Source organism: Diuraphis noxia, unplaced genomic scaffold (assembly GCF_037042655.1).
Source record: "Diuraphis noxia isolate RWA-SAM2 unplaced genomic scaffold, SU_Dnox_SAM2 contig0002, whole genome shotgun sequence".
Lineage (NCBI taxonomy): Eukaryota > Metazoa > Arthropoda > Insecta > Hemiptera > Aphididae > Diuraphis > Diuraphis noxia.
In genome coordinates, this window is record NW_028301712.1 from 52,976,913 (window position 1) to 53,049,001 (window position 72,089).

Here is a 72,089-nt window from a genome sequence, read left to right on the forward strand (position 1 = left end):
TAAATATCTACGTCATATTTTAAATATTCGTATAAAATAATAATGATCACGTCGTGGTGTGTTGACGACGAGCGGAGAAAGCTACAATTCCAGTGTGTGATCGGCACGAGTAAATATTATGCATATAAATATATAAATGGTATATAAAATATAAATTTATGCTTGCATTTATAATACCCAACTAATCTATACGCCTACCTAAACGGGATTCAAAACGAGCGTAAAAGAAAAATACTTCACCGATCACAACCGGATCGACATTAAGTACAGTTTTGCCGAGCAATAATAACATTAAATCGCATTATACACGCCTGCCGTTAAACGAATTGTTACTTTCAAGTTTTGCGTTTTCCGAGACATCATTATACGTATATATTACCTATATGTATTGTATAAATTACTATCATATAGATACATATTTTTATTTTATACCGTCCCGTCAAGTATAAAAACTATCAACTGCAACGTGGTTTATAGAAATTATTATTGCCACGACCTAATAATAATATAATATTTTATGACCATTTAAGTTTAACGATGTACAAAACGTACAATATTTAACATATATAACACCGTGTAATCTACATATCAGTGTCGTTATATATGTCAATATTTAAAAGATTTCTTGTCGCAATAAAAAAAATATCTGTACCCGTTTTACATTACTAATCACTGTATATAGATCGGTACATTTTTTGATACGTTATAATTCGTATGATATATAGTACAAGGTCAATTATTATTTTATAAATAAAATTGTTTGGAAATTGAATAGTTTTAATGTTTTGAAATAATCACATTTTGCGATGTTCTTAAGTTTCTCCGATTAAATCATTTCGTGAATATTTGGTTCAAACTTATAACTCGGTTATTGGTATATAAACTATCTTAAATAAAATTTGTCATGATTTCTTTTAATAAAAAAGTTGTATTGTTCACGAACTTTTTAAATAACTGTATTAGATTTAATAAATGGTAAAGTGATTAACTTGTATAGATAAGTGTCTAAATTAATAAAATATTATATTTTATTTGTAAATTGTTCATTTAAAAAAAAAACAAATAGCTTTTTTGAATAGTAAAAATACAATTATTGTTTGAAAAAGAATCAAGTAAATTAAATAAAGACATTTTGATATAGCTTAATAAAGTCGTCGGATGAGATAATTGGGTACCTACCTATAAGTGGTATCTGGTAATGTCGTATTTTGACCATTCCATAAAAATAATAAAAACCAGTTTTTGAATATTTGTCAGATTTTCTCATGTGCAATTACTTTTTACATGAAGATTGATTATATGAAATTGCTTTATTTATAATAGTAATTTGCATTATTTTTTAACAAATTGAGTCCAAACAGTTTTTATTTAAAGCTTTAATACTTGACTTCATACGAAGTATAAGATGTTAGATGATAGAGGTTTAGTCTTTAGTATAACTCAGTGGCTGATATAATCTAATTATGACACGGAAGATAAATTTTGTACACAATGCTCCATAAACGTGAAATATCGACTAAAAATTAAATTACTTAATTATATTACTACAGCATGTAAAACAAATAATTAAGACTAAGTAGTTGTAGAAAAGGTTTAAGACTACCTGTTTTGATGGAGATATTATACAAATATTTTGTTTATATTATACGGAGTATAGAGACTACGGAAAATTAAATGATTCAATTATTGGTTGAAAATAAATCAAACGCTACATTTCTTTGCATGATATTTCTTATAAATTTTTAAAAATCCAAATGGCATTTATAATATATTGTATAATATTGGACAATTTACGCTTGTGAAATTTATGGAGGTAAATACGCAATTGTTTAAAAAATACTTAACTGGTTTTGCAAATGTATTGGTGGAACGTATTTACGTATTTAAAAATAATGGGGTATTAATATCTTAGCAAACTTTTCGTTTGAACTACTGTTTGCGCCACGGCCATATAGATATCATATATATATATTATATATATATAGATACCATATCTATATGGCCGTGATTTGCGCCATTAAATTTTTACGCCGTTTCCTACTTGAATCCGGCTAGTGCGGGGAAAAACAAAATTTCGTCGCACCGTACACACCGCAATGCGACGGAACAGCGTGGCCAGAATAGAATTCGGACGCACTCGCCGGATCCACGTAAGACACTGTGTTAGTACGTGACGTGTAGGCAAGTGCGCGCACGTGTCCTACGTGAATCCGGCGAGTGCGACGCGTGCGAACGAATTCTATTGTCACCATGCTGTTCCGTCGCAATACGATGCGTCCGATGCGACAAATGACTAAGTTGGTACAAACCGTTTTGTGTTTTGTCGCGTTGGTTGGATTCACATAGGACAACGGCGTGCCGCATTCACGTGACACGTATTATATTACAGGACAACGTTTTATTCCAATTGTTGAATTAAGATTCATAGAAAATCTTGACATGACAATATGAACATCATAATATTATGCTTAAGCCTGTATTGTCATTTGGAAAAAAATTATGTAACATTTTAAACATTGGTATGAATAAATATATAGGTGCATACAATAATTTAAATTTTAAATGCTCAATTATAGTTTATTAAACATTTTAACGAACTCTCTGGGTGCATGTTTAAAAATGAAAACATAATTTTTAGTAAAAACACAAAACTTATTTTATCATAAATAATATATTGTTTCGTATTTGAAAAAAAATCGTAATGTTTGACAACAATGAACAATTTTATCTATTTCTATTATCAGGGGGTACCATATTTGTATTAACCACCCAAGGCATAATCATCCAGTTGCAATGTATACTAATAAATTGAGTGGCATGCGCCCGAGCAGAAAAAAATAATTTACTAATCGAGTCCGAGTATTATTTTTAGTTAAATATAAAATCAACCATTTCAACGTCTATATAGATGACTACGTGATATCGTGTATATCATTTTTATGACTGTCGTCAAATAATTCAATAACATAATGTACCTATACTGAGGTCGGGAATTTCAGATTTTATTTCTACCATCGCTTATATAATAATTATCGTTTATCGATAACATATCATTATACACTCTAGTTTACGAGGTGCAACGAGCACCATGGATAAAGTTAAGTTTTTTATAGATGAATACAAATTTCGTTTTTATAAACATTTATTTAAAAAGCACTAAGATGCTTCTTTTAAGTTTGATGGAAATCGATTAGTATAAAAACGTGAACTCAATCAGTATTATACCTAATATTCCACGGGACTCCTAAAAGGTGTTATTGGAATACGTAAAGGCTAATTTATTTATGTTCAGCTATTATCATATACTACATAGGAAATATATCATGGCAATCTTTTAAAAGTTTTATTATAAAAAGGAAGTATTGAATTAAAACTAAATATATTATAAATAAAAATTAATTTTTGTATTATTAATTAACAATAAATAAAATAGAATTATTTAATAAATTGAAAGTGAAATATCTTTTCTTAAAATTTAATCATAAGATAAATGCGTGTATATTAAATATAATATGTAAAATAATTCATTTTTACAGCATATTATATTATATACTTCGGAGTCAATATTCGCCACTGCGTTTTAATTTTGAAATGCATAGGTTTAATAAAAATGTTAAACAATGACAATCTATCCGTTAATTGTTATATATATATATATTATTTTGCACTTAAATATTAACAATTATTGTACAGGTTTAAAAATTTAAGATTTAATTTAAATCCAAAAAATTCGAAAAATCGTAAGGTCAGGACTTTTGTTAAATCACGAATTTAAATCTCTCCTTGTTTTCGTTGCGATTCAAATGAATAAATAAATAATGACAGTATATCTAATAAGAATGATTGTATAGTTTTTAAATTTTAGTTTATTAGTGTTACACGGGCCTCCATATTATACAATGGTCAATTGTCACACATCGCTTGATCACCAAAACTAGTTTAGTAAGTCAACTTCCACTATCTTTACATACTATTATACCGAAAATGTGACATTCCGATCACGGATGACGGGTCTTCATCTGGCCTTGATAATAAAAAAGGCAACGACTTCCTTTAATGTAGATTTGCGAGTTTTATGTAAAAAAAGTAATTTGTCGAATTTTGTGACCCGTTTGGCATCAATCCAGAGGTCATCACCAAAAAAATGGCTTTCGTGTACATAAACAATTTTTAACAGAAAATCCAAAAACAATTTAAACGTAACGAATATAAATACTCTACAATTAATCTAAACGCCTCGGCCCATCCAAGTTATTGATCCCATATTGATATTAGTAAGGTAGGTACAAACTTTTTAATGAATAATGCGATAATCGACACAGGTAAATCGAACGAAGTTAAAAATCTAATATTTGTATTCAGGTTTTTTGAGATGAAAATAAAATATTTTACAATATTATGTAATATGATTAACATTTTATAATTTGTATTTTTATCTCCCTTTTTACCCTTTTTTTAAACAAATTAATAATATCATACAATTTTAATCGATGTATATTTGATATTTCATAACTTAAATCATCATTATTTATTATTTTTATAGTTCATATTATAATTCGAGACACAAGTTTTTAAGAGAAATATAGTATACATATTATGGTATGCACATAGGTATACAATACTCTGAATACTCCCATTATAATTTGTTACAAACTACAAAGAAACTTGTCTAACCATCAATTTTACTCGTCACCTAATCTTCATACAACTAACAGTAGATAATGATGAGGATAGAATTATAGAATTATAACGCTAATGACGTACCTACTGATGAGCTACATTCCAAAGCTAAAAGTTACATCGCAATATGAGATTGTTCTTATTATATATTTAATGAATCCTTCGTTATATACTTTATACAGGTAAGAAATTACAAAAAATAATTTCCACATTTTTGAACTGCGTCTATATAAGTATTATATTAAATAATTAAAAATGACAAATTTGATTTATTTTTCATTTAGTGACTTATATTTATATTATTCATTTAGGGGTTGGTACCGATTCATTTTTAAGCCAATTGAATAACGTTTAATCATGATTCAATGATTCGTGTCCAATTTAAGTAAATTCATAACACATTTTAACGTGATTTTTCATAGCTTGAGCCTTGATTTCAAAACCCGTAGAAACATTAAGGTTTGATATTGGTTTGATATGCTCTAATGGACTTTTCGTGTCGAATAGGAAAAAAAGTAAAACGATATTTATAATGGTACATTAAAAACCGAACATTATCTTCCATAGATCTCTATTTTGTGTGGGCCACAAAAAAGGGAGTGCGTGAATTATACTTTTATAATACCGAATTAGAAATAACAAATTTTATGCTCGTACGTTCATAGACGTATAGTGGAACTAAAAAAAAATAATGAAATAATTTTGGATTGTGTTCCCCGCAGTGTATCGACTAAATAAAATATTTGTTAAACTCGTGTAAGAAATATCTGAACTCCAATAGTTCAAATAGTTCAATAATTAATTTTAATTGAACAGTGTTTTATGAATGTTACTAATATATTTAGTAGTTATTAACTAATTAACGTTAAAACAATAATTATATAAAATATGTTCTAAAACTTCTCAAAATATAAAAATATAATACGTGCTGCTACACTAATAAATACTGTTTTTAATACAATATTATTTTTATATGCCCAGGGTAATAACAGTGAGTGGATATTAGGTTTATTCCCCCTATTAAAATATGTAATCTCTGTTCTCTTAATAATACACGTGTGACGTGTATCGCGCTAAACTATTTTTAAACATATTTTTATTATGTCACTTTCGGGATAGCATGCATAATCAACGCACACGGTTTGAACGGTCTTTTTAAATATTTTCATATTTTATAATTAATTTTAATTTTGTTGTCGCGTATACACTCTGAATGATAAGCACTAGTCGGATCTTCCCGATCACTTTTCATCAAATAGTTTTCAATTACAATGCGTCACAAGATGTAGTTATTCGCGCACTTCCGGTCCGCGCTTGCCTACTATACATATTATACAAGTATTCATATCTATCTAGATCCCATCATTCCCATCCTTATACACTGAGATGACTTACCCCGAGGCTATTCACAAATACCATTGATTGATATTAATAATAATGTGAGCAAGACGAGATTTGTACTGTTTGAAACCAGCTCTGTACAAACAGGCTGCGGTTTTTAAGACACGTGAAAACAAACGTCCCTATAGTGAACCAGCAATTGCTGCGAGTACGAACCGTGTTTGCAACAACAACAATAACAATATTATATTTTTATAATGTAATGATTTTTTGGAACGGTAAAATGACGCGGAGAGACACCCTGTACATATTATATTCGTTTCTAAAAACTATGCAAGCCCCGGAGGCCGAGCTGCACGGACGTGGGTAAAGGAGGAGAGGAAGTAAAAAACCCGTTCTGCCCGCCGGACATCGGTCGCGTCGCTGCCGTGCGTCGCCGTTGATTTAAATGAGTCTGCGGACGGACAATAATCCGAATTATTGGACTCCCCCGATCGAAAATTCCCGTTCGGCCGTTCCACGCGGGTTGATATACCTACACCGAAGGAGTTGTAGTCGAAGGACTCGTCGTCGGGTATATATTATTATTATAGCCGTGACGAGAGGAAGGGAAACCGATGTTTCCGACCTTTCCCCGACGACGTTTCGATCCGCAGGCATATAATATAATAGAATAATAATATTATTATACTATGATATCGAAATAATATAAATATATATATAGTTGCATCGGCGGCGGTTGAGGTGCGCAGTCATCGTCGTCACATAATATTATTATAATCTCACTGCACAGCGCTTCCAGAATTACGCACACCCTGGGTTTATTATTTATTATTATTATTATTATTACTATTATTACTACCATTATATTATTATGTTCCGGATATGATGTCGACGTGGGAGGTCCGACAGCGCATTGCTGCTGCAGTATAATATGCATTTGTCAGTCGTCCTTCCGAAAAAAAAAAAAATCAAAATACGTGTACAAAAAAAATTCGTCGGACGTAATACGCGTAATACACTTATATACAATATATAATGGTCGTATATTATCATTTATATATTATATTATATGTATATTATTATTATTGTAGGTATACGTACGCTGTTACTGTATATCATTCCAAGTCTAATAGATAAATTACCGCTGATTTCCGCTGCAGTGCGGTCTGCAGAGCCACGGAATGTCTTGATTGCGTCCATTGAAATTGAAATTTAGGTGGTGTGGTTTTTTATTTCATTTTTTTTCACTTTTTATATCCTATTATTATTATTTTTACCGTGATTTATAGTGTGGTCATTCGAAACCACCCTGCAAGCCTTGACGTTTTTTTTCACTATGGTTTTCGTTGACTGTGATTATCGAATCAAAAAAATATAATAATATGTACTTATATTCTATCATTACGCGAAATTTAAACTCCATTCATTATAATAATGTGCATCACTAAGTGTCTATTTCTTGAATACAATTGTTGCTGAGTGCTTAGATTTTTGTGTAATTTTATACCGATTTCCGTATTCGTACATAGGAATTTAAAAATTGCTTAATTTTCTTTATTCAACAATTTGTTTCCGTACAAAATTCACTATACACAGCTTATTTAACTATTTCATATTATTTAATTTAATTTATTATTATATTTTATACATAATTTCTAGGCACAAGGAATGTAAGGTAATGGTGCAATTTAACAACATAACGCAGATCTCTATAACATTTATATATAAATATATCAATATTAATAATTATATATATATAATGTATATATAAAATACCAACCGTTGTTTTAAATTAACCATTTATGCATAAATAAAAAATAATATTTTTATAAAAAAAAGAGGAGAATTCAAAAATCAATCTGTACTTGACTTTATGTTCGATCCAGGCTACAATATATGTGTTAAAATTATTGTGGAACTATCGCTTTATTATTTTATAAAAAAATAAATTTCTTGAATCAAACACTGATGCATTATTCTACTATTGGCTTTGTAGTTTATTTTGAGTTCATGTTTATCTTTGTGATGCCGACAAAATGAAACCATTAACCGTTTCATCTTGACAGCTCGTATGGTAGCTGCATTGAGTAGGTAATCGTGTATTTTACATTTTGAAGAAATAACTGCAGAAACGTGTTTTTCGGAATTAACTTATCTCTACCATTTTTCACAGCTGTCTTCCAAGCGAAATATTGCTGTAATTTACTAACACAACTATATAATAGGCATATATATCCCGATACAAACATAAATAATTGAAATTTTCATTTTAAATTAATATGTACAAGTATAATTGTGGCTAAGCGGAATTTTGTATTCGACTAAAAAAAGAAAAGTTGTAGTTTTCAAGTATGCTCTTTGGATATATTAAATAGGTTGCGTGTACTTATAAATATGGATAATTGTATTTGTTTTTTATTTTAAATATATTCAATCATATTGATAAAAATAGAATGTTGGTGCACTATTTTTTTTTTGTCTCTGGTCCATATTCATGTGCAACGTATAGCAAATTTACATTTAGCAGAAACAATAACATTGGGCTATTACTTCTAATATTAAAGTGAATTCATCTATGATCAAAATTTTAAGTTAAGAACATTAAATGTGTCCTTAATCCTTATGTTGGCCATTTTATGTTATTTTAATTTTATATAAGTTATGAGCGAATACATTATTACAGTGTGAAAATGCTTATATAACATATATAAAAATTAAAATATCGTAAAAAGTCTATAACTTGGGACACCAGTAATGTTTTCAGGTTAAAGTTTCATTAAGTGAATTAACTCTAATATTAAAAGTAATATCTCACAGGACTTCCGCTAAAAGTTTACATTATCTTAATATAAAAATAATTGAAGATATTATTTAAAAATAAAAAACTAATACAATAAATTAGATTTACAAGCTGTACACCGAAGTCAATATTGGGTTCAATTCTTTACAGTTATTACATGAAAAATACAATATAAAATAACCTAATAATATATAGAACTAAGGAAAACGTAAATATTGACATTTTTTTGGTAAAAATTCTAGTTATCATAAACCTTGGAGTATCTATATGTATAAGATAGTTATAAAACTAAACACTCAAGATACGTTTAAATGATGTAGTTCGTGTCATTGATGTACTTTATCAAATATTAAGCAATATGCTAATTTATGTGATGTCTTTATTGAATACCTAGCTTCGTTTAATAAAGTCTCAGCTGTACATTTATTTTCCAAGCAATGAATGAATCGCAAAAGAGATCTTATTAGGATAATCTAACCTGTTTTAAAATCCGGATTATGTATCTACCTCATTCGATTAAAATTCGATTGGATTAAAATTAATGTCCTAATTTGAACAATAAATCAAGTGACTGTTAAAATTTTTTATATTATTTTGCCTTATCAGACGTATAGTAGTGATTTATTTACGAAATTCTCTAAACAAAATTACATTAACATAATCAATCACGAAACAATATTAATTGCTGCTATTGGCATAACTAATTACTTCGTATAATAATAATAATATTATAGTAGTCATGCAAGAACGTAAAATAGACAGGTTAGACATGTAAGTTTATATTCTTTTAGAATGAGGTACTCAAATTTATAAATATTCTTCTAAAAAACATGTTTTATAGTCTTTAATAAGTTATAGTAACAATAATAATCAAAATTGATTATATCATTATTATTCATTACTATCGTTACTGATTTACACATACTATAGACATATATATTGTCAATTGATAAGGTCTACAATTATTTGAGTTGCCTGTTTTTATATATTATATTGTATCCTCTCCTACACGTCCTGTAGCTGGTACGTAGGTATTCAACTCTTATATTATGCCTTTCAATAAATCTGTAAATTATAATTATAATTTATAAACATGTCTTGCCGTCTTGCGTGTATCATGCGCAAATTATAAAAAAAAAAATCAATCGCACAAGTGATGCACAATCATTCGATCGTATACATATATACAATAGTTTTTTTTTTTATTGTTATTACTACCATGCATTTCTCGTCGTAAAAAAAAAATGTTACTTTTTCTCTGATGGTGATGTACGAGCATTATAAACGTAAATACAGACTCGGGTATCAGAACTTATATCCTATAATAGATGATGTAGGTATACACAATGCCATAAATATAGTTAAACAGACTTGCTTTGGTAATAAATAATGGGTAAGTAATATATGTTTATAAGGTGTATGCGCTCGTTATTTGCTACGATTTAAATTTCTTACATCATAAAATATATAAATATGCTATATATATGCGCCAAATTTTAATTTTACCATTTTCCACACATGTATATAATATTATACCTAATGAGTAATGACTAGAGATTAATTGTTGCACTTCCATAAAGAGAGAAACCGCCTGGGCTGTAACGTCTGCAGTATAGCTGGCTGCGGTTATGGGAAAGGCTTAAAATCTGAAAATTTCAAATTACCTGCAGTATTGGTATAAGTATACAGTGTGTAAAAAGGCTTATTTGACAATAATGTAATAACATTTGAAATACACATATACATATTTTGTTACCTATAGTTTTTTTACACCCTTTCATATAGTCTTGTACTCCTGTTACATGCATGTCACTCTCAAGTCTCTATATATTATGCGCTGTAAAATCCCATACATTCCAAGTAACACGTTACTATCATAACATATAATTATGCTGAAGCACATAATTATTATTTTAAATACTTTTTGTTCAATATATAATAGTTCCGATTGCGCGCGCTATTTGCGACGATTTTAATTTCTTGTATCACAAAATATATTATATAGATTCCATAAGTGAAAAATTTTAATTTTACCGTTTCATTCCAAGCAGGTAAAATCTAACAAGCAACGGTAAAAAAAAAACAGCCGACCCTGGGCTGCCATGTCACTCGCCGGCTGCGGTCACCGGAGCGAACTAAAATCAGAAAATTACCTTTTAAATATAGAGTGTAAACTGCTGGATTATAATAATGTAATAACGTTGCATGATCATTTTTTAGTCCTGTTACACTCTGTATAATACGATATGCGCTGTGAAATGTCACGCATTCCAGGTAGGTAATACCGACACGTTAGTTCGTTACCATCATCATCATATTATTATTATTATGCTGGAGCGTATTATTTTAAATCACCGATGGTTCGCGCTCGCGTTTATAATAATAATATTATTATGTGTCCAATAATATAGGTAATAATAATAATAATAATAATTACTTCATCGAGTGGCGGCGGCGGCCAAAACGGACGAGAACGTAGACGTGTGTGTGTGTGATAAATCTGTATATATACATATTATGTGTTGGTATAATCGAGTGGTCGGGGGATGTACCCCACGACGGCTAGCTGATCGTGTTAGGTGTTTGTAATAATGTCTTGATTAGTTAGAGGTCGGCGGCGGCGGCCGGTCGATTATCAAAGAGAGGCGGCCGCCATTTTGTTGCGTTCTGCCTTTTGGCGCCGACAAACATCGTTAACCAATATTTATTGTCGACGTATATACTACACACCATTACACGTACAGCTATATAATAACAATATCATATAGATAATATATTTCTCTCGTCCACCCCGCCGCAACCCTGCTCACTCACGATCACTCCCCTCTCCCACGCTAGCATACGCCCCTTCCGCCAGTGCTTATCCTACGACGATGATGATAATAATACTAATATTATTGTATCATATTAATAATATTGTCTATATAATATTTTACAGTACATGTTAAAATATGTATATAGTATATACTGCAGCAGTGCACACGGACATGAGGCCTATTAAATATCTCTATATACGTCCTACATATTATAAGCAGCTGCAGGTCATGTTGTAGTGGAATCCGTTTTAAATAATAAACAAATATATAGATACTGTGTATATGACGTATAATAAATTATCAAATAAATGATGAATAATATAGGTAAGGACTCGCACACGCACATGGCACATAAATTATATTATAATATTTATTTTTTATATTATTATTTAACAGTAATTCAAGTACAAATGCGTCTTTGCATTAAAATACAATACGGCTAATAAGAGTATAGGTAGGTACGAATAATGAATATACCTATATGGCTATTATGTTTCAGTATAGTTATCATTTTATATTGAATTTAATTTTTTCTTCGAGATTTCCTGCATGGAGCAGTTATAATTAACGCAGTATCATCCCTTTTAGGTATTTTTTTTTTAATTTTTATATTCTATACGTAACTATTTATAGGTATTTTGTGCTTGTTCACAATTTTATTATAATATTTCATGGACTCATGGTGAATGTTGAGTTTATTATTTTTTAGGTTGAGATATTATAAAATGTTTAAAGTGTTTTCGCGTGTACGGTGTACCAAATAATACAACATATTTATGATAATTTTAATCAATTAAAAAGTTTTAATATACTTAGGTGACGAATTCATAAAATAAGTTCGTTCCCAGTGCACATTCCAACGAAGCTATATATATATTCACACCAATACACAGCAACAGTATTCAGTGTTTTTAAAGCACATTGTAATATAATAATATGTACATTCCCGGAAGATTTTTTTAACACCAAATATCAGAAACGCGTTTATTCGCATATAAAAATCTACAGATTTCTTATTCAAGAAAAAATCAAAAAATCAATTTTTAATCGAGAAAAAATTAATTCGGGATTGAAAGGATTAAATATATAAGTGTATAGTTGGTAATAAATAAATCATATAGTGAAGAATAGACAATATTTAGAAATTTTTTATATACATATTATGCCTCGTTAATTGAGAAAAAAAATCAAATGCCACGGAAAAGTAGCTCAAGTAAAGGTAAAACATGGAAATTTAAAAATAATATTGATGTTTTATGTAGAGAATTTATGTTATGAAAAAATAAATACCGACAACATAAAAATGTCAAGTGGTGCCCTCAAATATGTCATGTACTCTGGTACCTTTATGTAAGTAGGTATTCCCTGTTGCACCACTGGTTCCTGATAGTGCATGGTGTATTTTTCCCACAGACATCTATATATTATATACCAGACCCAATTTTACAAATAATAGTATTGCACACTTAATTTTACTGCTTTAAACGGAAATTTTATTCACGCTACTGTCTTAGAAAAAGCAATGTATTACAAATATATATATATATATGTGTGTGTGTGTGTGTGTGTGTGTGTGTGTGTGTGTGTGTGTGTGTGTGTGTGTGTGTGTGTGTGTGTGTGTGTGTGTGTGTGTGTGTGTGTGTGTGTGTGTGTGTGTGTGTGTGTGTGTGTGTGTGTGTGTGTGTGTGTGTGTGTGTGTGTGTGTGTGTGTGTGTGTGTGTGTGTGTGTGTGTGTGTGTGTGTGTGTGTGTGTGTGTGTGTGTGTGTGTGTGTGTGTGTGTGTGTGTGTGTGTGTGTGTGTGTGTGTGTGTGTGTGTGTGTGTGTGTGTGTGTGTGTGTGTGTGTGTGTGTGTGTGTGTGTGTATAATAATTTAACAATGTAATTAAATGAAACAACAAAAATCAGGAAATATCCATATCTCCTAGTAGCTGGCATATTATTTAATTTTTGTTTTGGTAAACTGTAGTGAGCACACCCGTTCAAATTGTAGTGCACACTTGCACATACGTGGTGCACATTGTGTGACGTGGTGCACACTTGTACATTCGTGGTGCACATTGTGTGTCGTGGTGCACATAAAACAGGGCTTGTTAATTTTTATATACTAGATAGCCGACTCCGTATATATTACATAATCCACTAAAAATTAAAATATGAAATTGGTATTATGTGCAGTTATTAAATGTTTACAAATCGATGTTTTTAATTAAAGTGATAAGTGATCAACAAACGTTTTCAATAAAATTATTACGGAATATTGGCTATAATAGTGGCTGACGGAATACATAAATGCTGACGCACAAAAAAATCAAACAAATTATATCATGATAAGAAATATTTGTAAACATTGCACTACCAGCTTATTGCATATGGCAGCTGGTGTCATATATTGATCTGAAGAGATTCGGCTATCTAGTATAATATGAATAATATGATCAATGGTTTCGCCAGAGCACAGGTTTTTTTAGTCCGGCTGGGAAAATTAACCAACCACGGTTAATACCTAACAATAATGGAAATAAACCGAAAATTTATCATTTATTTTTGACCATTCACAGTTCTAACAATATATTAATATTAAAGAAATACTGACTTAAGGTGCCTCCTGCAAAGTTCACCACGAAATATGAATTCTTGAAAATATTCTAGAACAGTGATTGGTTGGTTTATGTGGTATGACCATATTTTTTTCTAATATTTTACCTATACCACTTTTACTTTGTATTTTAGTTCTATCGTACTAGTGGGAATTAACATTTCGTTACTTGTAGGAAATACAAATAGAAAATTGTAATTTCGATGAAAATTGTTGATTAAAATATCCGAAAACTACATGTGTCTTTAATGATCAGTAATTAATTTAATTTAGTCACTGAATAAGTATTATAGTAGCAGTACCTATTCAATTATTGTTTATATTTTGTTTATATTAAAATCAATGCTTACCTTTGCTTGTTCATACATAAACTGTTTGTTTTCCGATGTTGAGTTTGTTTTTTCTAATTCGATCACGTCACATATATATTGTAACCGACTGATTATTATCGTCATGTTTTTACATATTATGTCATAAATAGGTGGAGAGTCAGCAAAATATATAATATTACTAATATAATAATACGTCTTTGAATATAGTTTACAGACTAGTATATAATATTATATTTAGTTAAACGTATTTGAATCGCATAAATGGATATTGTGTGTCCGTCTCAATTCTTATGGTTTTGTCGTCGAATTCAATATTATCATCAAAATATATTTTTAAGTTTTATACATACTTATACTCTCGTAATCTGCACAGATTCAAACGAAATATAAAATAATATAATTATCATTATGAATAATAATGCACTGATTTCACTGGTATAAAATTGATGCACTTGTGCAAAACTATACAAGTCTTTAAGACGTTAGGACTTAGATTAGGTTTTAGGTTTACTGTGTTTTTACTTGTACAGTACAACCCCTATCGTACGCCCTCGGCTAGTCCGCCACTCCGGTTGATCCGACCATAGCATTATTGATATGAATACTATGTATGTAATCTAAAAAGTACAATTTAGATTTTCCAATTTATAGTAGATATATAGCTCGTTTAATATTTCCCTTATTAGTCTTAGCTAAGTCTAGAATATCATTTGCTAAACAAAAATCTATAACTGACTTTTTTTCTAAGTATTGTAAAATATAATAAATTTCTAATATAATCTTGTATGTAATATGTAAATAAAAATGTTCTGTATATTCTGATAATCCGACCTTTTTCACGTTCCGACCACATCCCCAGTCTCGAAGGTGATGGATTAGAGAGGTTCTACTGTAGGGTTATAGTGATGGTAAAATAATTATCGATTATACTACCTACTTATTGATAACATTTTTAAAATATAATAAATTAATAAGTTACACTACTGCAGACTGACCTATAACCAGGTTATAAATATGTTTATTCTAAGAGAATGTGGCCAAATAAGAGAATAAGACCACACAACATATTATGGATGACACGATAGCGGATAGAGTGTAAAGGCACTTCTAGACTTCATAGAACTCGTTGCACTATAGAATTATATGTTAACCTTTTAAACATGCACTCACGATCAGCAACACAAACACTGCTTGATCGAGAACAAACCGGCGTTCAACAAAATGTGTATTACGATTTAGTCAAACCTCACCCTCGAATAATATATTATCAGCGATGAGGAGGAGGGTGTAAATATCTTATGATAACCTATACTAACCGGAAGGTGAAATATGACGAGGAAAATCTTACCAAAAAAAAAGTTAGAATATAAATAACTAAGATTTAAGTGTAACCACCGGTACCACGCGAAGGATAAGAAGAAACACGTCTTGATGTTGGGTTTCCTGTACAACGTCGTGTCATATGTCATACTCCACAGTATTATTATATTTATTAATATGTTAGTAACACGCGGAAGTTACCTATACAAGTTGAACGTATTGTACACCACACACGAGGTAATATGGTAAGGCTGGGACACGATTGAGTATATGAAACACCTTTTTTGCGACACAATATTGAGCAAAATTGTCGGCATAACAAAAGGTATCGTAATCGTGTTTTACCGTATGGTAATATGGTCAAGACTAGAGGTAACCGACGTCCATATGGTTTAAACTACGCGTTAGATTCGCGCGACCGGGTTACAACGATATTCACCCATATTCGGAACACAAGGAAAAACGGTTACCACCAATCGAGTTTTCTGCGTTCACCGTTTCAGGTTAATTAATGATTTCTTTGAGACGATTCCAATGGAAAATGTTTACAATATTTTACTCGTGAGCGGGTAAACGTGAATATTCTCGTCGATCGACAATCAAATTCGCATTATGGAGTCAACGTTCGATCAAATTAAGAGAGTCTATCAAATATTGTATTATTATTATTAAATTTACTTATAATATGTCACCAACGATTACGTTTACGTATAACCGTTATAATATTTAAATATAATATAATATAACAATACATAATATTAATTTTTTTTGATCACAATAACAACATGTTTGAAATCTAATGATAAATGTGCATGATTTAAATTATTAAGTATAACCATACATATTATACTTTAATTTTTAGATTTAATTTTATTGTTTACCACTATACACGTTATATTACATTAGTGTTTTATATTTGAAAAAAACTATTTTTAAATATATCATCAGCAATAACACCCTTGCATATAATAAAATTGCATTAACTGTAGGTAGTACGTCTGTATTTTAATAACTAATATTAATTAAACAATTGTCGGCGTTTGTGTTTTACTGCATTAAAATTTTCATTACTGAGTATAATAATACGGTTTGATGATAGTGTAGACCACCACGGCGATTCTATATTTGTATAACTACAGGTAAGGTTAAACTATCAATTTTCTGTATCTACGTTTTCGATTTTCATTAATTTATAATAATCGTTGGTTGTATATGTATTTATATACTTTTATCTTTTAAAAAATAAGTGGAAATATGATGATACTATATTATAAATACATACTTAATATACACCATATACCTACGACATTCGACGATTACGATAATGAATTGTAAATAGTTAAATGCTTAAATATGCATAATGAATATATATGGGTAAATGGTAAATAGACAATAAATTAATATAATAATATATGTTAATCAGACATTTCCGGGATGCAATCGACTACAAATAATCACGAGACCGTTTAGGAAAGAAAAATATATTTTTTCGAATAATTTATGAACAACATAATAGTAATTTGTGTGATACAATATTAAAATGTGTTATGTTAATTCTAAATCGAAATTTTATAACTCTACGGTGTCGGTGGCAAGTCTTGAAGTTTATATAATAATATTATGTACAGTATACAAGTCCGCGGGCGTCGGGTGCGATTAAACGAAAGGCGTGTGTGCTTGTATAACCGATTGACTAAGTCGCGCGACGGTGTGGGTGTCGATAATGATAATTAGGAGGGTGTCACCCCACGCCGGCACCGTCTTGAACGACCGGATGACCCAGTGTGACCTTTCGCGTTTTTCTACGTTTTTCATAGATCTGATGAAATCCAAAAAAGTACTCAGCTATTCACTAATTATATTCAGAATAATCTATGCGGCTAAGTATAGTCATTCGAACGACTGGTTTATTATAATAATTGTGTGGTCCGGCTCCGCAACGTCAGAAAAAACAATTTGGCTCTTTTCAGTTTTGTGTTATTTAAATTGTTTACCTATAAGGTTCGTACACTTGTGAACATATTTGCATATCATAATAAAATAAAATTGCACCTAATCAATGACGTAATCAAACAGATGCCATTTAGTGATCGCTACTATCGTTTTAAGTTTGTGTTTTCGGTATCGTTTTACTCACATCTAATCATCTATATAGTATCATCTAAAAGTGCAGGATAATAAGGTTGTAAAGGTTGTAACATGGCGACAAAGCGAAAAAACAAAAAAAAAAAAACGGTAGCGTAACGCCTTTCGCCTGTAGGGGTTGGCTTGAAGAAGCACGTAAGTCCGTTAAAAGGGTGGTTCGAGTGCGCATGTCCATTCAAAGGGGTGGCACAAATGCACATTAAACACACACAAACACACACAAACACACATACACACACACACAGACATACACACGCACAGCCACACACGACGACTCTTAGTGCGACGACGACGACTAGTACTACTACTACTACTACTACTACTACGATGACGACGATGATGACGACGACGACGACGGTGCACGCGACCACCCAGTAGCACGGGCGCCCAATGGCCATTCACCATCCGTCGTCGGCCGTGTGTGCGTGTGTAATGCAGTGCAGTAACGCGACGAGGTATAGTAATAATAATAATAATATAACCATCCCTCCTCCCCCTTTCAGCCCCTCTACCACCCTCTATTTGAACGCCACACAAAGTCTTCCGGCGGTAACGTATAATCATTAAACTTTCAATTCGGTGGCTATACGGAAGTGGCGCTCGTATTATAATATAGTAGGTAAACCTATATATCTACATCAAATCCTCATCGGGGCGTCATCCTCGCGCGTATACCACCTATCTAGGTGTATCTATCTGTTATGTTTAACGAATAATTATTATAGGTAGGTATTGAATACACCGCAGCCACCGAAATGTGCTCGTTCTTTCTAGAGCACTTAGAATTATTGATATAGTTAAAAATAAAATCGTCACGTGCCGAAAATATAGAGTTGCAAACTTCAAAAAACATGTTTCAGATAAGTGCAAATTAGTTGCAAAATATTGGCATAGGTTTGGAGTGAATCGGCAAATACGGGGGGAGGGGGCGACTTCACAAATATTGTTTCTTAAAATACCTCTTATTACGATTACCTATCTCCACTGTAACGACCGCGGTACTAACCACCCAAGTCATGCTCATTCGGTTGTGCTTCGAATTCGATTTATATAATTTATGTTTGACTGTATCATGTACTATACATCACGATCAAAATATTATTTTTATTTTTATTTGTTTAGGGGGAACCCGCGGCAACATAGTACATTGGGCGTTCAGTGGTACGGTGGGGGTTATTTTTGTATATTTTTGTTTGTAGGTTTTTGAGTTTGTAGGGTTGTAAGACTTGTAACACGTGTTTGTGATGTATGCTGTGTGGCAAGGATATATTGCTAAAAATCCCGGGTGGTCACCCATCCGGGACCTAGCAACTGCGGCTGATACGTACGTTCAGTGCGTTTTCACAGATTGAATGTATGACCGCACGTCACGCCACCAAAATATTTTTTAAGTATTGTATCAAGTACTATTATTAAATTGAAATCTTTTTTTAAATAGCAACTAATATGTCTATTATTATTTATTATAAATAAAATATAGGCAATTCATTTATAAACTGAAAGTAAATTTTTTTTTAAATATAATATAAGTATGGGATAAATGTGTATTACTAAAATACATAATGATGAATGAGCATGTCTAGACTTCGGAGTCTGCATTCGCTACTTATAGGTACTCTGTGAAAAACCAAATATTGAAAATAGCTATACCAGCGTATGCGTATTGTGCTTTTGATATTTTCTTTTGATTTAGTTTGGTTAAAATAAAAACAGCCATCCATAATGACTTAAGAACTCTCCCATGAATAATTTTTAACCGGTTGATAGATTTTCCGCGGTTTTTTTTTCAAATCGGTTACGCATATAGGTATTTCTGAATACAGAAAAATTCCTATAAAATAGTTTTAGATTTAGACGAAGACGAGTTCGATTCGGAGAATACTTAACCGTTGTGTAATAATATATGCTTTTTTTATGCACGCTTTACCGAAAAATATGTAGTTTGGCAAGACGCGAACAATTACTCAAATTACCGCAACTCCTGTTCGCACACCGCACATAATCCATAATCACCACAAACCGCAATATTGTTATTTACACTCGGTAAATTACTATATTCTTTAAAAGTTTTTTTTAAATTATTCTATTCCAATTTAAACAGTATAACATAATATTTTCAATGTAATTAGGTATACATATTCTTATGAATATTCTACATATTTATTTTTTTCTTTAACAATACCTAAGTATTATAAATTGTAATTACTAATTTGTCATTGTATCGTTATGCGGCTTGATGCATCAATTTATTATTGTTGTGCAGTTAGTGTGTTCCCTGTATTATACGACTATATTATAAAATGTGTATACTTATATTACATAATATAACTTTCATAGAAAACTAGTAATTTTGGTTTAAACAAGAAACGCGAGTGTAATTTAAATTGCAAGTTTATTTACATTTCTGATATTTACATGTAATAATACAGAAGTTGGATTGTCTATAACAGAGCAATATTGTGTAACCGTTATGAATGTGTGGTGGCTTGGTCTTGAAAGTAATTATATTTAAAGACTATACTCCCCAAGATTTGAAGATCCCCTAAAAATTTGATTATTTATCGATCAATTATTGATGTAATTTGCTTGATTCTTTCTGACACAAGTGTCCACAGAAGACCATAAACATAACAGCATATTATAATATCGTTATAAAATTCGTACATATACTTTATAAATTTACCCCTCGGCCTATAGAGTTTTAATCTATATTCTATTTTTTTTTTTTTTTCTATTGATTATAAAGTTTTCCTGACAAAATCATCTAAACTTAGTTATATAAAGTACAATTTTTTTTTTTTGGCTATTTATAAAAAAGGTATTAATCTATATCCTAATGTCCTATATGTTAATATTACCTCTATTAACCGTATGCAAGTACCTAATTATCTCCAAGAAACTAAAACTTAATTAAGGAACATGTATAAAAAAAAAACATTCATAAAAACTCCGTGTTTCAATTATATATAAACCAATATATAAATATAGAATTTTAAATCTGAATTTAGATACTTTAGAACACATAATTAAAATATCAATTTTGTTTTTGTTTTTTGATTTAATATTATTAACAAAAAAATAAATTAATATAATATCATAAATTTATACCGTATATGGCGCTAGAAATATTATAAGTATAATCACTGCAGGGTTCTTGTTTCAGATTAATCATATATTTTTTAAGTTTTAAAAAATACTAATCCATATTTTTCATCGAAAAATATTTGTTCTGACATCCTCTTAAAGGTATATAATTTATAAGTTATAACTTATGTGTTAATACTTTTTATTGTATTCGATCTAATTTTTTATTTATACAATTATAATATTATGCAATATTGTGTGCTTATGTAATTATATGTATATATAAATATATACATATAAGTATGTACGTAGTACGTATGCGTGTGAGTAGATATGTGTGATATGTATTTTTTACGCAACTTACGTACGGATTAATTTTTTTTTTGTCGTGTTTAATCAAACAAAAGCTGTACGCATTTATTTTTTTTAGTAAAATATTATTTTGAAATCCGAAAATTGTTTGATTTATTACTATTTCGATTATAAACGAAAACCTGCAACTATTTTACCTAACTCTTTTCACCTTATTGAATAAATTGAATTATTACCTACACTGCGTTTAAATTAAGACAGTGATACTAAAAAATGCTAGGAGTAGCTATATTACATAGATTATTAATTTATTAACATTGTATTTATTCTAGTATAAGAAATGAAATATTTATTTAGTAAAACTTTTTAAACATAACACTTAGTGCTACCATACCGTACGGTATACCGTAGGTTTACACTGCCAATATAAACATGTTCATAAATTACATATGATGCTTAAAAAAATATTTTGTTTGCTTTTCGTAAGACATATTTGTGTAACTATACATCAGAGTTTGATGACTTTCTACCGTCTGAAATTATTTTATCAATTACAAAAAAAAATAAATAATGTAAATGGGTTACGGTGGTATTACAGTCTATATTCAAATATTGATCAAAACAGAGTACCTTACCTATATTATATTATATACGTATAACTAAAATATTGGTGTACTATATCTTTAAATATCATATTATGTACAATTCGTTAAGCATTATGCATTATATTAAATTAATTACACATCCATTGAACTATTGAAGAGTAGGTAATGTAATATAATGAACTCTTAAATTCGATACAGCCGATGACGATCAAATAATTTAACGCTGAATCATTTGAATTATTATTTATTTAAATGGCGTTCACTCATTATTAAAATAAATAATACTAGATCTAAATAGTTTTATTCAAGGGAAATATATACTCATAGAATACTATGGTATATGATTTATACTCAAATAGTTAAATGCAAAAATGAATAAATGTTGTGCCAAGTACTTAACTGCCTTAACTCATTGAGAATATCTTATTTTTTTTTTCGTTTTCACTTTTCATAATAAATTATAACTACCTAGTTCGAACGGTGTACATGACTGCATCTTACGTTTTTATTTTTAACCACAGAAATTTATTCAAAAATGTTTTCATGAAATAATCTAATAATGTGCCTAGTTGATAAATATATAAATTATTTTTAAAAATCGCACTTATAACTAAATAACAAAAAAAGGCTTAACAATTAAATTATGTATAATAGTTATACTTTTGATGAATTTAATATTTCAAAACTGTACATAAAACTGTATGTAAAAAAATATTTATTTATTTTAAAATATTAAAAATCACAATTTATAAACATACATATGATTTTGATTTGAGCTTGAACTTCAAAACTGGTTTTAATCTTAAAATCAATTATTAAAAATGTTGTTTTGAGTATTAATACTATTATCATAATAAGTAGGTAAAATAAATTTATTCAATTGATGAAAAATAAAAATAATTTAGTAACCAAATATTAAATAGTGACTTTTACTTTTATCCTAATTGTTAAAAAAAAGAGAAAATCGCCCTAAACCTTAATAAAATAGATAAATAAAATATAGATCCTATATTTTCATATTTTATTGAAACACAACATTTGGGCCATACTTGTTACGAGATTAGTAGTAAAATACAATAAATTACAAACGTAAATAATTCATATTATCTACAGTTAAAGCGACATAATAATATTATTATTCTCTCAAACGATATAGGCACCAAGATTCTCGGTGTATATGAAATATACTGTTTTTAATGTCTTCCCTGATTTTTTTATGGCCATCAACATTATGATACAAAATATAGTTATATGTCATATGAACAAGTTTCAGTATAATTTTTGATATTTTTATGTCCCATCTTTATTCAAATATTCAGTTAATTAAACATGTATACCTATACGTACGAACAATTAAATTGTTATTTTTATATATTATGTAATAATATACTAGCAATAATTATTATATAGCAATATAATTTCAGGTGACCGTGTGAACTTTTTAAGAATATCGAAGATAAAAATAAAAATAATTGCGGGCGTAGTACGCTCCGCATAAACCAACAACGTTTGAATATATATAATAATATAATTGATGCAGTATTTTTGAGACGAATCTTGAGAAATGGTTTAAAACTCGGCGACAGCGAGAATTACATTATGTATACACACAAACCTTTTTTTTTTTTTTTAGTGGCTGCCGTGCGTAGGACGATGCACATAGTATATACTTACAACTATTCTCTTATAATAAAGCGGTCTCGCTAGGCCATCTGTTATATTTCCTCTTCACGAGTTAATTTGTTTACGTCAGTGTGAAATTCGGAAATCTGTTCCATCGACCCAGCCACATATGACCATAATATGAACCTTTAAACATTATTGGCCCCGAACCGACATTTTTACTTGTCATTAACAAGTTACATATGATATATTTTAGCAGGTTATATATCATGTTATATTACAAACGTAACGACATCTGAATATTTTTTGCTCGTGTGTTTTTCCCATGTTAGCCGAACTTCTAAGAGAAATATTTTTCACATATTTTATTTATTACCATACAACACATAAATCTGTTTTTAACCTGTTCAATCGGAATTCAATAGTATTCCCGTTGATTTTTTTTCCTTCACGAATATCAGCTTTCTTGTTTCCAGAATACGCATAGGCGCAAATTGGAACCTAGTTGCATAACCTGCACGTAAATTATCGACTCGTAGGTAACGATCCTTAAAAATAAAATTTTTGAATTTTGATTTTAGTTGTGTATTATTTAACCACTCTAGTCAGATATAAATTCACCGATTAAGCGATAAAATGTTTAGAAGAAAATTAAAAGAATATGCATATTTACCCATCTCCTTTGACAATTATACACCTAATAAAATAAGAGTTAGTATTATGAATTAGAAAATATGCACTGTTTTATTTCAGGAGGACTGGTAAAAATTAAATTAATTTGTATACACCATGAGTTTTAATAATATTATATGGATGTAACGTCCTGGAAATTATTGAATTTTATTTTATCGAAGAACTTAATTATTTAATAAAAATTCTCAGTCATAGAAACAGTCGTCAGAAAAAAAAATCGAGAACGTTAAAAATTATAATTTATAAATCTGTCAATCCGATATACGGGCATCTGTTTTATGATTATTTATATATACGCAGTATAACTGTCTATTTTATGGACAGTCGTTAACATGGGGGCCTATGCCGAAAATTACATACATGTACACCACATAAGATACAACACACCAATTTGACACCGGCCGAATGTTTTCCCGGTTCTGAAGGTTCTGAATTTTACTCGGCAACGAAAAGAGCAATATTTATTATGCGAGTTTCACAGCGTATAACCTCGTGTTATATGGTCTGCCTGTCCATTAACAAATGACATTGTCGGATCTCGAGTCTGGGAGATAAAATTTTACTGCCGAACTATTTTGATTTTATATACGCATTATACACTTCTTATACTACACCGCCGTCTACTGTGTTCTCGATAGGAGACAATATTATAACCCACTGGCCACTGCAGTGTAGTGATCGCTGCGCAGGACGCGACGATCGGTACCACAATAATATTATTTAACGACGTAGCACGTTCGTTGAGACGTTGTTGAAAAGAGATAGGTAATGAATAAATGATCACTTCGATTTATCATGTTTAATGCAATTAAATGTTTATCAAGTTACAAGAAACTAGGCGCACAGTCGTAAGCTCACAAGACTTCGACTGATACAACTACATCTAAAACTATTAAGTGCTCTACCCGCATTTATATGGGTCTTGTCAATGACGTACGATCGCATGATATATACCTATTTTCTAATATTACTTCATTTTACTGTTGACTTTGCATTCTTTGGTGAATTGGTAAAAACAATTTGTTCACTTTTGATCTAAGCTTCCAGATTATTTATTCTATTTAGAATAACTAAATCTTCCCTAATTATACTAGATCATAGATTATATTATTATATGTATAATTGTACATAACTTGACTATAATACTACTGTTGGGTTTACTACAGCAGTGTATATACTTGTTTTGTTTACATACATAATACTATATTATTCACAATAATAAACCGAGTGAAAAAATGATCTATACTAAGGCTATATTGATTGTGCGTTTTTTATATAAAAACATTTTATTTATACATTTATCACATTATCACATTCTTTTTTTTATTTTAAAATTAAATCTTTAAACAACTAAATAAAATTGTAAACATTATGTAACCGTTGATCCTTATTGTTGTACACGTTGAGAAAAATAGAATATTTTGTCAGAATATAGATTAAGATAATCGTTGCGACGTATTGTTGGAATTCAGCTGGTTACACACGGAGCGGCTCAGAGATGTCTGTTAAAGTGAAAAATAAACGTATATTTATATTTCGTTATGATTATAATATGTATCTCGGTTATTTAAGTAATAATCCTAAATTAATATTACTCTAATATCGATATTAGCATTATTCGATAGTCGACAATCATCCAGTGAAGTTTGATTTTATTATTTTAATTCTAATCAAAGTAAAATACTTTTGTCGTGTGTAGTGTGTAGACACGCGTGTTATGTTTTTAGCTGCTACTTGGATATTATGTTTATACTGTTTTATGGTGGTTTATTGAATTTATTTTAGTTTATTCTTTTAATTTATACTATACATGCAGCTATTTAGATAAGCAAGTGACATTGTCAGATCTCGAGTCTATAGGAGATAAAATTTTACAGCCGAGCTATTTTGATTTTAAACAATATATATTATATTTACTATACTGGTTGTTGCTTTACTGTCTACATTTATCGATAAAACACTGTACCTATTATAATCCATTGAAGTTTACCCACAGACTATATGAAAAGGTTTTTCATATAGTCTGTGGTTTACCTGTAACATGTATGTTTGTTATAATTACATACATGCGGTACAATATTTATAATAATAAACAAGTAGGAAAATTATCATCAAAAAAGTTTTTGAACGTCCATCATGTTGTAAAATACAATTTTTGTAAGACTTATAAAATATTTAAAACTATTTATAACCTATATTATGTATTTATAGACTTATGGTTTTATGACGGGTTATCGAAATTATTTGGGTTTATCTATTCAATGTACGAGTATAATGTAAGAGTACCTATTATCTATATTTCAAAAATTAAACGCTGTTGGTTGATAACAGTAACACATGAGAACAGCTGCTATACCGATTTGGTTCATTAAAAAAAATAATATTCATAATAGTCCAAATGAGATTTTTCTGAAAAAAAAAAATGGAAAAAGCTAAAAGCGCAAATAATTTTTGAAGGTAGCATATTATAATACTGCAGTAATAGCAGAAAATTAGAAGACATTAATACAACTTTTATACATACGTGGATGCCACAGATTATATAAGGTACTTATTATAATTTGATCGACTATTATAATTTTAACTTATAATTTTAATACTCTGTTAGTATATTTTTTCTAAAATCAGTAGAATCAAAAACTTCTGAAACGTGTTCGATAAAAATTTATACCAATTTATTCATTGAGATTTTTTCAATCTCTTAACCTAGGTAGCTAAAAGGGAAGTCAGCGTGGTTTTTAGACCGCGAAAAAAAGAATAATTTTTTGTTGCCATAATTTGGTTAAATATTATATTACTATTATAACTAGTAAATAGTAGATATAAGATAGGTGCCTATATGATATAAACATTTATTTACAAATATATTTTGAAAAAAAGACAAATCTTTGGCTCGAACAACGCTGGGTAGAATACATTACATATAGATTATAAACAAATGTCATATCATGAAGCAAAATTCTTGAAGTCTTTTATAAACGTTTATCATAATGTACAAATATTGAGTATATCGTAATGGACTTAAAGATCAGACTTATTGACTGAAAATGATTTATATTTTTATTTTCGAAATAATAGTGATTATTTTGAACCAAGATTAAATGGGTTATCTCCGGAAAGATACGCAATGTGTGACTGTCGTCGCTACAGGGGGTTTGTGTCTTAAAGTGTACAATGTACACTGTACATAATATAATATATAATAGCTGTGCCCGTAAAACACTGGGTAGCTACACTCTACGATTATTTGGAAGCCATATTTTTTTTACTTATCGTGTTGTACAACACTCCATGTATTATTGTATTTTAATAATAAATACTGGTGCCTGGTTGTATTTTATAAACGCTTGAGATGTTCACATTTAGTTTACCAACCAAATATCGTTGTTTATCGGCTATTGCACGCTGAAAAAAAAAATATGATATTTATATTTTTCTTAGTAGTTCTATATACCTAATGCTTGTTTTATGTGTATTCCTTTGGAGCTTGAGATCAATTAACGCATATTATTCCGATAATCGGAATCCGATTTTTAAATGATATGAAGTCAAAATCACAAATGAATATAAAGTGTATTATATAGGTACATTATAAAATATATATTATTATTTATTATATAGCAACAATAGTGAAGTCTTATATGGAAAATACTTTTTTATTCTGCTAGTACAAATACATCCAATACAGGTACCTATTTAGGGCTTTTTAAAAAAATATTTGAGTATCTACAAACACAAATACTTTAAATTTTTTTTTATTTAAGTATTTTTTTTTTACCGGATAAATAAATTGAACAATTTTGTAATACATTAATTTCATGTAGTTATAGCATATATTTTTCACCTCATAATTTGACCGAACTTTGGTTTTCTTTGTCTAAGTATTTGATTTACAATTGAGTATAACAAATTTACAGTAAAAATATCTAAACTATAAGGAATTATACATTTTATACTTATTATACTTCAAGAGAATATTTTAACCACGAATTTGAGTACTTGAAATTTGTATTTGAATACTTGTGTTCAAATAATATAAAATAATATTAATCATCCACGTTTATTGCAAACTGTTGAGCAGATGGTTTTTTTTCAATTAGTTTTTTTTTTTTGTTGTTGTTGTTTAAATAATCCAAATACTTAGCGTTTGACATATCATATTATATTATTATATATAAACAATAATGTTTTTAGATACCATCATATTATAATACGGCCATTTAAAAAACATATTTTTCGTTTTATATACTTCTTTAATAAACATACGAATTCATAAAAATCACTATATAAATGGTCATAATAAATCTAGTTTTATTGTATTAATGCTAATAATGGAATAACAAATATATTATGCAATAAATTGTAAACATAATATATTTTAAATATTAACAATATTTTTTTCTGATAATTAATAATAGTTGTAACTTATAAATTATAATATAAGTACCTGCATAGTTTTAGCAAATTTATTATGTATTTAAAAATAAAATAAATAATAAATATCATCCAAAAAAATATTTTGGAAGTTGTAATAATTATTTTACTTTTACCATTATTCATGTAATCGCGTGTCTAAGAAATTACACTAACAAACATAATATCCAACTCTATGTTGTACAAACAGGTGTTTCTCATCTGAAATACTAAAAATAATTTATGGATTAAATTATGCAAAACCAGCATTAAAATGAAACTATACATTTCCATTCTTAATGAGTTAAGTATTTATACCAATTGGTCCTGGTGTGTCTGAGTCCAACAATTTTTTTTAGTATCCTAATTTATTTTTACAGCACATGTTATGCCGTCTCACTTTTGTCATCAAATATTTTGGTTAACAACAGCGTACTACACAAAACTTCGTCATTAATGTTTATTGTAGGTGATGCGTTATTTTCTTCTCGTCATGATTAATCAGCTGCAGGCTAAATAACTTGAACGCTGAACGACATACACACGGAAATTATTTTTATACAACTTACAAGTCTTGTGAAAATGGTAAACATAAATAACAATAAATTATAAAAACGATTTAAAATAATATATTAGCTACCGTGCATATCATGAAAAACGACAACAGTTGAATATAATAAACGCGTATGATATTCCTATAATGTTCTCGCTTTTCAACCGTATTTTGGATGACGAGTAATTAATAATTATACATATTTTTATCAAAATATCGTTTTTTAAATAACCGTCTATTCCGTTGAATCGCTATGCAATGTTATATTTTAATTTGGTCTGCCGAGGTTAAAGTTCAATCATATAACAGATATACGGTGAGTTGATTAAGTCTGCACGTATAAATGTATGATTAATAATATTATGCGTATAAAAGCGTACTTTTCTAATTTCACAGTAGGATGTACCCATTAATGTAAATATGTATATTATTATGATTTGTTGTAGTATTATAGGGCATGCGAGGTTTTATAAGGCTCTTTAGAATTTTCGACCGATCTGACTATATACGATTATCATGATAAAATATATATTCCCATGCACATATATCTATAATCAGCTTTTTCATGTTTTGAAATTTGCTTATTCGACTGTATATAATAACATGTACCTATGCGTAATATGAGAGTCGTTTCGAATGTAACTATTACCTGCATTTCTTTACACTACACACATTTCATATATATGTATATGATATAATATTCATTTGCAATACCTGCGCATGTACCCATTATTTTAACTTTACAGTTGCTGGCTTGCTGCGAAATAATGTCGTACCTATTTCAAGGATGTGTTTAGATTTATTTTAGTTAATTTATGTGTAGAAGTAGGACGTAGTGTAGGTACCTAATTGTACAGTAAAATCGTGTAGTATTCCTAAACAATTATGATGAAAATCAAACAATTTTAGTTTTAATATATAATATAATATTTTTATAATTTATCATATAATATATTATGGATATGAATAGTAAACTGCCTTATCAAGTGTGCAGATGCAATTATATGCTATTCAAATCACACGAAAAAAATTGTGGATCATCTTTTTTTTTTTAACTATAATGTATAACTAACACCTTGAAAAACCCTAAAAACAGACAAACACATAACATCATGAGTAAACCATTATACACTTCGGCGTGCATATAAATCGGAGATGATGCGAAATTCCGCCGTTTCGGCACGATATAACGAAACCTGTATTGGCTATATTATTAAACATTATACCTATGAGCTATGACACATTGAAAACGATCGGTTATTACATTGTATATCTACGCGTCTGTACACGTATTTTTGACGTATCCACACCCAATAACTTTATGTCCTGGGCAACAAACGGTCTATAATGAGTAAAATCACGTACGAGCGCTCACATTTCGATCATGAAAACTGCACGTACCACTCGTATTTTATACGCGAGTCACGACATCAGCGGGTGTGTGTGTGTGTGTGTGTGTGTATAGCTGATGGTACCTCAATAATTATGTTATATCCACACTCGCTCGTCGTTTTATTTTTTCGAAGAATTTCAACCCCAATGATTATACGTTAGCACCTAAATATTATATAGCACGTTATAATACATAACAATATGAAGAAGAAATAGTACCTGTACTAAAATCACAGCGCCTCGCGCACGATTGTGTGTTATAAATTTATATTATAAAGACGACCATTAGGTATATAGTATAACATACGTGTATAGTAAGATACATATATAGGTAATATACGCGCGCGACAAGAGGCTTACACACACAGGGTGATCCATCTGACGGACTTCATCTCTGACTTAGTGCCAAAATGTAATAACCTGAAGCCCGATGATTGATTGAAAATGTAAGTAGTTATTTTATTTTTTCCAAAAACAAATCGTTGCACAGGAGTTCACTTCGAAGAAGTGAAAATAAAATAAATCAACCAGATAAATTCACCAAAAATCGATTAGAAAAATCGTACCTCGAAATCCGTATCACTCCGTATACAATAATAATAAAAATTTCGCCGGTAAGCTGGCACGGCGGTACCTATCATGATACCATCGAAGCATCTGATGGTATGTATACATTGATTTTGGGGTTTAAAAAAATTTAACAATCAGAAGCACGACAGTCGATAACCGACTGGAAATTTGATTATTACTGTTTTGTTCCAAATCGTATAGGTATAAGCTTTGAAATCAACTCCCGATCGAAATCTACTCGAAAAATTATGCTAGTCGAAATCGATCACCCCGTATAAAATAATAATACCGGTATCCTGATACCGACGATGCAGCACAAAAAATAATCGTCGCTGCGTCCGTCGAGAAGACCGGAATCGGGCAACAATATAATAATTATTATACCACTATACTACCATTATACGTATACGCGTATAGACAAGAGGGGCCAGACGCCGACCGCAATGAAGACATTACATCTCTGAATTGTTGTTGTTGTTCACTTGTTCGTGGGACATATTATATTATTACTATACAGTCTATTATTATTTTTTTCTTTAATTCTCCACGTGTGTACGCGTGCGTGTGTGTGTGTGCGTGAACGTGTGTGCGTGTGTGCACGGAAAAAACAACGAAACTAAAAAAAAAAAAAATAATATGATAACTGATGTAGCAACAGTGTGTTTCTCAGCAAGCTTAGTGTGTGCGACGACGTGTACATCGCACGGGGTATTAAACGGTTATTATTTTGTTATTACACAGCCACAATATATGGGTTTCGTAATATTATGTTTGTGCGGTTTGTGTGCGCATTTTCGGAGCAATAATTACGATTTGTCGATGGACCTAATACGCGCGTGTTATATTATTTTAGGCCCGGTACAATATGGACGGGTGTCGAACAGTTGCCTACAGTGCAGCGGTTGTGATCGTCATTAATTAAAAAATGTACGCCGTGTACCAGTTACTCAATGACATATACGAGACGAGTATATATATATATATATTATACGCTATACACACGATTACAATACCAACTCGTCAAATAGGGGAGGGAAATAATATGTTATAATGTTATAAATAATAAATATTATAGGTACACGAAAAAACGCATTCAATGAAAAAAAAAATTTATAATCGTATACGTACAATGAAATTTGTCCAAAAATAGTATCAGGAATTGGTATTCAACCATTTAGGTATTGTGATCGTAAACCTGTATAACATGTGAGGACGATCAGTATATTTGGTTGAGGGCAACCGGTACATTTTGCTCTTGATATTTATTGGTGCTCCTGAGGGCAACTACTAGACGGATACCACGGCGCGGCGGTATAGTTTATTAGCACTCGACGGACGACGATGAGAGGTTATATTATCGCCGGTAGTGTTAGAGTATATACGTATTATAAGAGTTTTATATGGTATATAAGAGCTTTTCGTTCATTTTCATCTCGATTTTTTCTCTTCTCTAATCCACAGTTATTTCCATTCAAAATATGAGTCGATGTCGCGTTTGTTCTGATGTTCACAGAGAAATGACAGCTCGTCAATCAAGGCCATCGAATCGTAGAAAAATCCATTCGGTGGCATTTCGGAACCCATACAATATAATGCGCGTTAATAAAACGTTTTTTAAATAAAAAGCTCATCGAATGTAATAGATAAGTAATGATCAAAGTGCACAACGTTTCGGTTTTCAAATTATTGTATTCGCGCACACATCTAAATCAAATATACAATAAACGACAATTATAGGGACACCTATAACTGTACTAAAAAAGTGTCGAAGAAATCGTTATCAATGTTTCATACGAGTGATATACTTTTGGGTGGCTAAGCCCCCTCCCCTGATTCCCCTTATTTTTCCTGTATAGACTACCACCACTTTCCTCATTGTCAATAATGGATGGGTTAGTTCCTATATATATTTGTGCGCCCGTTCGGATCAATGATTACGATTTGTCATTTGTTACGACGATCATCGATCAACCTATTAACCTCTTATTATAATATGGACCAAGGTATAATAATATCATATGGACAGGTAGGACCAGGCGTGTATACAAGGGGGAGGGGTTCTAGGGGCTTAAATAAGAATGCAGTTGATGACGCTAAAAAGTATAAATTGTTAAAGCACCCGTGGATTCCACCTAGTAATTATTATGAGTAATGAGTTTATAAATAAGATTTTATACCATAAAAATACATGTTTTTAAAAATGATTTAAATTTTTTATTTAATAATGACGTTTTTTATGAGAAATAAATAGTACTATAATTGAAATTGTGTAAACTTCTTGCAGTTAGGTTAGATTAAGTCCGTAAATGTACGACCATAACGCATCCAAATTTTTTTTTTGTGTACGCGCTTGGGACCTGGGTCGATCATCCACTTCGGTGTAGTTTGTTAGAATTTGACGAGTGACGATAGTTTGATATCACGCGTGTGGTTGCTCATTATATATATTTTTGTATTTCTCCAACGCAGCCAACATTCTACCGTCCCATATATGTTCTGATTTACATTATATGTTTTATATATTATATTGTATGGCGAGTGGGTACATAAAAACGACGCGTGATCGCCGTGATCGTTTGATATCGATTTTTTTTTCTCTGCTCTCGTAAATGGTAAATATTATGTTATATTATATTCATTGAACAAAAATATCATAAAAAATATGAATCCGATTCAGTAGTTTTCGCTGATCCGACAGCTCGTCAACATTTAATGACCATCGAATCCCAGACAAACCCATCCGGTAGCACCGTGTAACCCACTTATTATGCGTGTTATATTAAAACGTGTTTAAAATGAAAAACTCATCGAATATAATCGCTGACGCAAACAAATAACTCGAGCGCTACGATCAGACAATAATATTATAGTATTATAATAGGTGTGCTGTGCACCGATCGGAGACGCTAAAATTCTTGTCTGTTAAGACGATTTTGTGATATTATTACATCGTTGTGCAACGTGTGTTATATATTAATGTAATATGGTCTGCGTGAAGTGTGTCGGTCGACGACCGATCGTTTTCGGGGTATTACGTAGGACGCGCAGTTCATTGATGAATAATACTGATGATATAGTGTATTATAATATTGTTATACGTCGAAATCGTACGAAATATTGTAGTAATAATAATAATGTGGTGACATTATGAAACAAATTTTTTCATCAAAAGCTATAGGTAATTCAGACTCTGTAAGTGCTAGCCGTCATTGAGCTGTTATACTCACGACTATATTATGTTTAGAATGTAAGCGTTTTTGATACTAACTAATTGATTGTCATTTTTAGTAGATTTAACGCAAGTGTAAGTATAGGCATATTTTTATTTATTTACAAGCACTTCGGTGTAATAATGTCATACTGAGGTAATAATAATAATAATAAATAATACTATACCGATACCGCGGTTATCTGCACAATCGATCAATATAATAGGTAATATACATATAATATAATATTTTTGATTAACTCACGCGTCGAGTATAATATCATTATTATAATATACAACTTAAGAATATCGTATCAATATTAATTTATAACCTTTTTATCTTTCATCTTTTAAACCATTTCATTTGTAAGTATATCTATATACGATTTATCGACGGCAGCAAACAACGAAACTCGTAGTTATAAAATCAGTTTTCTGCACCTTTAATAGATATTATAGACAACTGCAGTAACGAATTCGCGTTTTGAAGGATATTTTTAATTAGTATCTTTTTTTTCTACAGTATAAGTATTTTGATTAAATCTTTTATTTTCGATAATAATAAAAATATGTAATAAATAACAATAGCTGTTAGGATACTTAAATATGAATCCTATAATAATATAATCTCAACATTGGAATTATACGGTAAGGAAACTGGGTTTACTGTCGCTTGTGCTAGGATAACACACAAAATGGAAAATATTAAACTCAGTCTAATTAAATATAAAGCACATTAAATATATTATTAATTATATATTATATTGGTTCGTTGTGTATTATACTTAATAGAACATACGATTAAACAGTTAGAACTTCAAACTGTTGTAGGTCAAATAACAACTCATAATTATTATTATTTATAAGATTTTTAGCAGTTGAAAGGCAAAATGCCAAGAATGCCTCGTGCCCATAAAGGTAAAATCGCTAAATCTTCCATCAGGAGTTACATAGACACTGAGGAACGATAGAATATTCTTTTTTAGAAAACTCTATACTAATAAACACGATATGTAGTGGTACCTATCAAACAGTTGCGCTAATTGTTTAAAGATAAAGCATTAGCTATAATGTATGTAGTTATTTAGAAAAAATTGTTTATTTTTCGGTTATTATATTTATTAATTATATAAAATAGACCTAATTTTCAAACTCTTAAAAAAGAAATGTTTATATGGTTCCACACAGTCGATTGTTATCAACCCGATCTTTCTTTTCACGGGATCGTTAAAACAAAATACTGTTCTCGTTTTATTATCTTGTAAAATAAAGGAATCTTCTCAAACCGGGACATAAGAGTTTACTGTCGTAAATCTGGATATTTGTATATAGTACATACCAACTATATATATATATACACAAATAAACGTGTGTGTGTGTGTAAATCGAATAATCTTTAGACAGAATCTCAAAGTAATAATGATGATCATATAAATTTAAAAAATCTATCAAAATGTTTTTTGAATTATTCGAACGCTAAATAATATGAAAAAATACACAACAAGTATATTACAAGTATATTATAAGTGTATTACAAATATAAATACAATATAATAATGCGTTTCGATAAGGGATTTTCGACTAAACGCCTTATATTAATTGTATACACTTAAATATAATTTGAACGTTTTCGAATTTCGTTTAAATACTCACTTATTACTTGATGAATACATCTATCGGATATTTTAGTGATAAAAAAGGGTTAATTTTATACTTATTGTTAAATTAAATAATTAGTATAATTTTTGTAGCACATGTAGTCATTAATAAAATTACTTAATTGTTTAGCACACAATCAATGGATTTAAGTGTAAAAATATAGAAATCGTAGGAACAAATTGAAATAAATACCAAATGTATCGACACCTATATTGTGTTCGCTTCTCCCGAAAGTTTATTTTTAAAATCGATATAAAATATATGCAAGTGTAGGTATGTTTTCGTGGTTTTAAAATAGGTAATAAAATTAATCACTTACCTTAATGTCACTGACAATCGTTCTTTCGTGGTAATTGGATTATTATACGAAATTAAGTATTCCGTTTTGAAATGGACTCTCGCGTTTACATTTAAAAAGCATTTTTAAATTTTATTGTGAAATCTGATAATAATCAAACAATTTAACATTACATTTCTTTAAATTTAAAAAAAAAAAATGAAAATTTTCGTGATTTTTCATGTTTAGTATTTTTTAATGAGTGAACCCGGGAATTGCGATCTACGCGTGTTTTCGATTAGCGAACCAAGATTCTAATTATTTTTTATTATTTATTAAATTTACATTTTAAAGAATAAGTAGATGTATTCACGTGGAACTATGCGAGTTCAAATGATTTTGATTTTCAAGCATTAGCATTAATTTACGAAAAGTAGTGGAAGGAACTTTTTGGTGGTAAACTGTAACTGTAACAATATGGTTGAATGGTTAATAACAGTCTTGTAAAAGATACTTTTAAAAAGTATTCAAGTACAGATACAGATACTTTTTTTCAAAAGTATTTAAAATACGTATTTGAATACTTTAAAAAAAAGTATTTAAGTGCAAATACAAATACTTTTAAAAAGTATTTACAGATACTTTCAAATACTTTTTTTTTTTTTAAATATGTTTTATCTTTTTTCCTTGGCCTAATGACCTTATAGATAAATTGAATTATTATTTATTAATCAACTAAATTATTTTTTTTATTTTATAACTCTAATTTTACTTACATTAATTAGAATAAGAATAATTAAGTTAGAATAATTAAAAAGTAAGACGAAAAAACTATTTAAAAATAGTATTTGATTTTAAATACAGATACCTTCAAAAATGTATTCAAATGCTATACCCAAGTACTTTTTTCAAATGTATTTAGAATACGTATTTGAGAACTTAAAAAGTATTTGAATACTTTTACTCAAGTACTTTACAAGTCTGGTTAATAATTATATTTTCGAACTCCTGATGGCTGACATTATACGAACCCCTTAAGATGTATCGTTTGGCAACACAAAATTCTACATTTTTAAATGAAAACTATTTTATACCGCGATTTACTTACCGGCTGATTTTCTTGAGCATTTTGATGTATCTAAATCAAAATAATATTAAAGAATAATTTCGGAGTTATTGAAATGTTAATACTTACGATAATAATTATTAAAAATGGTTTTAGTAAAATATAAACTATGTACCAATATTATATTATTTAGTACCTATTTATTATTATATTTGGCCGTTTTTTTTTTAAATTATTTATGTTGATATGGATCCAATACTAATAATAATTAATATTTTCAAAACATTTAGGCTCTCATATTCAGGTATACTTAGCCCATTATCATAGTTACAATATTATCCTTGGTATACTAAGTTAACACGGTTATATATAACTAAAAAATTACTTGTTTGAATTTCGGTTTAGATGGATCTAAATTCGCAATAAAAATATCCGCTGAATTGCTGAAAGATTAAAAGTGAACGAGGAGAGAGGGGGTTCTATTTGAAAAATAAAAGTTCGCATTATCACAGTGTCATTTTTATAAGTGGTATAAAATTCTCAAGTATTTTAAAATATGATCTTCCAGCGTATAGACTAGTTTCCTGCAAAAATCAGAATTTGAACACTCATGTACATAAAAATGGAGGATCGTGCTTAAAATTCTGTACATCATTAACCTGTAACGTATATATAGTAACGTTTATCGTTTTCGGGACACGCAGAAATATCGTTAAAATTTATCCTTTGAATTATTATACGGCGCTACTGTATTTGTTATTATTATCGTCATCGCGCGTCTTCGTATAATATGATGTTGTCGACCAATCAAAACACTCTGGCGAGTCTCTCCATAGCTCATTTGACCTTGGGCCGTGATGATAGGTGTCATCGTCCCACATAACACGTAAAATACGGAGCGCGCCTTGTCAAATTTACTGACGTGATTTCATACATCGTTTCATTTGCCTATCTTTTATACCGTTTCGTTTTCTCCGAGTCCCACGAAAATCAAGAGGTCCCGGGACCACTCTGCTCTGCGTTTTTCCCATTTCCCGCAGGCACGTCGTGAAAAACAACTCTATCCACCCTGTATACACATCACATCGGTCCCCTCTCCTTCGATCCACGCGTGGAATAATCATATTATTATTATTATTATTATTGCGTTGCTGCCGCGCGACCGGCCCCGGCCGTCACTGCAACCTATATAATACCATTGTGGGTGGTCTCTGTTCTCCCCTCCACCCCGACGGTCGCAGTTTTGATCATATATTTAAGTTCGAAAACGCATAACAAACACCACACGGTGCGCGCATAATAGCGGCCGGACTCGCTGTAAATATATATATATATATATTACAACAGCATATATGTATACATATATATATATATATATATATATATATATATATATATACGTTATTAATGTATAAAATCAGTGGCAGATTTCTAAATATTATATTCTAAAAAGCGATCCGCGCGAGAGTTAAGTCACGCAATCACTATGAAATCAAAAGCACCGAAATTACGCTACTTCGTTTTACTGATTATTCTTCTTATATATGAATTCAATACGTCTGCACGTGAACAGCCATCAATAATATTATTAAACTTGCTCCTGCCGAAATCATATCCAAATAAATGTTATAATTTAGTTGTTTTAAACGGATTTCACTTTAAAAAAAACCAAATTATCGTTCAAAATACCATATGTCGCAATAATACAATAATATTATCGTTATCATATTGCTAGGTATCGAGTGGTGAGGGATCAGGTAAATTGGGCCAGAGATAAGTTTGGTACATTTTGAAGGTGGTAAATTGAGTCCCGGGAGAAAAAGGTAATTGGTAAGTTGGATCTCGTGAAAAAAAGATTATTTTTTGTCAACAAAAAAAAAAAAATTAAAATATATTATATTATTATACATTTCATTTATACTGATTAAAAATATTACAAAAACAATTTAATAATAAAATAAAAATAAATGTCATTATTATGCATATTATGTATTCGACAGAAACTTCATTAATATTGAATTTAATAAACTCAAATCGGGTTGTAACATTATACCTGTGTATTTGGTAATTTGCTCTCCTATATAATAATAATGAAATTTATTTTTATTTTTTTAATTGGTATCCGGGCCAACAATCTTTTTTTTCTCGGGTCCCAATAACTTCGATTCGACTCGATTTACCGCGATTAAGGGTCATTATAGGATCCAATTTACCAATACCGATGGCAAAGGTCTTCCGTTGGTGCACTACTGCAGTGTCTATTTATGTATATTATGGGCGTTATCTGCATCTGCTGCAGAAGCAGTGGGCCCCATTCGTTAAATTTACGATTTAGCCGGACGCCGATTCTTGTCTTCCGGACGTTTGCGTCGTATAATAATCTTTTAATCCTTTGGACCACCGGAGATCAATAATATAAAAACAGACCAGCGGGGGAGTGCTGGCAGTCCTCAGTTATGCGACATAATGACGCCGCTTCCAATTATATATTGTTATTATTATTAATAATAATAATAACAATATAATAAACGTCCTCTGGGCGTCTTTGGTCTTTACGACCGGCTCATGATCGAAAATCGGGAAACTCGTTATACTACGAGCTGTAAATAAAAACAGGAGCCCGTCTAGTCGTTTATTTCAAAAGTACTAATTGAATATTTATTATCCAAAAATATATAATAACCTATTGTAAATTTGTAACACGGCGACGGCGGTTTAAGCTTATATAGCTACAGTTTTCGCCGCTGTGTCTCGTCCGTTTTTGAAACTTATATAACGTCATATTATTATAATATTATTTTTCACTCTCAGCAAACTGTTAGCAGAGAAGAATTATTATATATAGCAATATTATATATTATAGCAATATTATTGCCGGATCGCTATAGCTAGGTCGAAGGAAAAAAAAATCGTTCAAAAAGAAAATTTGTTTTTTGTTGGTAATCGCTTTATTTTCTTCGACTAAATAAAAATTTATTTTTGTACACAATGTCTAATTATATATCAAATAATAACAGACAATGGAGCGTAAAGTAAAAAAAAATAATAATAATAATAATAATAAACAATACACATAAAACATAATATATAGCAATATTAAACTATACAAAAAACGACTTTGTACCAAATAGTGATCGATCGATAATAATATACACACAGATTTAAAAATATAATTTTTTAAGCATATTTAATTATTATTATTATTATTATTGAATAGGTATGTACAAATTACAATAATATCATACAAACACTGCATGGATGTATACAATACGCAGCTGAATGTAAAGCGATTATAATATTAACATAATATTATATACACGCAATATAACCTCCTAGAATTATATGTAATATATAAGTACCTATATCGTAAAAGTCTTTAATCACAATCCATATATAGATTTTGATGAACGCGCATCGTTGGAAACAACAAAAAAATATATAAATAAAAGATGCGAGCTGATGATAATATTCTCGAAAAAGAAGAAATTATACAAATCGATAGCACAATACACCAAGTAAGCTGTGTATCGACATCGTGATCTGGGGATAATTTTCGACGAGCTTATTCGACTCAACGAATTGATTTCAGTCTGGTATATCAGTTAACAAGCGCCGTTCTGGCGGCGCTATCCGTAAATATTCTACCCCCCAAGTTGTTATTATTTTTTAAATCTCGAGAAAACAAGCCTCCGAAAAATATTAGGCCCGAGTGCTAGCGAACTGTAGTACGCTTCAATCGATCCGATCTACGAATAAATAATAATGATACAAAAAAAAAAAACACGAAAAATAATGAGAAAATTAGGTATATATAACAAAAACGGAAAAACGCATTCCGAACGCACGAAAAAACTTTCACGTACCCGCGCGCGTGTACTCTTGATCCGTGACGCTGCAATATAGTGAAGATCATCATCGCGAGACTAGGTAAACAGACGCAGCCACCACAAGTAGCGTTCCTGGAAGTAAGTCTGTCGCAGACCCTGACCCTTCGTCGTCGTCCTCGTCGTCGTCTATTTCTTCATCGTCACAGCCGACGCAGTCCGTCGCGTTATATCTGTTCCGGACGTCCGGCTGGTAGTCCGCGTTGGCCATCATCATTTCCACCTCGGTTCGGTCCGGGTCCAGGTCGAACATCTTGGGCCGGTGCTTTTTCCGGTTCTTTCGGCCACCGGACTTGTTGCCACCGCCGCCACCAGTTCCCGCCTGCTGTTGGAGCCGTGGGTCCGCCTCGCCACCGTAGCACAGCCTGACCATGCGCTCCTTTTGGCGCAGACAGTCGACGGCTGACTTACCGGTACACCTGCACCGGTTCATCTTGGCCGCCTTCTCCTGTCGCCGAAGTATCTCCACCGAGTTAAGGCACCGCTCCGTGCACGCCACGCCGAGCATCATCCGTCTGCAGTACGTTTGAAAGTAGCCTAGTGCCGCCGAGCACACGGGGTCCACTGTGCACACCCAATTGGCCAGCTCACACGGCACCACTGTCTCGTTCTTGGACGCTTCCAAAACAAACGGCCGACAAACCTCCACGCGGGCCTTCATCTCCTCGCAGTAGCGGTCCCGACACGTGCACTGTAAAAATCCGCAAGTTAATATTACAGTTATACGTTTTACACGTAAAGCACGTTATAATATCGTGATTCATTGGATAGGTTATAGTGGTTTGGTGAAGGTATTAGTTGAATCCTGTGATTTATAAATATATTATTGGGTGATGGGTGTTTTATACATATGGAACGAAAAGGCACTTTGAACAAATTTTAAAGGATTATTTAACTACTATAATCTATAAATTCACTATTGGAGAGCAGTGAAGAAATATTTAGGATGGGTGGTGTAAAAATATTATATGTGAGACAAGAAAAAAATTCAATCCACCACTGTTGATGGTAAAATAATTAAAGTAGGTATTAGGTAAATATTAAGTAACTAAGTTATGTAGGTACAGCTGGTATGAATTTATGTACTATGTATTATGTATATTGCAATATTATAGGTCAGAACTGGATTTTTAATCTCATTATTATTTTATACCTTTCTCACACCATTATACAACAGCTTGTGTATTATTATGCACAATAATACGAGTAATATGAGTTATAAATTTGTACAGCGGGGATCGTTCGATATAGTATTGAGTGATGGAATATGGTTTAGCGAGTTTTTTCTGTATAATTTTTACAGTCTTAATATTCTCATATATAACATCGACATATAACGCTACAGTATTTATTATTATATACAATTCATATAATATAATAATATAGATATAGGGCGAGTGTGTTAATCACCATAAATCAAACCCCTTTTCGAAGATAATAATGGACCCCAGAGGCTAAAATTGCATACTATATAATATGATGTGACGGTGAGCGTATTTTTTTTTATTGAGGTTTTAAACATATTTCACGAGAATCGCGGTGACGGGTTTCGTACTCCGCAATTACGAATTCGACGATAAAATTTCAATGAGCTATTTTTTTCTCTTGCTCAATTAAAATTTCTGTTTCGAAAACATCTGAATCCCGGTTGACGTTAAATTATTCACGTGTTTTTTTTTTTTTTTATTGCAATGATACGAATGCTGGAACGCTAGCACAATAACACATACATCGTATATATAGGTATAATAGGTATATACATGTAGCATAAACAAACGACTATAATATACCAATACGGCTTTAAAATAAATAAGACTTCAACGGTGACTTTAACGAACACCGCGTTGGTTAGCATGTATATTGTATAATATGTATATTAAGTAGTATGGCTAAGAATATATATATATATATATATAATATATGATGTATAAACAAATCCGATATCGTATTTTAGCGTTGTTCCCGCAATGACAGTCCGCATAAAATATCGAATCTACCCACGCGCTATTTTCTTTAAAGTATATTATTATCTTTGTGTTGGACACGAGACTGATTTACGTACTTATCGCCCCCAACGTAATTTTTGAAAATTTTCAACAATTACATTTGGAGAGGGGGGATGGTGAAATGTACGTGACTGATAATCAGAATGTGATTTAATACTAAATGCTTTGATTTTGGTGGGTATATTCATGAAAAAATCAACACGAAAGTCGAAGATGTTGTTCGTTTATAAGTACAGCAGTACATAAATCGTATAATACGAGTATATGTTATAGTCTGGATTTGAACTTATTTTTTTACTTCGTAAAATGAATTAAGTGCAACCAAAATGTGTTATCTAATACGCTTTTATATATATTTGGCGTATTTTTTACATTATATATAATGCAAATAAAATTATTATTATTCGCTATTAAAGGTTTTACTTAATTTTATTTTTTTATTTATAACATACACAAATTATTTTTTCGCAATTGTTCATTGATATCATATTTAAATTTTAGAACACAAAAACAGCATATTAATATATACTCACATCCAACATCCGTTTTCCGTCTTCGGTGGATAAGAGCGCGACCAGCGCGTATAGACACGATTCGGGACACGTAGTCGAGTCGGCCTGGAGCATCCTGTCACACTTGGCGAAGTAGTTGTGCAACGCCATCGAACAGCCCGGGCCGAACGCGCACTTCATTCGTACGTCTTCGCACATCACCTGGTTATGGTTGACCACGGCGTTGGCGCCGGCGTCCACCAGTCCCAGTTCTTCGGCGCCGCACAACGCCAGCATACTCGACAGCATCAAAGCGACCATCGACATGATGGTAGTGGCGTAAGCAGTCATCTCCACCACTGTTCCTGCATAATCAAAAAGAATTGTTTACGATCAGTAAATTGGTAAATTAAAAATGTTTGTGTGAATCGTTATTATTAAAACTCCCGATTTCGTTGATTAAGTTTACCTACGTTCAAAATATACATCTAAAAGTGTATTAAATAACAATGTTTAAGGGTGCTGAATAAGACAGATAAAGTTTACTTCTCCGCCTTGCAAATAGATTCAAAAACTTCATACTGCACGAAAAAATCTCTATAGGTATTATTTATAAATATACCGGCGCGGCGTAGATATTAAATTTTAACGTGAAATTACATCCTATATCGAAACGGCATTATACGACAGTTAAAAATAAGTGTAAAAATAGAGAAGAGTACGGCGAGCACGAGTACGGCGAGCACGAGTACGACAACAATATTGACGTGATAATAACATTTAGTATCTACCTATACAATATATTTAATATCTTTATTTGTGCGCAATTTCAATAAATTGATAACAATGATCACCAAACCTTGAGAGGGGGAAAATGTTATCACCAAAAGTTTAAATAAACAATACATTTTTATTATTTTACAGCTAAATTGAAATGCGTGCAAATAGACAGATTACCGGTATACCTGTCATTATTGTTTACAGCGCCTTTGAAGATTATACTAAGCTCTAAAAATTGGTGGAATAAGAATGATGTATACCTCACTGCAGGAATATGCCATGATGGATATTACCTACCTATATCATATTCATTTTTATATAATTTCAGTTAAATCATTCGGTGATAGCGAATTTGAGATATTTCACGAATAGCAAAGACCATTGCATTATATTATCCATGTATAATATATGATAGGCGCCTTAAAAGCTTAAATAGCTTTTAATATGTAAATCATTAATAATCTAACCAAAATGTAATAACCTGTATGTTAAAAGTTATGAAAATTACGTATGTACTCAAGCAAGGTAGGATTAGTAGGATTATAGGATTTAGCCAACTTCTGAAAAAACAGGCTTTTTTGATTCAGTATATCTATCCTTTAAATTATAATTTATTGTATAATAATATGAGTTTAATGTGTACTGTACACAATACGATACACTATTCGCTGAATACGAATTAATAAATTTTAATTATTGGATTAACATCCCTGATCTGTTGTCCAATTTTACGAATTTCTCGTGTACAAAACAGCAGTATAAAGTGATACCGAATGTAAACATTTATCACACACAGAAAATAATAGCCTCTATATAAATGACTTCGAAACGTTCGTTCATGAGTTTTAGTTTACCTATACCGCATGGTCGAGCCTCGCGCGTAAGTCACGAAATCAATATTATTTTATTATACAGGCGCAGTATCTGTACCTACGCTCTATATTAGGCGTATTGATATTTCGGTCTCGCCAAACACACAAGAAAAAAAGACGGTCCGAAATCGGATTCATCGTCGAAAACGTTAGAAAAAATTCACGTAACCGATAAAAATGCCAACCGCGCTCACATCGACGTTGCACACCACGACAACCAATGTTAAATCGATCGTAAATCGAAACTCGCGCGCATTAATTACAAAACTTCACTACAGGTATGTTATATTGTATCTGTGAGTCCCGAAACAACATATAGAATATACATAATAAACGATCGTATAGATATAATAATGTTATGATGCGATAGATGACCAGCAAAGCGTATTTTTCTAAGGACAAAAATCTGAAGCTGGCAAACTCCAGTGTAATATTATATAGGTACCGACGATTAGAAATTGTTTTTTCGATTTTAAACGAATTCGTACGCGCGGTTTTATGACGACACTATACATTATATGTTTCCACTCCTGTTGTTGATCCCTGTATTAGTTGCGACGTGTTATTTTAGGATCTCAACAGTGTATAAACGGTAACAGAAATCGAACTGCTGCAATTTCTCGGCAAATATCAAAAACTGTCTCTGCATTACCTAAATGTTCTATACATACCGATGCGCATATATTATAAGTATCTAGTTTATAATATGTCAATACATTTGCGAAACACTAAACAAACCTATAACAATAAGGGTATTTGAATAAATTTTGTTGGACTACTCTGTTGGTATTGATATTAAAATTATTTAAATACCAATGACCAAACAAATTGTTGTGCCACATCATAGGTTCGGTTGAATTAAATTTTGTTTAAAAATGTTGATAATGTAAATTATATTTTTAAATGGAATCAATTATTTTGGAGAGGTGTTGAGCTCTTTATGATTTATTATAATTCATCGTGACATAAAATGAAAACACCCTCACTACAGATTTAGTAGTTTTTCTTTCTCCAGAACGGCACTGCCTCACGTGACGGTTTGGCAGAAAAATAGCGCGTAAAATTTAATTTTGTCCTCTTGACAAAATGTAACAACGATTTTAATAAAATTGTCATGCATGCCAACCCTCGCGCATTTGTAGGCATTCATCACGTATAGAGGAATAGGTACGTGCGAGATGGACGCGCGCGAGTTTTATTATTCACGTATATTGTCTGCCCGACGCCATTGTGCAGTGCGTGTCGCGCATCCTGTTTCTCGTCGACTGCAGCTACCTGAATTATTATTATTGTCGTGAGTCGTGTGTGTACATATTTATTATTTATACAATATCTCATATTATTATATTATAACACATATGTGTATAGGCACTGGCAAAATAGCGAGGGCCGAAATAAATATAGGGAGCGATCGGCCGAGTATAATATACAGATGATGAGGATTTATCTCTCCAAATCATGACATTATTATATCATATATAAATATATTATATACATGCGTGTGTGCGTTATATCCGTTTAATTTGTTTGACTTGTGCACACACGTAGGACAGTAGTGTGTATACACATACACGTACAGGGGCACTACCACGCGCGTTTTGTGTATGTATAGTGTACTACTGAGCAAACACTACACGCGGTGAAATCGAATACACATCGCACGTATGCCACGCCGCCGCAACAATATTATGCAGTCGAGCGCGGGGGCGGACCTACATATATAATATTGTTATTATTATTATGATTATGATTATGACTTTATATGTTTGTTTTTATATACTATACACAGACACAATTTTTTTTCTGTCGAGCACCTATCAACATTCAGCAGTGCGCACGCGACCGGCCGCCTTGGTGTCCCACTTGTCGTTTTTATGTTATAAAATATATAATTGAAGGAAACTATTGAGGTACTGGATATTACTCGTATGTTATATTATACCGAATTTACCAAATATTATCGTATTAAACCTATATTATAGATACCGGCTATCCCGGTATATATATTATAATAGGATTGCGTATACAGTCAAATATATCGTCTTTAGTAACATGCGTTGATATATACTTATGTCCTAGCCTCCTAGGTACCTTTATACAAACAGAAAAAACGCAATTAAGTTGCTATCGAGTTTGAAAACGCGAACATCCATCGATGAAACCAGAGGTCTCCAAACTTTTTTACGGTGGGTTAAATCTGACTAATACTTTTTCAAAACATCAATTAACTTGGAAGAGCCAATATAGGGAGTAAATGAAGAGGATTATACGATATGCGTACACATCCTATAAAAGTTAGGCCGACTGGTCGAATTCGGGAGACTACTACGGGGTAGTTGTCCGGCCCAAGCTCACTCGACATTTTTTTTTTTTTTAAATACTTTCTTTTCAATTCTATCGACAATTCGTTTCCTCCAAAAATAAATAAATATTTCGAATGTGACCTATACTCATTTTGTCATCCTGTTATTTTTCATACGGCGGCTGATCGCTTTCTCTCCGCGGTTATCAACTGTCAGTGAAAACGAATGTAGAATAATATTATAAAAAATATTATCATGGTACCTACCTATAATAATATAATATTAATAATATACGTCCTGTATGACTACGTATGTGTTATTTATACTTTAGGTGCGAGACTCGGAAGTTCGTCAAAAATCTTAAGTCATAAAACGTTATAAAATAACGTAGGCACTCATATAATATTGTTACGATGTAGTAATATGCACTGCAATGGGTACATAAAATATCATGAACATAACATAAAACTATATACACCAGCATTTGCACTATGGGTATGACTGTTTAATATAATAATAATAATATATTATACGATGTACTTGGTAAGTTGTTTTTAATTCACGATATATACCTACCGCAGAGCGCAGAATCGATGATGAAAAATAAATTATTAACGAATTTTTACGACCAGAAAATAATCAAAACGGATTAATCCTTTAATTGTCTTTTTTATTTGTAATATTATATTGAAAAAGTGATGCCAACCCACTCAATGGAAACCTTATATGCAATATGCCATACGGGCGGCGTCTAAAAGATTCCAATTATGAACTAGCTATTAAAAATTCACAAAATCAAATCAAAGCCCGCATAATTGATGTCACCGTGTCAGCTAGAACTACGTACGTTATTATGTGTACAATAAAATCTCACGGGGTTAGTTTGCATACAATGGATCAACAGCGTCACATTTGTTTAGGTATAATAAAAACTTTTTATGATATTTTTACGGGATTTTATTGCATAATATAATCATTTTTATAGATATTATAAATTAAACAAATCTTATGCTAAAACACGGTAAAAATGATTTGGATATAAAAACAAAATTCAAATTTATTTAACATAATTCATTATAAATATGTACTGTGTTTATTTAAATCTATAATTTTATTTTCACCGTTTATGCCTTTTTCATTGCATCGTTTATATTTATACCTATAGATGGTAGAAGGACAATATATATATTACTTGTTCTATTCTTATTATAAACTTTTAATATTTTTATGAAATTATAATTGATAAATAATACACAGTATTAATAAAATATTATAAAAAGTCAGCGTTCAATTTGTGTGATTTCTATTTTTATGTTTTATTATAAAAATTATTTAAATTATTAAAAATCATGGAAACAATGAATAATATATGGGTTCAGACTCAAACTTTATTTCAATCTTTGAGAAACAACATACACTGCACATTGCGTTCTTTAAAATAGTATGATGATAGATCGCAGACATAACATCATAGAAAATTTTACGTTCTCCGGTTTAGTGCAATATTGTTCTGACAGAGCTGCGCATTCTATACGAGTATATGTGCATACAATTATGGGCTAAAAGATGGATTCTGGCGGAGAAACAATATAAAACAGAAAGGAAAAAAATCCTAAGAAACAAGGTGGTGGGCTAGGCGAAGGGTCGGAGCTGTCACGTCACAGTCGTTATAATATAATATCGTATTATAATCTCCCATTCTCCCATGAATACGTCTTTGGAACCGCGAGCGCGAGTTGTGTGCGAAAAATATAAAAACCGCCCGCCCAACGTCCGAGAGAAAAGAAACGACCATGCAGCGTACACAGGTGGCACACAACACTGAGGCGCGCGCATTCAACCATCGTACCCATATATGTGTGTGTGCTTATATTATGTGCCATAGTCGTGCAGACCTGTCAGACCTTTTCACCTGTCACCCCTCCGGGCAGCTCCAACCTACACGTGTGTGTATGTACAATATTATACGGTACGCGGTAATCCGTCTCGGATTACCCCGCGTGGAGGGACAATACCGAGTGACGAGGTGGGAAGGCCTTTGAAGACGAGCGGGGAATGAAAAAATCACGTCGGATAAAAAATCATGTACCTACCCCCCCCCCCCCCCCCCAAAAAAAAAAAACCAGCATCATTGCCGACGATCGCGCCGGTTGTAGTTTTATGTTTCGATCGACTGTAGGTATATTGTACATACTAAAATATTATACACATAATATATAAAATAATAATATGGTGAATATACGTTATGCTGCAAAACATGAGTTACTATACGAAAAAAAATTATGATTTGCAGCTTTTACTGTGAGTACGATTAGTACGAGTATATCTCAGCATTATAAGACCTAGCTATAACCTGCAGATAGTGCTCTGTCCGCCACACATTTATTCATGTTATTTTATTAAGTTATAATCCCAAAACAATATTCCGTGTTGAACTTCGGTGCTCGTTCGACCGGACATTATCGCAATATTTTCATGCGCGGGCGAGTGCAAAAATGCGTATTTTTCAGTTCGACGAACTGCAGCGGATTTAGCGGATGTTTTATACATAATATAGGGTGTTTCTCTAACCGTGAAACTGGACAATAATAATATATTTGGACTAATACAAATATATTTTTTTAACGTATAAGGATATCCTATTTTACATTTCCCTATAATTATTAGTAATTGTTTTAAAAATTGCAAAAAACAAAAAAAAATTTCTATGACTTTTTCTAAGAAACAGTACGGTTTACGACTGAAGCAATATTTTCCTATATTATGTGCGTCGCTCGCGGCGATCGTTTTCGAAAGAACAAAAAATCATACGTTTTTGCGTGCATTGTACTTATAGCTGGTTCATTCCGACTGGTTAATATCCGAATGTAAAATTATAACTATTTGCAGCAGCAGTGCGAACGTCACAAGAAGTAAAATATATTACACTAGTACTTCATACTTTACTTAATAATAATTAAATAATAAATAACATAGATAGGTATGTAATACACAAATGCAGTAGGACATGGACCAGTTGCACATAGAACAAAATTTGTTTTATTCTAGGCCAGTATACCAATTGCGCTGCTTACATTTTCAGTAATTTTTTTACTATTACACATTTTTATAAAAGTATATATTATGTGTTATGTATAATAATATTATAATAGTAATTTATAAAATTTTAATTATATATGTATGTGTATTATTAGGTATAGATTTATTTATATAATGTATAGGTACATATTATTAATATTGCGTTTATTGAATATGTATTATTTTATTGAGTGCAATTTGTCTATTGACCCAGAAAAAAATAAGTGCAATTGATAAACTCCTGAATAGACGAGTATGAAACCGGCCAATACCTAACTATTTTCCCATATTTTCCCATGGGATGGATTTAATGTTTGTTCATTTAGTTCCAAGATAGTCAGAAAAATCGCACAATGCGTGTCCCATATTATATTATGTAGTTACCTATATATTACAGTTGTAAGGGTATTTGCGTACTTAAACATAAACAGAAGCGATTTCGGTTAAATTTATTAAATTCCGAAAAAAACGCGAAGCCTACATTACGACAATACGACTTATAGGTAGATATGAACAATTAATGAAAACACCGCGAGGGAGTAAAAAAAGATTTTCGTAATGTGAAGTTCCACTGTTCGAATCCTATATTATAATGTATACTTAGGGCCGTTCATACAATGTCTGGTTAAAGTTAATGGACACTTAACCGGCAGAATTCTGCCGATAAAAATCCCGCTAACTGTCGGGTAATCGTTAACGGACACCTAACCAGAAATTGTGAGAACCAGCCTTAGAGGATATATATATATATATATACATATAATTAAAATATTTAAAATAATCGAAATCGCACAGTTGAGTGGCGCCGAAATTTGTTTTTGGTGCATACGCGCGGAATCGTTTTGTTTTTGTACATCTACCAGCCTATAGTTCGAGACGGACTTCGGAACAGGTTCTATAATATTATGTTATTACATTGATCATAGATCCGTGGCAGGCAGTTGTAGTCGTAGTATATATACGTATTATTTTAAGGTAATAGCACGTGTATTGTGTATAATATATCGACAAAAATCGTATAGACCAGGAACAAGTTTCAGAATTTTTCAAAAAACCAACCTTCAAATAATGATCTTTAAATATGGTCTTTCGCTATACATGCATGATAATCTAAACACGATAAACTCTAATCCGAATAAATTACTCGAGGTTTTTTAATTTATTTTTTTGTTGATGTTTAATTCGAAATACTAATTAAAATTTGTCGTCTTCGATATAACTAGGTATTTGAAAATATTAGATGTGACGTTAATACTATTTTTTTTCGCCTGACATAATATTTATAAATTATTGTACATATTATGCATGTAAGAATTTAAAAAAATACCTCGGAATACGTGAATACTATTTAACGGAACGTAGTCAATTAAATTACACCACTGGTCTGCCGTGGTTAGGAGGTAGTGAACAGTGATCTGATAGACTTATCTGGTCGACGGTGAGCGATTGTTCGCGGGTATACTTATATAGTATAATATAAACTATACGCATAAGTATAAATGTATGCAATTAGGAGAAGCTCCGTGGAGCTATAAAAATATTTTATACACTCTTCGAATGGTTCATTAAACGGTGTTTTTATTATACTATCGTCGTGGTACCTTATATGTACCTAATATTTTATACCCCACTGCTATACGCGGTCCCCACGGCGACGCAGAATGACGGTCATAATCTATTTTTCGTGCTCACAATAGTAACAATCACGGGGTGGGTGGTGGTGGGGTCATTAGAATCGGTATTTTCAGCATTCGGCCACATATACACCCCAGTTATTACATACGAATGCATTTTGGGAAATTCAAAGGAAGTGTGCGCAACTTCGTTTGAATAATGGAATAACAGTCGGGGGACGGGTACAGTCCGAGAATCGTAAAATCGTCAACCTCACGGTAGACCCGCCGCTGTTTCATATAATATACTATAAGCATAATACCTATACCTACGGTTAATAACATTACAGAACACTATCCCATCGCAAATAGGTATACATCGGACGGAGACGGAATAAAGAAGTAGTTATTAGCACGCGGACCAGTTATTATTTGGCGGGAACAGTGATCTTATTACAATACAATAACATTATTATATTGGTGGTAATTATAATTAGGCAGATTCTCTAAATCCCGTCGCTGTCGTTAAATAGCCCGCCGAAACCGCGACCACCGGAAACGTTTTTTTATTTTCTCTTTTTTTATTTTTGGGACACGGCCGTTGCCGGCTCTGTCGTAAAATGCAACAATATTATATATAATCGCTCCGGAAACATTGAGCGTCTCGCATCTGCAGGATTTCGTTTAAAAATAACACGTCCCGAGCGCGTTTGCCGCAATCGGCTTTGCGAAGTAGATAATATTGTAATAATTTATTATTCAGTATCTCGGCATTGTAAATAACATCCTACACATTACGGACAAAACCTTTGCAAACGATAAGATAGATTCCACAGTTATACTACGAGTAATTTATAGACAGTATGTTTTACTATAATTAAATGACTAATATTAATATAATTATGATACAAAACATTCGCGGTAGCGGACTTCGTGCACACACTGTTAATAAAATATATTACGACAAATAATTTATGAATTCTACGTATGTATATGCTATAGCGTAAGACGTGTTGAGCTATAATAATTTATACTTGTCTAAAAAAAAAAAGGTATGTAAGTACTCACAATAATTATCAAATAGAACGAGCTAGCGCTGTCATTATATCATTCCAATGATTTTGTTTCTATAAGCGTATATTACTATTTAATCACAACGCACGAAAGTAACAATCGTTTTATTTTTTTAACAACATTAATAACAACTAACGGTGAGAAAATAACAACAATATAATATCTTAAATCCGCACTGACACTTATTACTAAATTATCGCTGAAACCGTCGACGGCGATTTTCGATTTATTATTCGGCCAGTGAAATAAAAATAATAATTACGATTTCTAATTTTAACACGCGATATTACGATTATCAAACTAAACACGAAAAACCGTACACCGGTTGGACGCGGAGCACGATACGCGCGGTGTATGCACACGGTCGACGGCTGACGACTGTCGACTGGCTCCGAAAATCCGAAACGCGGCGAACGAGTGCGTGCGTGTGTTTCTCGTATTATTATTATTTTGTGCGTGCGTGCGTGTGTGTGTGTGTGTGTGTGTGTGTGTGTGTGCGTGTACCTGCTGCCGACATCTGTCCGTTCGTTTCTCCCCACCCCACTCGGTCACCCCGACGACGTGATCGAGATCTACGACCCGTCCTATCGTCGACGCCGCCCAAAGATCCTGCGCAGCATTCGATCCTTCTCATCCCCGTCATCCAAGCTGTTCCTCTACACCACGTAATGCGCGTCATACAACAGTAACACTGTATTAGGCTTCCACTTTGCCCTTCTCCTGCTCATGGTAATTTAGTGGTCCTGCTCATCCCGTTTTCGACGTACGTTTCGCCGCCGCAGCTGTCATGTCGCCGCCGTCGTCGAATTTGTCACGAAAATTCGTCCCAGTCCCCACGGCGGCGGCGGTGACGTGTGAACGACGTGCCGTGTACATCATCACAGCAAAGTATTATACTCCCTTCGATGCGACTTCCATCGTGACTCACGCTACTAAATCATTAAGTTCTTATTCGGTGTTAGTATTTTAGACATCTAGAAGAACATACGTTATGAATTTTCAAAAAAAATAAATAGAAATGTCAAAAATTTTAATGATCTATATATTACAAATAATATCATAAGATTTGTTTTATATACGGTTATTAATTATGTGGCTGGAGGATATTTTATTTTTCCTTTCAATTCCATTTTACACATTTCGTAGAATTCCAAAACAACCTAACAACGCAAACAAGAAACCCTATGACCACAATATTGCACTAATTATTGACCATCCAAAGACAATATTTAATTATTAAATGCTTTTATAAAAACCAACTTTCATATTATTTCATGATAACAATTTATAATTAAATAAATGTAAACAATTATAGAAAGCTGTGCTTTGAAGCTATAAAAAAATAATGTGTAAAAACTATCACGATTTATAATACTATATTAATTTTTAAAATATAAATATAACAATAAAAATTATAATATTTAAAGTGATGATCCACTATGTTGTATTTGAGATTTTTTTAAACATCACTATAATATAAATATCATGTCTTATAATTACAACTATTTGCGATTGTTTTCTAAACGAATAAATATTTTTGATTTATTCATTTATTTTTGCCTCATTACGTTCGATATTAATATTGTTAAAATTGCTATTTTTTGAAAATGTATACTCTTTAAACGGTGTAAAAATATAAAATACAATTTTTGTGTATACAAATACCGATACAAAAGTGGTTTAAGAGTGCCTAGGTAGTTAAAAATATATTTATAAATTATTGTTTTATGGTTTTATACAAGTGTTTATTTAACAATCATTATTATACTGTATTTCTGTCCGACGTTCAGTTTAATAAATAGACGCCCAAATCAATTTTTCGATAATATAGTTTTCATATTTTTTTAACCTACACAGTTTAAAATTTGTATGCTAATCGATCCCCATTACCGTTCTCTCGCGTCTTATATTGCCAAAACTGACGTCCCACACATAGGTACTTAATCGTTGAAAATGTATTTTATTTTGTCCCTGTGAATACATTTTAATTAATTTAGTATTAATGCTAATGCTTATTTATTTTGAAATAAAACTGTTATAAAAATAGTATTTAATTGCACGTAACAATGTGTATTATATAACAACGATAATTTGCTTTGCCTTAAGTTAAGGTTTGATTTAATTTAAATTTATAAAGTTAATGGCTAATATAGTAATATATAATAATTGTCTATTACTAAAGTAATACATTTTAATAATTATTATTTAATTTAGGGTTTTGAACAAATTACGTGTGTTACAAAATTCAAAAACATGTTCTTGTATAATTTGTATGTTAGATAATTTAATTTAACTTAAACTTGTTTTAACAGATCTATAACCAAATAAACATTACCACATTATATACTTTGCACGTTAAAAAATGTCGTTATTTATTATTAAACAGGAGTTCAAGTTTTGAACAAAAAATCATCGTGCGCTTAAGCAGACGTCACGTTCCGTATTTGTGTTGTTCTCGTCTAACAACAGGGAACGTATCAAATAATAACCAATTCTGTGTTGTTACTTATTAGCTTTAAAACTACTGTGGATAGTGTGAAATAACATATTATTTTCAAACTTCAAGAGGTATTGGTATTATCTGTATTTGCGCCCATTTTTTTGGCTTTTCTATTTACATTTTTAAGCAAGTTTGGATTTATGACTACTAGTGCAGAGTACATGCAATGTAAGAATTTAACAATACTCATTATTACTCACTATGTTGTAAAAAAGATATCTTGCAAATACTTAATAATATATTTTAACTTTTAAGTTTGACAACAGGTGAATTTATTGTAATGGATACTGCATGTACATTATAATAACGCAAAATTGGCCATGCCAAACTCCAATTTACATCTGTTGTAGAAACTTTCCGTTAAGCATTATTGATAAAACACGTGTGTGCCTCGACAGCTTTAAATACAAATACTACAACATATTCCCAAAAGATTTTACACAATTTTTTACAATTAATTTTATGTAAAGACTATATTATGTTAAACATATTATATTGAATTTATTGTTACAGAATTTTTCTGAACCGGTTGTATACATAATTGTTATGTTTAGTGCTGCGGAATTGAACGACATATTATATTATCCAATAATCTCAGGATTATGCGAATTTTAAATGGATTTAATTCTAAAGCGACAAAAACACCGCTATCGGTTTGACAAACGAAAGAAAAGCTTGACCGTACATTATGTATTAAAAAAAAGGTAATTATTATAATGTAATATTTTTGTTGTTCGTGGCGTTTTTACACGGCCGTGGACAGACGGTAATCCTCTCAAAACGACGGCTTCGTTTATCTGTCATTGTGCGTTAAGAAGAAAACGTACTCTTTTATACATTATACTATACATAGGTTATATGTGATGATGGAGACATCGCACGTGTGAACTCGTATTCTCACCTAAAGTGCCACTTCGTATACCTATACGCGAGCATTAAAATACATAAAAAACGCAATATATACTATATAATAATACTATGGTTTTATTAAAGTATGACATGCATTTTACACACATTATAATATTATATCTGACGAACTATAATGTATATTATTAATAAATCAAACATTATTAAAATTTACTTACTTACACCATTACACCATACAGAATATGCACGTATAATTGAATTGTATTATTATCAAGTAATTAATTGTATGAGTATGATTTATATAATATATAAATACGTGTCGCATACAGTTTCATAACTGGCGATGTTGATAAAAAAGTAAAACAAAAAAATGTATTAGCGTGGATATATCATTTAAAAGACTTTAATATAATATGTCTTTATTTTAATGTAGATACATAGTTAAATCACATTAACTTTTTAACTATTTTAAATACACGATCAATTTAATATTATGATAATTCAAATACGTAAATGGAAATGATACTTTTTAACAAATGATTCGCGTCATAATATTCCAAGTCCACATTAATAATATTATACTTAATTAAATTCTTATATATATACAAATTTCATTGCCATCCTACCGAACCTAACCAAATAATGTCATATTATAATAATTTTGTTTACGAAAATACGACGTGACGGATTTTTATGAAATCGATGTGCATACTTACAGAATAAAATACTAATTAGTCAACGTCAGTTTGTTGTGTAATTTATCGAATGAAAATTATTTCGTTTCGTGTTACCATGTGCCTATATGTAATATTATACATTATGGTATTCCTATATATCTATTTCTGAATTCGGTGTGGGTATATATGCGTGTCAGGTACCTACATAGTACACACTCGTTAGAATAAAAGATTTGTCAGACGCATGGCGTGTCTCACGTAAGACGTAACAGCAGTTGTCCAAAACGTGAAGTACCTATCCACATCTCACTACACGAGAAAAAAAGGTATTTTAAATTCTACTCATAGCATATTATTTATCAGTTACCGCGTGAGATTTCGGTAATTAACGATAGTCTTAAATAATGCACAACTATTATATACCTACATATTATTATTATTATATACATAATAAGACTTCAATAGCATTTCTTCTCTGCACTAGCCATAAAAACCAATATTTAGTGATGATATAGGCAATGCATTAATGCAGACCGTCACGTTAACGAACTCACATTTAACCGTAGAAAATACGTATATATTAATATATAGGTATCTGGTATATGTATACAATGCATTAGGTGTAAATCTATACCGCAAGCTGTACGCTTGTCTTGCATAATATATACATATACATTAGGTATACCTACCTAATAAAAAGCATACGTTATGACGTCGTGTCCGACATATATAAAACGCTGTATAGGGTTTTCGGAATAAATTTATATATATGTATGTATATATATATATATATATATATGCGTTTCGTCGGAGGAAAAAAACCGGGATTGCTCGGAACGTCGTCATTATACAATCTCGACGAGACGCTATAAACGAAAAATTGAGATGTATACGACCGCGCGAGAAACGTCTTATTATTATCGCGGCAATAATCTCGCTGTAGCAGATTGTATTATTATTATTATTATTATTGTATACATACATAATATTATATTATTATACACCCGTCATACGAGGTGGACCCGGTGTTGCAGGAGTAACCACGTTGACGGGGGTGGTGGAGTCGAGACATATAGACTGTGGGATACAAACCGTCGGACAGCTGCGTTTATAAAAGGTATTATTATTATTACTATTATTACTATTGTTGGATAACCGAAAGAAAATCGTGCTGGCGGAATAATCGAAAACTGACCCACATGTTGCACCCTAGAGTCGGGCGTATTACTGTTGCAGTGTGTATTGGGATGATAATAAAGACTTCTACACGGATTTCGTAAATTTCATATAATGTATATTATCTTTTCTCTCCCGCTCACCCTTTCCCCTCCATTCGCTGCTTATTATAGGTGTGTATACGCGTTACATATACGTGTGATATTCGCCTTCACCTTTGGTCGTGCACCCCGCTGTGTCTCGGTGGCGAACACGGCAGCAGCAGCAGCAGCAGAAGCAGAAAATCGAAATCGACGACGTTGTTGCCAACCCGAAGAAACATAAATAATACTACATACATACTCACAGCATATATTATATACATACGTTAAGTATATAAATATATAGTGTGTACATAGACATATCGACTCGTATATAGTAGCCGGTTTGGTAACTCGACGTAATTAACCCTTACAAGCCATCGCGATGGTGGATGCTGCAACAACGAAAACGTGTTCGGATAACAGGGTCTTGGTCTTAAGTTTTACTTTTACTCGACAATAAAATAATAATATGCATAATGTGGTACCATTGGTACCTACCTATATAACATTTATAACCAATGATTGTGTATACTATGTAACATTAAACATACTATCCGAAGGGATGGTACGTACATAATAAAGTACGGGTAGGTTAGGTGTGACGTGTGTACCTATGTGCGTGCATACGTAATAATATATGACGATAACAATATGTAAAATGCTATACAGTATAACGCACACGCCCGGAAACGATTATTATTTCACCGGACAAATAACATTCCGTTATAAAGGAGTCGTAATAACGTTATTAGTTACGAAAAATCGAGTGGGCATCTCTTTATAGGTTCCCTATCGCAGGTGAACGTTTAATTATTGTATACACAACGAAACGCAGGTGCGGTAGATAGTATTAATTTTTCGGATTATTTGATGTGGCTCTGACGAATAACAAAGGAATATTCATCGTTACTTTATATAGGTATAACTTAAAAAGGAACCAAAGTAGGTACCTACCTACTTTTATTAAAATGTATAAACAATATAATATGTCAAATGGTCGCGTGAGATGTTTAACTTGATTGATTTATGATTTATTTGCAGAACATAAAAAATAAAAAGACGCGCCGTCGTTGAACATAGTACCTAGGTATTATTTATTTACCTACTTCCAAAGATTTATGGCTGCTTTTTTCCTTTTCTTTTTTATTCTCATATACAGTCGGAAGCCGAATGTATTTATCTTTTCTGTACATCTCTGCGGTGGCGTCCTCATCCCTAAATGTTTCGCACTTATTTTATTCGCTTTTAAAGATGTAATCCATTATAAAAATACATTTACAAACTAAAATACCTAAATGTAGGTAAAGAAGTCATGCCGACCACTATTGTTAAATAACGCATTAGTCTTAACTCAAACTATAAAAAAAATATCTATAGAATACGATTCAACATAAAGATCTAAATGAAGATATCCGTGCACAATTCGCATTACGAATTTAGTACATTTTGTAACCTTAACTTACTTATACCTTTCAAACCGTTTTATAAAAATAATAAATCATTTTCAGGGCCATGCTATTGACTCCCTCGAAAACGTATTCTGTTTCAATAGTGAAATCAGGAAGTAAACGAGCAGAAATCAATACAGCACTACGGCGCGGCGAGTTAGCAGAATTTCGGTTTAATTCATACGACTCTGCAGACAGAGTTTAGTCCTATTCCCTTTTAGTCCAATCTGTTTTGTTCTATAAAGTTAAGACTGGAATATGGTATAGTTCAATTTATTTTCCGTCAATTTTTTTTTAAAAATAATAAGTTTATAAAAACCATTATTTGGCTAAATTTTAATAAATTATTATGATTCAAGGAATATTTATATGGATTTTGATTATTGAACGAACTATTTTTCTTAATTAGTGTATATATTATTTTTAAATAACATTTTTTAACTTAAAAACCATCCGAGTCAATATAATGCCAAACAATGATTATCAAATATAAAAATTATAAACAAGGTAACCTAACCTGTTGATAGCAACATCATTCAGTTATATAGAAATGTATATTTTCATTATTTTATTTAGTGTATGTATTGAATGTTATTTATAAATGTTGTTTATAAAAACGAACGAACTTATAGTATAATAAAAATTATCAAGAACTTAAAAATTCTACAGAACTGTATAACTTGACATCATCGAAATCACTGTATATTATATAGTGTATATCTTATAGGACATTATTGTTTATTGGCTTATCGCATAAAACTGCACAATGACTCAGATGCTGATGTAGGTAATCAACTATACATTTTAACATTTACAATAAATGTGTGGTTCTAATTCATTTGGTTTTCTTATAAGACATACAATTATAAAATAATACATAAAAGTACGGTGGACATAAAAAATAATTAAACAACTTATTTAAATTGTTTCATAACTGATAGTTGAACTAAACAAAAATTGGACCCCAAGTATAGGATATTATTCTTGTAACCCAATTTCACAAAATACCAATATCTTCTATGAATACACAATATTATATATATATTAAATATACACTATCCTAAGTTTATATGATCTAACAATCATATTATACCGAGTTATTATAATGTTAACAATATTATGTGTACAACATACAAGTATTATGTGACCAATATGTTTTGTCACAACGTGTTTATAACTATATATTATATAGTAAATATTGTGTAATTTTACACAGATTTTCGGTTACAGGACATAAATTGTTATTTTGAATATATACACATTATAGTAAAATGCGTGATAAACAATCGTTTTATGACACTATAGGGTTTCGTTATTATTTAGTTCGACCCCAAAGGACAAAAAATATTGACTCGATGATGCGTGTGTATGTGCAAGTATAATAAGAGCATGCACGCGGTATGAACAAATGTATCTCAAACAAGTCAACAAAATACAACCCTAGGTATGAAATATTAGTGTTGTGAGCAATAAACACGCCTATATAATATATTATATACCTATATACAATATTATATATTATTCTAAAGATTTCGTTTCTAGGAGAACATCCACACACTGTACACAAAAGGCTTGTATTATGTATACATTTCAACGTTTCTTCTCCGAAGTCAAGGTCATGCGTCGAACGTGGGTTTTTTCACCCTATATATTATAATATTATAGGTACATTATTGATGGTAGCGATGGCCGTTCGACGTCGCGGGCATCTATACTTACAAAAGTATTTTTGTCGCGTCGTTCGGTGTTCAGTCGCGATAATATATTATTATAAAATGCATTATATTATATTATATAATATAAAAGAGAGAATAAGACCGAAACGTGTTTCATTTTATACACCAATATTCTTACATGTATAACAATACACTTTGGCGTCGACGTCAGCATTGTGTGTGACTGCAACGCGCGTATGTATAGCCGGATTATATTATGTATGTATAATAATAAGGGGTGCTGTGAGCGATGACGATAATATAGTTGCGTATACCATACGATCGCTGAACAACGGATTGTTGCGGCCATAGTCTACCCGACGACGGGACTTTGCGTACAGGTACCCACCCCCGCTTAGCTAACAATGTAGTGGTATATACCTGGTTTGATTGGTTGTTCGGCGATGCAAGCCAACCGTGATGGATATTCCACATCAGCAGGTACTCCCGTGCGACGGGATCGGACAAATGTAAGAACAGCATGTATAATACAACCCGACTATAATAAGAAGCTTCGGGCCAGGCCTGCAAAAAGACTTGGGCAAAACGTTTCTCAAATGTACGTGACACAGTTCAGTCGAAAAAAAAATACTACCCAAAAGAAATCTGATTGTTTTTGATGTTTTAGCACGCGCGAAAAATACCACTCAATAAAATACAAAATACATATTCAAATTGACAACACTGTCAGCTTACGAATTTATTATATGTATAGAAGGGACGACTTCGATAAAGAACTTAGAAATACGAATTAAGAGGAAAAAAATAAAAGTGAGACCTAAAACCTAATGAATAATGAACAGTGTTGTAGATACTGAGGAAAAATCTGCTGCAAGAACACAACTGCTATAGATCATTTCAACGAACTTAATTAATTATAGGCTATTTTCGTTTAGACCTAAAATGTAACTGTGCAAACAAAATGAAAAGAAAAACAGCAGTCATTTTAACAGACAATGTTTATAATAAATCGAGGCAGACCAAGGAAGAGATGGTTTGATATAATGGTTTGATATAATGGCTTGACATAATAGAAGAGGATCTTAAAACTGTGGGAGTTAAAGAATGGAAGGAAATTATACAAGATCGAGAGAAATGGAGGGACATAGTGTTGGCGGCAAAAACTCTAATAGAGTTATAAAAGCCAGTTATGATGATGATGATTATGGACAAATTACTTAGCCAGAATGGCTAAACAGAACACGCCATCGTCGTTGTATACCGGAAAAAATATGAAATAAATTGGTAAAAAAATACGGTTAATGCTGCAGGCTTAATTTGGGTATAATTTTTGGTTTAGATTTTTAATTCACCTCTACCCGTGTTATTTTGTAAATTATTATATTTTAAAAATTTAGTACCTATAAAAAAAAAGTTAGACATGATCAAAATCTGAACCACATACAGCCCTCTAATATTTCCGTTTTTTAATTTTAGAATTTTTAACAAACCTCCGTTTATAAATTATTATATTATAATAAAATAATAACTAACCGTAAAGTCCGAATAGTTTTTGTGCGCTGTACCTTCATTAGACATTAATCATTATTATAAGCCTACGTATTATTAAAAATAATAATGATTTTAATAATAGGAAGTTTATTACTTTATTGTGAATATTATACTGTTAATTCTTGCGAGTAATATATGATAATAATATAAAAACAAGACAAGTGTGTATGTATACCACCATACCAGTTCTTTTTGAACTTAATAGTTAATAATTTCGGGAATATAGAGACAATCGCAATTAGTAAAGTTAGTCATGACTGCAGGTGTATTGAAAATATTATAATACCAGTATGTGTATGTATTATTAATAAATAAGAAAAAAATCTAGATTTGGTTTGTTTCTTCACTTATAAAAATGAAATTAAAAAACCTCACATTATTATTTACGAAATGTTTATATTATGTGCAGCTATTATCAGACATAAGACTTGCAGTTTTATAATGTATTAATCAATTAACAATGCGAATAATAATAAGTAAAGTATTTAATGCGTGTTTTCTCATTTTGTTCTTAATTATAATTTTAATTGTTGCAGGTATATGCGCCATTAGTTCGCTTTCGTATCATTTAGATGCATGTGTATATATATTATTATTTTTATTTTGTTATTATTGGAATTGGAATTTATTCCGTAATAAAGAAATTATTATTATTATATAACATACTATAAATTATAATAAGTTCGATGATAAATTTCTTTTGATCGATCTGAATTGACATATAGGATATAAGAGGATGGTATATTATATCGTATATAACAAGTAGAAATATGGCCAATAAGCCTATAGGAAGTAAGTTAGTTGGTGATAAATAGATAATCACGGTCGAGTAGCTTATAATTTTCCATAGAGGAAGCCATTTCTTTAGCAAGGAGTGAGTTTACAATTTCCCTTGTTTTCTGGAAACAACGCACAAATATTCGTTAAATTCGTTTAGCTCGTCAAACAAAATATTCGGCCATTATCAGCACATATACGTAGAGTCTCTCTCAATTTAGACAAACGATGTTGTCACTTAAACCCCAAAACTGGCGAGGTCTTATCCAGCTGAGGAGCAGGTTTCTTCTGCATACCTTTCGGCATCACAATATGGATCACAGATGTGACTATGTATTATATGTAACAAGTGTTCAAGATAAAAAAAAACATTTCTTTTTTATATACCATTATTTTTCCATCAAACGCAGACAAAACGTGCATGTTTATTATGTTATAGTTATATGGATAATATTATAAGTAGGTATACATAATATATCAACGGATTAATATAGTAATAAAAAGGCTATCTTTCTCCTGGCTGAATCCAAACCTAGATATCAGACCGTCATTAACTTTTTAAGAAAATATTCGATAATATAGGAAAAGATACAAAGTATTATGATCGATTTATTACTGAGGTATTTGAAAAGTGAAATTTTCACCGAAAATTAACAAGTAAGGGGTGGGGTTGACAATGTATGGGATAGGCCCTACATGAACGGTACATTACAAGTTTTTAAAAAGAGTACAAATTAATTTTGAATCATTTTTAATGGACTGCATCAAAATGCCTATATTTACCTATTATATATATGTGCTTTAACGAAAGACGTGAGTCTATATAATGATCAAAAGTTGAGTGATTTGTGGGAATTTAATTTTCAAAAATATATAGTATATTATCCCTATTATGTCTGTATGTCTGAATTAGAGAAAAACCAATTAATGATTTAATAGTATACCTATAAGTTATATACTGTATTTATGTATATTAAAATTGCACTTACCACTAAACAAACAATTTTTAAGACGGCCAAAGATATCGAAAATAATTATACGTTTATTAAAAATCATTATCTCAATTAAAAAAAAAAAACCCCGACAATGCATTACTGGATAAAATGTGTGAAATAAATGTAAAAATTGAGTGTTAAATTGATTACCTATTACAATATATACCTGTATGAACACAGCATATACCTACTACCTATATTAAATATCACTATATCACGTATACATAAATTCAGCTAAGGTATCTCGCGAGACCCATTCCTGACAAAATAATTATATCATAAATCTGTTTTTGTTTTATTTGACTCACATAAACAAGGGCTACATATGTATTTTATTTTTTAATGAAATCACATTTTTTGGTAAAAAGCTATTTTTTTATTTTTGAAAAAAAATGAAGATACCTATTTTATAGAGTTTATTTTGCTGAACATTTTGATCTTCCAACATTTTATTTTCATTAATCACATGATTTTTTTAATTTATAAATGAAACGGCAAAAAATTGGTTTTTATCCAGTCCTAACTTGGACACCCTGTTTTGATATAGGACTATATAATAAAAGTCATGTTCAAACGATTCATCCCGCGGTATTGTAATTGTGAATTAGCTATTATGGTAATTTTTAAATTTAGTGATGTAGTTTAGATATTATAATATTGTATGTAGTATAGTAAAATATATCCTATGTACTATACTGTAGTACGTAGTATATAAATCACAAATTTACTTTAATTTTCATAATTCAGTCAGGAAATGTTTAATTTCACCTTAAAACTTCATTAGGAAAATAAAATATTTTGCTATAGAATATTTAATGTTATCAATAGTATATAACCGCCTTTAAAGTTTAAATAGGTACTAATGGTACTATACTACTATGTTTAATAAATACAAATAATTATGGTACAGTAACAGTGTATACAAAATGTTTTTGAACGAAAATTTCTGTAAATTCAATGGAAATATATGCTCTATAGTTTATTCATTAAGTTTGATAGGGGGGGGGGGGTTAAATAGGTGTAGATTAATTTTTTTAATTTAATTTAAATATATTTCATCTGTTTATAAAATAAAAACAATAAGTAATAAGGATGGCATATGATAAGTATTGGGCATTGGTGATGATTATGCAATTTTATTGATCTTTAGTATGGGCAAAAACGTTTTATCCTGTTTAAAATATTCCATGTGTAGTAAAAATACTTATGAAAAATATTTAAAACATATTAATTCTATACTATGTGAAATGTTGATCAAATGATTGTACCATAATTATTTTTAATACTATATAATAGTTGTAATTTATTTTTATAAACAGAAGTAGTTACGATTTAAACATTTTTTTTTTTTTATTAAACAAACTATCCGCGGTATCTGTGATGGCCATTGGATGTAACAATACATTTTAACGATATTCAAAATTATTTACATGATATTAAATAGTTAGAAAAAGAAAAAAGAAACATATAATAGCATTATTGGTAAGACAGGACGTGTATACAATTACAATTTGTTGATAAGTTGTGTTTCTATTAAAAATTTTATCATTCTGAAGACGTTGGCTGGTTCGGGTTTCAGTGCTTCGGCGAGGTGGTCGGAGATTTGAAGTTGTCTCCTTTCCTTGTCGTAAGTTCTATATTCGGTTAAAATATGTTTAACTGAGAGGGGATTTAAAAATTATTATACTATATATACCTAATATTATATTTAAGACGATTTTGATAATATTATTATGTTTTTAATCTAACTATGTAATAAAATATTTACTATAATTATATATTTAAATTTGAATGAATGAGTCTACTCTATTAAAGTCTCTAAAACCACAATTATGTCTTTTTATTGTTCAAATATGCAACCTATATGTACTTCCTACTATGAAAATAATAATATGAGATCAGTGGCGCCAATCTTTCAAATTTTCAACCGAAAGAAAAACACAAATTCAGCTAACGATAGAGTAGACTGACTTGGTACGGTTGCAAAAATTGGCAGAACCAGTTACAAGTTAATCAATAACAACATTATACTATATCTTGAGTTGTTGTAAGATGGTGATAATAGGAAATGGTGAGTTAGGTGAGGCTTTTTAAAATTAATTGTTGAATAATATGACATTTGGTTTTTTTATTAAAATTTTTTATACATGCATTTGAAGGTGATTAAATTTACACCGTAAATGTGGATCTACGACGTATTCATCGCCATTTGATACCTGCAGTACGAAAAATTTGCCATAAACTCGATTATTGAGAACACTGTTAATCATTTTTGATAGGTATATAGTAATAAAATTTAATTCAATATTATTACACTGACCATTTTACATTTTATGTAGATATAGATACAACCGATATTTGGACTTATAATAACATTTCAACATTTCGGTAATTTGTCATAGTGACTTAACGTATAAGGAAAAAACATGTATATATTATAATTATTTATTGTATATGATTTTACGGCATCTTGTTTTTCAGGCGATCAAAGTGCCGCACGACATAGCGATGTATATAGACGAGTCGTAGATTCCATCAACCCGAATGGTATAGTGCAATAAACGATGACGTCAGTTCTATCAAATTAGAATAATTCCCAAAATTCAAAATATTCTATACACAAATCAAAATAATAAAGTAATAATTATAATATTTCATAGAAATAGGATACGATATATTCATTTAATTATTTGTTTATTGGTTAATGAATAATATAGATAACAATAATCAATGATCCATTAAATCAATAATACATTATACCTACACTTAATTTGTTATATATAGGTTTAATAAGTTTATTGTTGGAGATTATATATTTTTCTTCAATGTAGTTTGATTTTACTTTATAAAAGTACACATATAAAATACACCAGTACATGTATAATGAAAATGATTGAAGAACCGAATTCGTAAGTATAAAATATTTATTATGCTGCAGAGACGTTCGTGATTTTGGAACATTATTGCTGTCAATGATTTTCATATTACATAAATGCTTATAAAGCGCACTATTTAATGCTGAGGTTATTTTTATAGATGGCCATAGAAACATAATGATTATTGACTGAAAAATAGAACTAAACTATTTAGAAGACGATAATATTATAAATTATAATGTTCGTAGAAGGTATACTATTCAATTGAATCAATGACACCGAGGTTTATATGATGTCAGCACAATATTTGTTTTCTCCATCAGACTCGCGCGTAATATACTAATATAGATAAAACTAATTTAAAATTTCGATTTTTTTACGATTTTTAGAGTAATCTTAAAGTAAAATCATCTACAGTAAGATTTATAGAGGGTAATATTTTTGCAGGAAGATATTTTATTATTATTTGACTTTGTATTCAAAATTAAAAAAGAAAAAAAAACATTTACATTTAAATGATATTTTAATTATTTTGAGTTAATATTCAGACAAATCGTTATGTTATTTTCCCTCAAAAATATTATTCTCTATCGTATAGTTTTTATGATGAGTAATTTTTCTCTAAGATTACTCGAATACATTAAATAAAAAAGAAAAAAAGATTATTATTATATTTTATTATATGACAATAATATATATATATACAATATTATACATATTAATATATTATGATCTTACGGTCGACGGTAGTATAATATTTTGGATATGAATGTTTTCTTTATTAGTTGTTGGATTGATACGAGATACGATTTTAAAGGATTTTTTCTGGAATCGACAATGTATAATTTATTAATATATGACATTAATCATAATAATAATTGATAATATAGAAGCGTTTCAGTTCACCAGTAAGACATGTGGATCGTGAACAATCAGACAAAAAAACAATTAAAAACAGTAAAATAGTTACTGAAACGTTACTACTTATGATCACGAGAACGCGTTTTCTCAAGTCGGCTGACTCCAGTACCGAGATATTATTATTAGTGTGCAGATCTAGTCCGTTTCGTGATTTCGTGCATGTATTCATTACTTATATGTAACGAAAAATCTCAATTTTCTCTGGACACAAGGAGGGCACGCGCGCGTGCCTGTGCAACAACGTAGGGTCTGCTGCAGGCTGCAAACCAGTGTTATAAGGTACTATAAGATATACTCTTTAGGATGAGTCGGTGTAACGTCTTGCAGACAGTGGTTCAGTGAACTTAAACAAAAATGTAAGAATAATAATATTAAAAATAATAAACAACTTTACGACAGTAACTGGAACACATGAAACGTACCTGCAGAGACGTACCTATTATGCATATATATTATTATGTATATATTTTATATTCATATATATAAATATATTCATATACCTAAATATTTTATATATACATAATATACATATACTCCACCTCGCTACAAATATATACGCCCAAAAAGAGTTCGTGCGCTCTTTTCATTTTTGTCTTCGTGACGGTATATACAGTGTGTTTCACGGTGTTTGTCTTCGTATACTTACGCAACATTCGGTCTATCTGTGTGCACCTTTACCTATCTAAGCCATATACAGTGAAACTTCCATATAACGAAGTCGAATAAGCAGCAAAACAATTTCGTTATATAGAATATAGAGGAATTCATCGTTAAATAGAATTACGTATTTTTTTTCAACTTTTTTTAATTATATTGTATGTTTGTAATTTAATTTTCAACCTTAAATATAATTTATAGTAATTTATAGTATTAATGTAATTTAAAAGAAATAATCTGTAAGTTTTGTTTGCTTATTATTTTTGAAAATTGTCCTTCTTCGTAAAACGTTTCTATATCGACACTATCAGTTTGATAAGTGACAACATTTAGAAAAACTGGTTTTTATCGAATAATTATTTCGTTATATAGAAACATCAGATTCGTTATTTGGAGATTTAGTTTATATTACATTCTAGGTAAGACTCGACCAAATATTGTAGAACACGCGATGAAAATCAGTGAATCGAATTTTTCAATATTCCTCTAAAAATTTGCTTTAATTGATATTAATCCTACCTATATGAGATTCTAAAGGATGAACAAAAGTTTTTTTGGTTTAAGTACCTATACAAACGAAGCCATGCATTACGAATCATGGCGTCTCTATCTGCTCTCAGGTCACCTACAATTATAGGCATAGTCTATCAAAATCCTGTTTCAATAAAATATTACTTACTAGAAGAATTATATAGTTTTTACTATTATTAGTGGCAGTGGCGCAACTAGGGCTAAAATGTTGGGGGGGCTGTAGCCCCACCTAACATTATATGAAAAGTAACCCGTGGGGGCGATGCCCCACACCCCCTAAAAATTCATTAAAAAATATAACACAAGTACACAACAAAATCTATTTATTTATTCAAAGTTTCATTTTTCTTTTATTTTTATCAATAAATATTTGTTCAATTGGAATCTCGATGTCTTTTTCTATATGCAGGATTGATAGATTACTGAACCGATCTTGGTTCATTGTGGACCGTAAATATGTGTTTATCCTCCTCATAGCTGAAAAAGAGCGTTCTGATGTGGCGGATGAAATCGGCAAAGTAATGGCTACTTGTATCATTAAATATAAATTTGGAATTTAATCGAAAAGTTAAAAATCGAAAAACACTTTTTATTTGTATTTTTGTTATGGTTATCCATTGTTATAACTATTAACTAGGTTTGACAGCACTGAGCACACTATTGCGATCAAATTAATAATACGAAATTCAAAAGCACGTGGATAGCAAAATTCAAAAACACATTAGTAAATATGGTCATATGGAAATATAAATAGGGAATGAAATATTGAAATGGTAATGGTAAACAAGGCGACCCGCGATCGTATCCCGTCTACGTTCCGGTAAACGTTTACGTTATCTTGGGTTTAACATCATGTTGGTGCGTGGAAACGTTTTCATGTTTTTCGGTGGCTCAGCATAGATAATATATTATCTATGAGGCTCAGTCGCTCAGACTATGCATGTATTACAATTTTTGTAAAATTACGTATGTACAATAATCATACCAATGGGCAATGTGGCAATGTTGAATGTACCGATATAAATCGTTTTTTAAAAAACAAATACTTTATAAAGGCATATAATAGCTAATGATATTTACGATTTACCAAATTAATCATAGGCATATAAAATAATATTATGAACTTAAAATAAAAATAAAATAATTACATTTTTTCCAGTTTTTCCAAAAAAAAAGAATTTTAGTAAAATATTAAAAAGCTCGTTAATATTTTAGGAAATAACTAAATATTTTTTGGGGGGGCTATTACAAGTTTTGGGGGGGCTAAGCCCCCCCAGCCCCCCCCTAGTTGCGCTTATGATTAGTGGTGAGATGGCCTGTACATAATATTATAATGGTACATGAATAGTATGTTGCTTCTAAAAAGGGCACGTTGTGTAGGTACGCGTGTGTTTGATAAAGTATAATATACGTATATTATTATGTAGGTGCTCGGACGCGTAATAACAAAGGCGTGACTTGGAATTTTTCGTCGTGTTTTTTTTTCTAATTAATTATCATTGCTATAAGGTCATTAGGTATCGCGAGTCGCTTGCAATCACGGTTTAATTGTTCGCGAGACGGTGCCCCTATAAAATATATAGTATACATACCTACATACATGCTGCAGTGTCCAAGAATAACACGTTTTGAATCCATCACTCGTCGGCTATGACGTACCCACCTATATGCCCCGTCAACGTACGCCGTATTATAATATATGATGTGCCGCGGTGTAATAATAATAATAATAATAATAACATTATAATAGTTACGAATATGGCC

General features: G+C 30.9%; 1 protein-coding gene across 1 annotated transcript; it reads right to left on the reverse strand.

Moving 5' to 3' along the window:
• Positions 1-40,414: 40,414 nt before the first annotated feature.
• On the reverse strand, positions 40,415-53,985 carry LOC107163789 (growth arrest-specific protein 1-like). The gene is made up of 3 exons (XM_015511366.2): positions 53,585-53,985; positions 43,913-44,235; positions 40,415-42,064 (listed from the first exon to the last, which is right to left on the reverse strand). The coding sequence occupies exons 2-3, from the start codon at positions 44,219-44,221 to the stop codon at positions 41,402-41,404; spliced, it is 972 nt and encodes a 323-aa protein (XP_015366852.1). The 5' UTR covers positions 44,222-44,235; positions 53,585-53,985; the 3' UTR covers positions 40,415-41,401.
• Positions 53,986-72,089: the final 18,104 nt, after the last annotated feature.

Excerpts from the sequence above, each read along its gene's own strand:
- LOC107163789 (XM_015511366.2), bottom strand. The coding sequence starts at position 44,221 with ATGACTGCTTACGCCACTACCATCATGTCGATGGTCGCTTTGATGCTG. Across the intron at positions 42,065-43,912 it reads ACGGAAAACGGATGTTGGAT|TGCACGTGTCGGGACCGCTA; the intron begins GTGAGTATATAT and ends GGATTTTTACAG.